Here is a 72,089-nt window from a genome sequence, read left to right on the forward strand (position 1 = left end):
GCCATCCTCATGGGTGCGGAACTTGGCTATCAGTTTCTGCTCAATGATTTGCGTCATCGTGTGTCTCGAAGGCCGCCTTGGAGAATGCTTACCCGAAGATCGGAGGCTGAATGTCCTTGACTGCTGAAGTATTCCCCGACTGGGAGGGAACACTCCTGCCTGGTGATTGTTGCGCGGTGTCCGTTCATCCGTTGTCGCAGTGTCTGCATGGTCTCGCCGATGTACCATGCTCTGGGGCATCCTTTCCTGCAATGTATGAGGTAGACAACGTTGGCTGAGTCACATGAGTATGATTCATCAGCCGCACTCACAAGACAGTCCAGAATGTCACCCGAGCACAACGCAACGCCATCCACGCTCTCAAGATCAACCGCAACATCGTCATTAAACCAGCTGACAAAGGAGGAGCCATCGTCATACAGAACAGAATGGACTATTGCAAAGAAGCATACCGACAACTGGACAACCAGGAACACTACAGACAGTTACCCGCAGATCGGACCAAAGAACACATCCGCCAACTCAATAGACTGATCAAGACCTTCGATCCAGACCTTCAAAGCATCCTATCCGCTCTCATCCCACGTACTCCCCGCGTGGGAGACTTCTACTGCCTCCCAAAGATACACAAAGCCAACACACCCGGACGTCCCATCGTATCAGGCAACGGAACCCTGTGTGAGAACCTCTCTGGATACGTCAAGGGCATCCTGAAACCCATCGTACAGGGAACCCCCAGCTTCTGTCGTGACACTACAGACTTCTTACAGAAACTCAGCACCCACGGACCAGTCGAACCAGGAACACTCCTCGCCACGATGGACGTCTCGGCACTCTACATCAGTATCCCCCACGATGACGGCATCGCTGCGACAGCCTCAGTACTCAACACCAACAACAGCCAATCTCCAGACGCCATCCTACAACTCATCCGCTTCATCCTTGACCACAATGTCTTCACCTTCGACAACCAGTTCTTTACCCAAACACACGGAACAGCCATGGGGACCAAATTCACACCCCAATATGCCAACATCTTCATGCACAAGTTCGAGCAAGACTTCTTTGCTGCACAGGACCTCCAACCAATGCTATACACCAGATACATCGACGACATTTTCTTCCTATGGACCCACGGCGAAGAATCACTGAAAAGATTACACGATAACATCAACAAGTTCCATCCCACCATCAAACTCACCATGGTCTACTCCTCAGAATCAGTTTCATTCTTGGACACACGAATCTCCATCAAAGACGGACACCTCAGCACTTCACTCTACCGCAAGCCCACGGACAACCTCACGATGCTCCACTTCTCCAGCTTCCACCCTAACCACGTTAAAGAAGCCATCCCCTATGGACAAGCCCTGCGAATACACTGCTCAGGCGAGGAGGAACGCGATGGACACCTACAGACGCGAAAGACGCCCTCGTAAGAACGGGATATGACGCTCGACTCATCGATCAACAGTTCCGACGGGCCACAGCGAAAAATCGCATAGACCTCCTCAGAAGACAAACACGGTATACAACCAACAGAGTACCCTTCGTCGTCCAGTACTTCCCCGGAGCGGAGAAACTACGCCGTGTTCTTCGCAGCCTTCAACATGTCATCGATGATGACGAACACCTCGCTAAGGCCATCCCCACGCCTCCACTACTCGCCTTCAAACAGCCGCCTAACCTTAAACAGACCATCGTTCGTAGCAAATTACCCAGCTTTCAGGAGAACAGCAACCACGACACCACACAACCCTGCCACAGCAACCTCTGCAAGACATGCCAGATCATCAACACAGATACCATCATCACACGTGAGGACACCACCCACCAGGTACATGGTACATACTCATGTGACTTGGCCAACGTTGTCTACCTCATACGTTGCAGGAAAGGATGCCCCGGAGCATGGTACATCGGCGAGACCATGCAGACACTGCGACAACAGATGAACGGACACCGCGCAACAATCGCCAGGCAGGAGTGTTCCCTCCCAGTCGGGGAACACTTCAGCAGTCAAGGACATTCAGCCTCCGATCTTCGGGTAAGCATTCTCCAAGGCGGCCTTCGAGACACACGACAAAGCAAAATCATCGAGCAGAAACTGATAGCCAAGTTCCGCACCCATGAGGATGGCCTGAACCGGGATCTTGGGTTCATGTCACGCTACATGTAACCGCACCTGACGTAGGGTCATCCAGACTCGAGTCGTCGTTGGCTTGTTCTCTCCACACAGATGCAGCCAGACCTGCTGTGATTTCCAGCAAAAAAAATGTTTTTTGTCTGTTTTTTTGTTTTTCATACAGACCCCAGCATCTGCAACATTTGACCCCTTGTGACCCCCACCTCATTGCTCCTTGATGTAATGTTTTCCTGACTGACCTGTTTGGACACCATTTACACCTTTGATTGCTGTGATTATCTCTCTGCCGAGGTGTGATAAATGGCAGTTAGAAAGATTACCTGTAAACATCTGACATTATTCTCTGACTATATAAGCTGTGTTTTTATGCATCTCTCCACTTCACCTGATGAAGGAGCAGGGCTCCGAAAGCTTGTGATTTCAAATAAAGCTGTTGGACTATAACCTGGTGTTGTGATTTCTTACATTTAAGCAACAGCCTGACATAGTCATACTCACAGAATCATACCTTTCAGCCAATGTCCCAGACTCCTCCATCACCATCCCGGGGTATGTTCTATCCCATCAGAAGGACAGACCCACCAGAGGTGGCGGCGTGGCGGCATACCGTTGGGAGGTAGTGGCCCTGGGAGTCCTCATCATTGACTCTGGACCCCATAGGAACATAGGAACAGGAGTAGGCCATTCAGCTGCTCGAGCCTGTTCCGCCATTCAATGAGATCATGGCTGATCGACAACCTAACTCCATATACCCACCTTTGGCCCATATCCCTTAATACCTTTGGTTAACAAAAAGCTATCAATCTCCGATTTAAAATTAACAATTGATCTAGCATCAATTGCCGTTTGCGGAAGAGAGTTCCAAACTTCTACCACCCGTTGTGTGTAGAAGTGTTTCCAATTTCACTCCTGAAAGGTCTGGCTCTAATTTTTAACCTATGCCCCCTCGTCCCAGAATCCCCAACCAGCGGAAATAGTTTCTCTCTATCTACCCTATCTGTTCCCCTTAATATCCTGAAAACTTTGATCAGGTCACCCCTTAACCTTCTGAATTCCAAGGAATACAACCCTAATTTGTGTAATCTTGTGAAGGAATAAGCCATATAACCTATTCAGAAAAATACACTACCTTATGAAAGAATTCTGACCTTATTAAAACATTACAAACTGGGTTTGGAAATTTAGAAACCTAACTATCAAATAGCTATGAAAACATTCTGGCTATTGAGATAAGACAGTTGTTGACCTTGAATAAATAACCTTATTGAAACAGAAGGTGCATGGCTCCGACAGGCTGACCTTTTGGGAAAAAAACAATGGTTCACCCTGGATAAGGTGTTCTAATTTAAACTTCGTAAAGATAGCACATAAGATAAGGAACATCTGCCCTCGTAAAGTTGACATAAAGTAAGGAACACCTGCCGTCACATCGTTTTTATATGGTAAACTTAGAACACCTAGAGATGAGACAAGATTCTGGCTGAGGTGGCAGTAAGAGTTGCAGAGGTTGGCAGAAAAATGACTAGAGATAATTAGCTTGCATCAGCAGAAAATCTTAAAGGGAATACCACTGGAAAAGGGTATAAATATTGAACTCTCAAATGAGATAGTAGACTTGCTTTAATCGGGCAAAGCGATTCTCGGCTTCAGAGGCGGCTCTGTAAGTCTCCAACTCTTTGTACCTCGGGGATCAAAGATATTTGATTTTGATGGATATCCTGCATAGAGAACTTTAAGAACTGTAATACTGTAGCGAAGTTAAGATTTAAAAGTAAGATTCTCTGTTAATAATAAGATAGCATTTTTCTCTTTTTAGAATGGTTAATGTTGCGATTGACTGATTCACCAACTGTAAATTAAATGTCGGTTCTTTAATAAATCTATATATTTTTAGAACTGTCTCACATAAGACCTCTGTATTAAAAACTCACGAACTCAATCTCTGTACACTCTTTGGTGAGGAGTTGCAGAATTCTGAGGGAGTTTTCCAGACCATCATAATATCTGGAACATTACAGTCTAGCTAAACTTATTAAAAGCGCTATCTGGAGGACGGTAACATTTTCGGGTTGTTCCTTTCCTTTAGGGAGAGATAGTCTTTAGACCCAATTAAGCGTCTTTAGGATTCGGCTACCTCAAATTTTAGTTGAAAGTGAACGTCTGAGAAATATGCCTGACCCCCTAAAGGGGCTAGGACTAGTAAATATCCCTCAATCTCTCCTCATAACTTAACCCTTGAAGTCCGGGTATCATTCTGGTAAACCTACGCTGCATTCCCTCCAAGGCCAATATATCCTTCCTAAGGTGTGGTGCCCCAAACTGCTCAGAGTACGCCAGGTGTGGTCTAACCAGGGTTTTGTACAGCTGCAACATAACTTCTACCCCCTTGTATTCTAGTCCTCTAGATACACTGTCTACAATGTCGCCTATCTTTGTGTCATCTGCAAATTTGGGTATATGACTTTCTATGACATCATCTAAGTCGTTAATAAATACTGTGAATAGTTGTGGCCCCAACACAGATCCCTGCGGGACACCACTAGTCACACCCTGCAAATTGGAGTACCTGCCCATTATCCCTACTGCCTGTCCACTGCCGCTCAGCCAATTTCCTAACCAGGTCAATAATTTGCCTTCAATTCCATGGGCTTCTACCTTAGATAACAATCTCTTATGTGGGACTTCAACAAATGCCTTCTGGAAGTCCATATAAATAACATCCATAGACATGCCCCTGCCCACTATTTTAGTCACCTCTTCAAAAAATTCAGGTTTGTCAGGTCTGACCGACCTTTCACAAATCCATGCTGGCTTTCTCTGATCAACTGAAAATTTTCGAGGTGTTCAGTCACCCTATCCTTAATTATAGACTAGCAATTTCCCGAGAACAGATGATAGGCTAACTGGTCTATAATTCCCTGGTTTCCCTCTTTTGCCATTCTTAAAAAGCGGAGTGACATGCGCAATTTTCCAATCTAAAGGGACGGTTCCTGAATCGAGAGAACTTTGGAAGATTATAGTTTGGGCATCTGCAATGTGCTCACCTACTTCCTTTAAAACCCTGGGAGGGAAACCATCTGGCCCTGGGGATTTGTCACTCTTTAGTGCCATTATTTTCTTCATTACTGTTATTTTACTTACGTTAATTTTATTCAGCCCCTGTCCCTGATTCAGTATTAGCTTCTTTGGGATTTCTGGCATGCTATCCTCTTCTTCTACTGTAAATAATGACGCAAAGTAATTATTCAACATGTCCGCCATTTCACCATTGTCATTGACAATATCACCACTTTCAGCATTTAAGGGGCCAACATTGCTCCTGACCACCCCCTTTTTCCTAATGTAACTGTAAAAATTCTTCGTATTGATTTTGATATCCCTTGCAAGTTTCTTTTCATATTTCCTTTTTGTAGCTCTATCTGTTTTGTGACCCTTTGCTGTCTCATGGCTTCAGGTCAAACATGGGCAAAGAAACCTCATGCTGATTATCATCTACCGCCCTCCCTCAGCTGATGAATCAGTACTCCTCCATGTTGAACACCACTTGGAGGAAGCACTGAGGGTAGCAAGGCCACAGAATATACTCTGGGTGGGGGACTTCAATGTCTATCACCAAGAGTGGCTCGGTAGCACCACTACTGACCGAGCTGGCCGAGTCCTGAAGGACATAACTGCCAGTCTGGGCCTGTGACAGGTGATGAGAGAACCAACATGAGGGAGAAACCTACTTGACCTTGTCCTCACCAATCTACCTGTCGCAGATGCATCTGTCCATGACAGCATTGGTAGCAGTGACCACCACACAGTCCTTGTGGAGACGACGTCCCATCTTCACACTGAGGACACCCTCTATCGTGTTGTGTGGCACTACCACCGTGCTAAATTGGATAGATTCAGAACAGATCTAGCAGTTCAAAACTGGGCATCCATGAGGCACTGTGGGCCATCAGCAGAATCAGAATTGTATTTCACCATAATCTGTAACCTCAAGGCCCAGTATATCACTCTCTCTACCATTACCATCAAGCCAGGGGACCAACCCTGGTTCAATAAGGAGTGTAGAAGAGCATGCCAGGAGCAGCACCAGGCATACCTAAAAATGAGGTGCCAACCTGGGGAAGCTGCAACACAGGACTACATGCATGCTAAACAGCGGAAGCAGAATGCTATAGACGGAGCTAAGCGATCCCACAATCAACGGATCAGATCAAAGCTCTGCAGTCCTGCCACATCCAGCCGTGAATGGTGGTGGACAATTAAATAACTAATGGGAGGAGGAGACTCCATGAATATCCCCATCCTCAATGATGGTGGAACCCAGCACGTGAGTGCAAAAGACAAGGCTGAAGCACTTGCAACCATCTTCAGCCAGAAGTGCCGAGTGGATGATCAATCTTGGCCTACTCCTGAGGTCCCCACCATCACAGATCCAGTCTTCAGCCACTTCGATTCACTCCATGTGATATCAAGAAATGGCTGAGCGCACTGGATACAGCAAAGGCTATGGGACCTGACAATATCCCGGCTGTAGTGCTGAAGACTTGTGCTCCACAACTAGCCGCGCCTCTAGCCAAGCTGTTCTAGTACAGCTACAACATTGGCATCGACCCGACAATGTGGAAAACTGCCCAGGTATGTCCTGTCAGCAAAAAGCAGGGCAAATGCAATCGACCAATTACCGTCCCATCAGTCCACTCTCAATCATCAACCAAGTGATGGAAAGTGTTATCGACAGTGCTATCAAGCGGCACTTACTCACCAGTGACTGTAAAGTCTGTGAGTTGTTTAGTTAATTAATACACAGACTACCAGAATAACTTAAAACAGGACTTTACTATTCGAAGGTCAGGGCGAATCTGCCAAATAAATCCTGACACAGCACTTATATACCGGTGTGGTCACCGTCGGTATTACAGTATACAGAAGCCAACAAAGTAGTGCCACACCTAAAATAGTTCTCTTAAAGGTGAACGGTTACATACAATGGTTTTCTTAAAGGTAGACGGATACATACACTACAATCCTCCCTTTTTAGCTTACAACATACTTAGTCCCCCATTAAACATAACATATATTCAACTTCATGTAAAACAATTCACAGGTATAATCTATGCAGGAAACAGTTTACAGATTCAGTCTCTGCGGGAACAGTTCACAGATTCAGTCTCTGGTCTTGACTCGGTCCGAACCACATCTCTGTGGTGTAGCCGGTTCACATTGCTAGCGTGACTCATCCAATAGTCTTTCCCTTGACTTAACAGCTTGAACTTCCGTCCTGCTGAACCAGCAGTGCTGACTTTTACAAACAGCTGGACTGCCTTGGTAATTTTTCCTACTTGCCAACTGATTTGGCTCCCTTCGTAGGGCCCACGTACATGATCTGGTAGAAGTGATAATGATTTAGATGGTTATCACCTTCTGCTTCGTCTTTTTCTTTTCTGCTTCTTGGAGACTCTCGGGGCTCCCTTATCAGCTGCCAGCTGTAGCACCACCATCTCCCTATGTTCCTTAGACTTTAAGTGCTTCATCCTGATTTCTGCACTTTGGGAGTTTTCATCACAAGCTGGGCAGACCAAGTCCTCGTAATATTCCGTGTCACTCAACAGGTCATGGTAATATTCGGTGTCGTCCTGAACTAGTCTAGCGAGAGGGCCTGCTACTTCTTCCTTACCCAACTGGACGTTAGCCGACTGTTGTTCCCTCCCTAGACATCTTTCCTGAAGAGACTTCTTCATGCGTTCATATTCATCCCGCTCTTCCTGGGTTTCCTGCAAATCCTTCACTAATGACCTCATTTGTGATTTCAATACTTCCCCTTCCATCGGGGATTGATTGATTGGGCTATTCAATCCTTCTACTGGAGCAGCTGTTTCAACATTCTGTTGTTCACATAGACGTGATTCAGCGTACTTTTGGCATCCCAGTAAAATCTGTGTTGCAACCTCAGCTATTTCCATAACTTTTGAGAGCTCCGAACTCCTTCCCTTTGAAGATTGAAGCTCGTGTTCAGATTGTTCCCATTGCAGAGTCTTGTCCCTCAGCATATGAAGGAGTTGGCTGACCGTTAACTCCTCCACGGGAACACTGTGGATCAGCGTCTTCTCCATTTCATCCACCTTTTCCTCCAATGCTTTCACCTTCTTTTCCTCTTGTACTTTGGCTTTCAGCGCTCGGAGAAGTTGCGCCTTGATGCTCTCTAGCTCATGTTCAGGGGCCATTCTTACAGTCTCTGTGTTTCTTACAGTTTCCTTTCCTTCCACTGAAAGGATTCCCAGTTGAATCTGTTCTTCAAGTTGTTGAACCTCGGTCATTGCCGCCTCATATTTGTCTTGGGTTTCCTTCAATATTTTTATGAGTTCTTGGACATCTTGTCTTTCATGTTCTGCCATGTCTTTCACCTCTAATTTCTCATCTATGGATGGAACTTCTACCGATGAGTCTGTCTTGGCCTTGAGCTCATCAAGAATTTCCTGCAGCCTTTGGACTTCTTGCTCATGTTCAACCTTTAGTTGCTCATATGCTTCTACTGAAACTAGCTTTTCGGAGGTTGCCGAGTTAATCCCCTCCAGGATTGTAGCCTGGGCCTGTTCATACTGTTCCTTCAACTTCTCAAACTCTGCTTGTAAGGAGTCGTAGAGAAGAACGGGAATAAAATCCTGGCTTCCTGAAGATTCCTCTTCATTTGCTCCTTCCTGCAAATATTCTAACTCCTGAACAGCATAAGGGAGATGTGATCGGTAATTGGTCACAATGGCTCTATGGTCGCTCTCTGCTTGAGCTAGCTGCTTCTGTTGTCTTTCCAGATTCTCCCATTCGGTGTCATAGAACTTTTTCATTGTTTTCATCTCTTGTTCGAGCCGGTAACTCACTTGTTCTACTTGCTGTCGTAATTTGAAATAAAGTTGAGTCCGAGCTCGGTGTTCGTCAGTCATGGATATGTCCGTAAACTGAACAGACTCAGAATTCTCTGTCAAACTATGTTGTCGTTGTTCGGTGGAGTTCTGTTCTGAAACTTTGTTCTTCTCTGGAGCATAAGCCTTTATGCATGCCTTCGTTCTTCCAACCTTAGTCGGCAAGTCCATTTTAGCCTTGTCTTTCATATTTGGGTTGGTCTTATCGTCATCCGTTTCAGAATCTGAGCTGATTGTCTGCACCGAGTCCTCACTCGTTATGGCTTTTAGATAGTGCCATTCCATGTCTATTTTCTTGATCCACTCCCATCCCAGAAGTGGTGGTCCTCCCTCAGGTAGTACGTATAAGTTCATTCTTGGGTGTTCTTTACCCCCATCTCTCACCTTGACTCTTATCTTCCCCATGGGGTATACTTTATGCCCCGTGTATGTCTGCAATACGAACTTGGTATCTCTTAAGGGTATATGTGAGAATAGCCGGTGGTAATCCCTTCGATTTATGACTGATAGAGCTGATCCAGTGTCCAACTCCATTTTCACTTGGACTCCAGCTATTTTTAGCATGACCCAGATAGTTTGTAGGTCAGCTTCCTTACTCACATTGTGAATTCTCAGACTGCCCAGCTCCTGGCCGTTTGGGTCTGAGTCCGAATTCTGTTCGTCTGAACTCTTCTCAGCCACCTTGTGTACCTTGTTGTACTTTTCCTGTGATGGCTTCCTTTGGTTGTTGGTCTTCTTCCCTGACCGGCATACCTTAGCTATGTGACCCAGTTTGCCACATTTCCTACATTCCTGGTTCTTAAACCAGCATTGGTTCTGGTCGTGTGTTGTCTTCCCACAACGATAGCATTTTGTTGTACTCGAGGTAATTTGATCCACACTGAGTGCCGCTGCCTTTAGCTGCATTTCCGCAGTTCCCTTCGCTGCGGCTTCGTGCGATGCTGCAATAAGGACAGCCCTGTCAAGTGTAAGGTCGTTCTCTTCGAGTAGTCGCTTTTGCGTTCCTTCCTTTGACAACCCGCACACAAACTTGTCTCGCAATGCCTCTGTCAGATTCCCTCCAAACTGGCAGTGTTTCGCTAGTCTACGCAGTTCGACCAAGTATTCTGCGTTGCTTTCGTCTTTCCTTTGCGTTCTCGCATAGAATTTGAATCGTTCCGCCAACATCAACGGTGTGGGGTTCAAGTGATCCTTCAGAACAGTCACAATATCATCGAAAGTCTGATCCGCCGGTTTAGCTGGTGCTAGTAGATGCTTCAAGAGCCCGTATGTCTTCGCGCCCATCGAGTTTAGCAAGGTTATAGCTTTGTCATCTTCTTCTATTTTATTGGCCTCACAATAGATCTCAATGCGTTCCACATACGTGGCCCAGTCTTCTACCTCGGAATTAAAATCGTTGATGTTACCACGCTTAGGCATCTTCCTCTCTTCCTGATAACACCACGAATTATTTCTTTAAATTTTCTTGTATTTTTTTTTTTCCAAGATGGCGGTTCCCGCGAAAATGGCGGTTTCCCACGCTTATCTTCTCTCCCCGCCCACTTCAATGGCGGTTTCCCGCTTCTGTCTTCTTCCCCGCCTAATGGCGGCTTCCCGCGTTTCTTCCCTAGCAGGAGGGGTACACTTTCCCCACGGGCGACGGCCGCTGGCTTTCAGGTTCACAGCCTGCGCGTCGGCTTCAGGGCTTTCCCTTTTCTCGGCAGGGCAACCGGCGCTGGGTACACCCCGTTGACGGCGAACAGTTTCAGCCGCTGGGCTGGCTCTCGCTCGGTTCCCCTTGCTCGGGCTCTGTCTCTCTCCCGCTCGCTCGGCTCTACCGGCGCTGGGTACACCCCGTTGACGGAGAACAGTTTCAGCCGCTGGACTGGCTCTCGCTCAGTTCCCCCTTGGTCGGCTCTGCCTCTCCCGCTCACTCGGCTCCCAATCGCGCCTCCCAGCCCTCTCGCAGTCCGGTGCTTCCCTCCCCGGCTGCGGCTGAGTTTATCTTCCCGCGCCTACGCTCCCGGTCGCAGCGCTTCGTGGCTTCGGTCGCTGCCCGGCCTTTTTCGCCGGTCGCGGTCTAGCTGTCTCACGATGCCTTTGCGTCCCCAGCCTGTCTGTACCGCGGCTTCCTTGCTCCACGCTGCCCCAGTCTCAGCGCCTCTGGGCCCGACTTCTGTCCGGCTCCTTTCCCCCTCGACCGTGGTCGAGTGCACCGCCCTTATCCTCCGGTTATTCTTTTTACTTTTCCCTTACTCACAGTCACCGTGGCCGGCTTGCTTCTCGTGCTGATCGGCTCACTCCTCACCATGGCAGAAGGGACAGTCAGTGCCTGTTGCTGATGGAAGTCTTTGTCTCTGAATTCTTCCTCCTTTCCAGCTCTGCAGACTCGAGTTTTCTCCCAGCAGAATGACGAGGGCGGTTGCCTCTTCTCGATGCTCGTTAACTGCTTCGGAAGTATTGTTGCCGCAGGGTACGATCGGACTCGTCGCCACTGTAAAGTCTGTGAGTTGTTTAGTTAATTAATACACAGACTACCAGAGTAACTTAAAACAGGACTTTACTATTCGAAGGTCAGGGCGAATCTGCCAAATAAATCCTGACACAGCACTTATATACCGGTGTGGTCACCGTCGGTATTACAGTATACAGAAGCCAACAAAGTAGTGCCACACCTAAAATAGTTCTCTTAAAGGTGAACGGTTACATACAATGGTTTTCTTAAAGGTAGACGGATACATACACTACAGCGACCTGCTCACTGATGCTCAGTTTGGGTTCTGCCAGGACCACTCAGCTCCAGACCTCATTACAGCCTTGGTCCAAACATGGACAAAAGAGCTGAATTCCAGAGGTGAGATGAGAGTGACTGCCCTTGACATCAAGGCAGCATTTGACCGAGTGTATCATCAAGGAGCCCTAATTGAAGTCAATGGGAATCAGGGGAAAAACTCTCCACTGGTTGGAGTGATACCTAGCGCAAAGGAAGATGGTTGTGGTTGTTGGAGGCCTCTCATCTCAGCTCCAGGACATCATTGCAGGACTTCCTCAGAGCAGTGTCCTAGGCCCAACCATCTTCAGCTGCTTCATCAATGACCTGCCCTCCATCATAAGGTCAGAAGTGGGGATGTTCGCTGAAGATGGCACAGTGTTCAGTTCCATTCAGAACTCCTCCAATAATGAAGCAGTTTCTGCCCGCATGCAACAAGACCTGGATGACATTCAGGCTTGGGCTAATAAGTGGCAGGTAACATTCACACCACACAAGTGCCAGGCAATGACTATCTCCAACAAGTGAGAGTCTAACCACCGCCCCTTGACATTCAACGGCAGTACCATCGCCGAATCCCCCACCATCAACATCCTGGGGGTCACCATTGACCAGAAACGCAACTGGACCAGCCACATAAATACTGTGGCTACAAGAGCAGGTCAGAGGCTGGTTATTCTGAGGATAGAGTCTCACCTCCTGACTCCCCAAAGCCTTTCCACCATCTACAAAGCACAAGTAAGGAGTGTGATGGAATACTCTCCGCTTGCCTGGATGAGTGCAGCTCCAACAACACTCAAGAAGCTCGACACCATCCAGGACAAAGCAGCCCGCTTGATTGGCACTCCATCCATCACCTTAAACATTCACTCCCTCCTCCACCGGCGTACCGTGGCTGCAGTGTATACCATCTACAAGATGCACTGCAGCAACTCACCAATGCTTCTTCGGCAGCACCTCCCAAACCCGCGACCTCTTCCACCTAGAAGGACAAGGGCAGCAGGTGCATGGGAACACCACCACCTCCAAGTTCCCCTCCAAGTCACACACCATCCTGACTTAGAAATATATCGCCGTTCCTTCATTATCGCTGGGTCAAACTCCTGGAACTCCCTCTCTAACAGCACTGTGGGAGTACCTTCACCACACGGACTGCAGCGGATCAAGAAGGCAGCTCACCACCACCTTCTCAAGGGCAATTAGGGATGGGCAATAAATGCTGGCCTTGCCAGTGATGCCCACATCCCAAGAATGAATTTTTAAAAAACCCAGCCAGTGGAGAGTTTTCCCCGATTCCCATTGACTTCAATTTTACAAGGGCTCCTTGATGCCACACTCAGTCAAATGCTGCCTTGATGTCAAGGGCAGTCACTTACACCTCACCTCTGGAATTGGACCAAGACTGTAATGAGGTCAAGAGCCGAGCGGTCCTGGCGGAACCCAAACTGAGCATCAGTGAGCAGGTTATTGGTGAGTAAGTGCCACTTGATAGCACTGTCAACGACACCTTCCAACACTTTGCTGATGATTGTGAGTAGACTGATGGGGCGGTAATTGGCCGGATTGGATTAGTCCTGCTTTATGTGGACAGGACATACCTGGGCAGTTTTCCACATTGTCAGGTAGGTTCTGGCTGTACTGGAACAGCTTGGCTAGAGGCGCGGCTAGTTCTGGAGCACAAGTCTTCAGCACCACAGCTGGGATGTTGTCGGGGCCCATAGCCTTTGCTGTATCCAGAGCGCTCAGCCGTTTCTTGATATCACGTGGAGTGAATCGAATTGCCTGAAGACTGGCTTCTGTGCTGATGGGGACCTCAGGAGGAGGCTGAGATTGATCATTCACTCGGCACTTCTGGCTGAGGATGGTTGCAAACGCTTCAGCCTTGTCTTTTGCACTCACGTGCTGGACTCCGCTATGATTGAGGATGGGAACATTCATGGAGGCTTCTCCTCCCGTTAGATTAATTGAAATTGAAATTGAAGTGGAACCACACAAGCCGATACTCAGGCATCAAATCTACACTTGCTAAAAGTGTTTTGTTATCTGATAAGCAGGCTTCGGCAATATAAATGTTACACATTGAGCCCGTCAGACTGCAGTGAATAAAGAAACTGTCGACAGCATGCATTACCAAAATATTGTTTATCGGATTGTAATATTTGACTCCAGTTTAAGATATTCGGGGCTATTTTCCACCTGCGCGGCGTGCTTAGAGGTGAGAACTCAAATGTAGCGCACACAATGTGGTTCACTCATGTGGCTGGGTTTAATGGGTTTGTGTAGGGGTTGCACTCTGGAAATCAAACTATTCTTCAGATCAGTCATTTTCTTAAAGGAATTTAAGTTTGGCTGAAGGAAAAGGATCAACCAAATACCTAAACTTGGCCAAGTTACACATCTCAACATTACAGTCAAAGCAGGACTTCAAACTCCCACAAGGTGCATTCCCTGATAAATAGCACTTTCATAATAGTCATTACTCCTCATCCCCCACCCTCTCCATTGCATTATGAGCCACCCTCCTTTCAGTCACTGCGCTCCTGCCCTCCGTAAGTCCTCTCACCTTGCCATCTCCCTCCCTACGTTCAAAAGCCTCCTCAGTACCCTTCTCCTGAACTGTGCCTTGCCCTCCCATTTCTGTTTCCTTTTTCTCTCGTACTTGTCGACCACCTTTTTCCACGTGCGCTGTGAGACATTTTTTTATTCACATGAAAGGCACTGTAGAAATATAAGTTGTTGTTGAGGTTTGGCTGGATCCCAGCTGGCAAACCCACACTGTTACACTGGCAAGAAACGATTGCTTGAAGTAAATCTATATAATCTGGCTTTGCTATTGGAATGCTCTTGACAAGAGGCAACGACAGACTCTGTGCTGTTCTGCTTACCTCCAATCCCCCGCCTCCACCCGAATCTGAGTAGCCAATTGCATGGATTAGGAAGCCATAGTGCTGATACATAGAAACATAGAAGATAGGAGCAGGAGTAGGCCATTCGGCCCCTCGATCCTGCTCCACCATTCAATGCGATCATGGCTGATCATCCAAATTCATTACCCTGTCCCCGCTTTCTCCCCATACCCCTTGATCCCCTTAGCCTTAAGAAATATATCCAACTCCTTCTTGAATATATTTAATGAATTGGCCTCTACTGCCTTCTGTGGTAGAGAATTCCACAGGTTCACCACTCTCTGGGTGAAGAAATTCCTCCTCATTTCTGTCCTAAATGGCTTACCCCTTATCCTTAGACTATGACCCCTGGTTCTGGACTCCCCGACCATCGGGAACATCCTTCCTGCATCTAGTCTGTCCAGTCCTGTCAGAATTTTATAAGTTTCAATGAGATCCCCTCTCATTCTTCTAAACTCCAGCGAGTATAAGCCCAATCGACCCAATCTCTCTTCATACGTCATTCCTGCCATCCCAGGTATCAGCCTGGTGAATCTTCGCTGAACTCCTTCCATGGCAAGAACATCCTTCCTCAGATAAGGCAACCAAAACTGCACACAATACTCAAGGTGTGGTCTCACCAAGGCCCTGTACAACTGCAGCAAGACATCCCTGTTCCTGTACTCAAACCCTCTCGCTACGAAGGCCAACATACCATTTGCCTTCTTAACCGCCTGCTACACCTGCATGCTTACCTTCAGCGACTGGTGCACAAGGACACCCAGGTCTCGTTGCACTTCCCCTTCTCCCAATCTATTGCCATTCAGAAAATAATCTGTCTTCCTGTTTTTGCCACCAAAGTGGATAACCTCGCATTTATCCACGTTATATTGCATCTGCCATGCTTCTGCCCAATCACCAAACCTGTCCAAATCATCTTGTAGTTTCTCGGCATCCTCCTCACAGCACACACGCCCACCCAGCTTTGTGTCTTCTGCAAACTTGGAGATATTACATCTAGTTCCCTTGTCTAGATAATTAATATATATTGTGAATAGCTGGGGTCCAAGGACCGATCCCTGCGGTACCCCACGAGTCACTGCCTGCCACTCGGAAAAAGACCTGTTTATTCCCACTCTTTGCTTTCTGTCTGCCAACCAGTTCTCTATCCAAGTCAATACCTTACCCTCAATCCCATGTGCTTTAACTTTACACGCTAATCTCTTATGCGGGACCTTATCGAAAGCCTTCTGAAAGTCCAAATACACCACATCCACTGGTTCTCCCTTATCTATTCTACCAGTTACATCCTCAAAAAATTCCAGTAGATTAGTCAAGCACGATTTACCTTTTGTAAACCTATGTTGACTTTGTCCGATCCTGTCACTGTTTTCCAAGTGCTCTGCTATTACATCTTTAATAATGGACTCTTAGCATTTTTCCCACTACCGATGTCAGGCTTACCGGTCTATAATTCCCCGTTTTCTCTCTACCACCTTTTTTGAATAGTGGGGTAACATTAGCTACCCTCCAATCCATGGGTACTGTTCCAGATTCCATCGAATGTTGGAAGATGATCAGCAATGCATCTACTATTTCTAGGGCCACTTCCTTAAGTACCCTAGGATGTAAATTATCAGGCCCTCGGGATTTATCGGCCTTTAATCCCATCAATTTCCCTAACACCATTTCCCTACAAATACTGATTTCTTTCAGTTCCTCCCTTTCCTCAGACCCTATGTTCCCCGACATCTCTGGGAGTTTATTTGTGTCCTCCTTTGTGAAGACAGAACCAAAATATGTATTTAATTGGTAAGCCATTTCTTTGTTCCCCAGTATAAATTCCCCTGATTCTGACTGCAAGGGACCTACGCTTGACTTCACCAATCTTTTTCTCTTCTGGCCAGCTCTTCTCTTCTTCTTCTTAGACAGTCCCTCGGAACCGAGGATGACTTGCTTCCACACTGAAAATGAGTTCTCAGGTGACTGATGAGTCCAATGCAGGACCTACAGTCTCTGTCACAGGTGGGGCAGACGATGGTTGAAGGGGCGGGAGGGTGGGGTGCTTGGGTTGTCGTGCGCTCCTTCCACTGTTTGCGCTTGGCTTCCGCTTGCGCCCGGCGAAGAGACTCGAGGTGTTCGGCCCCTTCCCGGATGCTTCTCCTCCACTTTGTGCGGTCTTGGGCCAGGGATTCCCAGGTGTCGCTCGGGATGTTGCACTTTTTCAAGGAGGCTTTGAGGGTGTCCTTGAAGCGTTTCCTCTGCCCACCTGGGGCTGTCTTGCCGTGTCGGAGCTCCGAGTAGAGCGCTTGTTTTGGGAGTCTTGTATCGGGTATGGAGACGATGTGACCCGTCCATCGGAGCTGATCGAGCGTGGTCAAAGCTTCGATGCTGGGGATGTTGGCCTGACCTGGCCAGCTGGAGTTCAGAGCATTGTACCCATTGCCTTTACATGCTATGCAAAACTAAGTTGTTTAGCTCTATGTAGTTCCACTGTCTGTGCCATGGACACCTGCCCTGGCACTGTTCCCTTCTTGACTTGAGAAGCCATTTCATCCCATGATGCAGGGTTTCAATTGGAATTTATTTTAGTGTAAGGCTGAAAAGTGTAGGACAAAAAGGTGGGATATAATTAGGTAGCATTGGTTAAGTGATGTTAAACTTGAGTATTAAAAGCCTGGAAGGAAAGGAAGGCTGAGGAAGATAACTGGTTCTACAGTTTTGAGGTAGAAGACAGTGAGGTGAATCTTGATTTAAACAAAGTGAGGATCGAGTAGGAATGTGTATGTAAGATGGTATTTTTGGAGTTTAGAGGGAACTAGAGCAATGTTCAGAGGTGCAATGACCATTGTAAAAGTGCAAACATTAGGGGGGAAAAATTCAGTTGCTTTGCAACTCCCGTTAGTGCCCCCCTCGCACCTAGCGCCAGGGCGCGGCACGGCGCTGCTAATGCCTCCCGAGAAATTTAGCGGGAGGTTAACGGCGGTGGTAGCCGGTGGCACTCGGCGGCACTGCACCTCCGGCAATGACATCATCACCGTGCACAGCGCCCCGCTCGCGCCCCGGCCATAAACTTGGACGCCGTGTCCAACAGGGTCGGGGGGACGTGTTTGCGACCGGGCGGTGATAATTAAAGGGCAGGTGCCGGGCGGCCATTTTTATTTGGCCCGCCTGCCAGCACCTGCCCCCTTTTCCCCTCCTCCCACGGGGTGCTGGCCGCGATTGGTCAGCCCAACACTCCTCTTGAGTGCCGGGCTCTCAAGAGAAATTCCACTGGAATAGTGCAGGTACTTCTTCCATCCATCCCCTCCGCCATCCTGAGAGCACTTTCGGGGCACAACTGACAGGCTCATTCAGAAATCCCGCCAATTATGTCTCCGGTATGTATATCCGCTTTCAGTAAAGGGTTGTATGTGGGCCTAACAATGCCATATTCAAATAGCAACCAATGCGAGACCGATCGATTAAATGTTCCGGCAGTGTGATGGCGCAGTGGGACGTCAGCCTGCCCACTGGCCTCACTGTGTCCTTGTCCCAGATCTCAGGGAGGATATCAGTTGACTATTAGGGGCCCCAAATTGATATCAGGATGGTGGAGGACCTGGATGGAAGAAGGCTGATGTTTTTTTCAAGAAACAAACGCTACTAAATTGCTCATAGCATTGTCAACGTATCCTTCCTGGTGACCTGGCCAATGTTAGGCATGGAAAATTCTGTCAAGGGTCCCTGTTCTGATTGCTGTCCAGCGACCCCAACCTGTAAGTGGGTGGGACAGCCGTGACATCTCGTAAGCTATGGGCACCTGGGCAAAGTGCTAGAGCGCATCTGTAGCTCCAGCAAGAGAGGAGGCAGGGGCAGCAAACTGATGAGAAAGGAGGAATAGAAAAAGGGTGGCAGCTCAGAACTCCAGGGGAGATGAGGTAATCCAAGGGTTACAGTTACAGAAACATTAGCGTGTTGGTAGAAAACAGAGCAGTTGTGACATTGGCTTCACTGCCAACATTTCTGACCACAGTTATGCCTGGAATGCCACAGTGAAAAAGACTGAACAAGTTAGGAAAACAGTCAGGAAAGGAAAAACCTCATTCTCTAATTACTTTATTTTTTATCTGATAAATGTTGGAGAAGCAGATGGTTTGTGTTTAATAAAAATAAATCTGAAAGGCTGCCTGTAAACGGCGATGTAAGTGTGTTCAGAGCAGCTGAGGTTGCAATGTTGGCGGTGGGGGGCGGGCGGGGGGGCGAGGAACGGAGGGTTAGACATGAGATGTGAAAAGTTTGGAAAACAAAATGGCTCCTTGTGACCTGTCAGCCCTCTATTCATCCCTGGTTTTTTTTTGGTGTCAACTTTGCTTCCTTCCTCTTCTGAAGACCCTTGTCTCTTGCTGCCATTCAGTTCCACGGGAACCTCGCTTAAACTGGATGCTTCCCTTCTGAACCCAGACAATGAAGGACTGACTCCATCCTCTGGCGCTCACAGGGAGAACTGGCCAGGAAACTGGGAGCCTGCGGTGCCTGATTTTCCATACATTTAGTGTCAGTCGTGGCTCAGTGGGTAGCACTCTCGCCCCGAGTCAAAGGTTGTGAGTTCAAGCTCCACTCCAGAGGCTTGATGTAGGTTGGCACTCACAGTGCCAGTACTGAGGGAGTGCTGCATTGCTGGAGGTGCCATTTTTCAGATGAGACGTTAAACCGAGGACCTGTCTGCCCTCTCAGGAGGACGTAAAAGATCCCACAGCACTATTTTAAAGAAGAGCAGTGGAGTTCTCCCTGGTGTCCTGGTCAATATTTATCCCTCAATCAACGTCACTAAATTAACAAACAGATTATGTGGTCATTATCACATTGCTGTTTGTGGGAGCTTGCTCTGCGCAAATTGTCTGCCGCGTTTCCTACATTACAGCAAGTGACGACACTCCAAAAGTACTTCATTGGCTGTAAAGCGTATTTTGGACGTCCTGAGGTCATGAAAGCTGCTATATAAACACAAGTCTTTCTTATTTTCTATTTAAATCAATGCATTCGAAAATCAGGCACTGCCAGCCAGGAATTTCCTGGCCGCTGCTCTCTGCAAGAACCATTCCAGGCTAGTTACACCCGATCGTAGAATCAGCTCTCAAGTGTCGGCGAGCAATTCTGCTGTGAGGATATCACCGCCGAGCCTGACCCTGGCCTTAGCTGCCGCCCGTGTGCAAGCACTTCCAGTCGGGGCGGCTGGATAACAGTTAGGATTGGAAACACTTGTCTATTTTTTATTTACCCCCTTATTGGCCAAGGGACACTCAGGTCAGCTGCCTATGGATTTTAACTGGCTCATTTAATCTCCCCAAGGACAAGTAAAACGTGGCAGAACATAAAACTTTCAAAAGTTTCACTTTGGTCTCCAAAACTTCTGTCAGTCTGATATAATTGCAGTAAGAAGTCTTTACTCTTACACGTCAATCCTTTTGTAATAAATGCTAACATACCATTTGCTTTCCTAATTTCTCACATTACAACAGTGACTACACTCCAAAAGTACTTCATTGGCTGTAAAGCGCTTTGAGACGTCTGGTGGTCGTGAAAGGCGCTATATAAATGCAAGTCTTTCTTTCTTTCTAATTGCTTACTGTGCCTGCATGTTAACTTTCAGTGATTCGTGTACAAGGACACCCAGGTCCCTCTGAACACCAACATTCCCCAATCTCTCACCATTTAAAACGTATCCTGCTTTTCCATTTTTCCGACCAAAGTGGACAACTTCCCATTCCTCCACATTATACTCCATCTGCCATGTTCTTGCCCACTCACTTAACCTGTCTATATCCCTTTGCAGCCTCTTTGCGTCCTCCTCACAACTTACATTTCCAGCTAGCTCCCTCACCAGACCAGATCTCGGGAATTCAGGCAAGTGCTGCCATACTTTTCTGCCCATTCATTTCTAATTCAAGGTGAGGGGGGAGGTAGCCGAGGCCACAATCAAATCCTGATACGCGCTCCCGGAGGGCTGAGAATTTTCCTCTTATACATCGCCACTGCTTCTCTGATCGACCAATTAGTGATGGATTATGGGTTAGTACTATGTTCTCATAACCAGTAGCAACTGCATTGAGCAGTCAAAGTATCTTAACTTAGAATCTTTAGTAGAACGTCACAGCGGTGGAGACACATCACCTAATGTTCTGCCACACACTATCAGCAAGATAAGAGAGGGATCTCAGTTCGATCTAAGGGAGCTGGATTGGAACCTAAATCCCAGAGATGAAGGCATTCTCTGACATATTAACGTCCATCTTCCTGTCTGCTGCTCACTGTAAAATGGGAGTGATCAGGAGTAATTAACGGGGAGTATGGGCGAAGATTGACTATGTCGGATCTCTGTGCAAGAACGCGCTAGTTACCCACTTCTAGTTTGGCAACAGAGGAACCTCCTGCCACAGACTGACAGAAGTTTAATTTTAACATGGTAATATTTTGGTTCTGGTGTGATTTTGACATCCACATTTGTAATCCTGGAAGTGTACTCATACTGTTCCTCCCATATAAATTGAGTTGCTGGGCTCTAACTTTAAACCATATGTCATTTAAAGGATTGGACAGCAAGTATTGTTTTCACAGATTTTGTTTTTTGTTTTTTTTCTTTCGGCCATCTCAGTTGCTGAGAAGGTTTTTTGCCATATTATCTTTGCCACCTACAAATTGGGACAATGGGTGTCCCCGGCTATTTAGAAGAAGAAAACGAATGGAGTGCAGGTGAGATGGCACCAGCAGAGGAGTGTGGTATCCACTGTGACCCTCCAAAGTCCACATACTGGCTGAGGCACACTTACTTTAATCTGCCTGAGGAATTGTGTCTCCGTAGGTTACATAGAAGATGGGAGCAGGAGTAGGCCATTCGACCCCTCGAGCCTGTTCTGCCATTTAACGAGATCATAGCTGATCATCCAAATTCAGTATCCTGTCCCTGCTTTCTCCCCATATCCCTTGATCCCTTTAGTTTTAAGAAATATATCTAACTCCTTCTTGAATATATTTAATGAATTGGCCTCAACTGCCTTCTGTGGTAGAGAATTCCACAGGTTCACCACTCTCTGGGTGAAGAAATTCCTCCTCATCTCAGTCCTGAATGGCTTACCCCATATCCTTAGACTGTGACCCCTGGTTCTGGACTCCCCCACCATCGGGAACACCCTGCATCTAGTCTGTCTAGTCCTGTTAGAATTTTATAAGTTTCAATGAGATACCCTCTCATTCTTCTAAACTCTAGCGAATATAAGCCTAACCGACCCAATCTCTCCTCATACATCATTCCTGCCATCCCAGGTATCAGTCTGGTGAATCTTCGCTGCATTCTCTCCATGGCAAGAACATCCTTCCTCAGATAAGGCGACCAAAACTGCACACAATACTCAAGGTGTGGTCTCACACAACTGCAGCAAGACATCCTTGCTCCTGTACTCAAATCCTCTCGCTATGAAGGCCAAAATACCATTTGCCTTCTTAACCGCCTGCTGCACCTGCATGCTTACCTTCAGCAACTGGTGCACAAGGACACCCAGGTCTCGTTGCACTTCCCCTTTTCCCAATCTATTGCCGTTCAGATAATAATCTGTCTTCCTGTTTTTGCCACCAAAGTGGATAACCTCGCATTTATCCACATTATACTGCATTTGCCATGCATCTGCCCAATCACCCAACCTGTCCAAATCATACTGGAGTTTCTCTGCATCCTCCTCACAGCACACACGCCCACCCAGCTTTAAGTCATCTGCAAATTTGGAGATATTACATCTAGTTCCCTCGTCTAGATCATTTATATATATTGTGAATAGCTGGGGTCCGAGCACTTATCCCTGCGGTACCCCACTAGTCACTGCCTGCCACTCGGAAAAAGACCCGTTTATTCCAACTCTTTGCTTTTTGTCTGCCAATCAGTTCTCTATCCAAGACAGTACCTTACCCCCAATCCCATGTGCTTTAACTTTTGCACGCTAATCTCTTATGCGGGACCTTATCGAAAGCCTTAATACACCACGTCCACTGCGTTCTCCCTTATCTATTCTACCAGTTATGGTTCGCTAGGGAGGCTGTGGCAGAGTTGTGTCACACGCTGCGCCCGAACATAAGAACATAAGAACATAAGAAATAGGAGTAGGAGTAGGCCAATCGGCCCCTCGAGCCTGCTCCACCATTCAATAAGATCATGGCTGATCTGATCTTAACCTCAAATCTTCTATCACTCTGCATCCACCCGAACCCATGTGATCTCCCGGGAGAGGCGAAAAACCAGATAAAGACCCAATGGCCAATTTGGGAGAAAAAAATCTGGGAAATTCCTCTCCGACCCATCTAGGCGATCGAAATTCTTCCAGGAGATCACTCTGTCCCTATATTTTCTACAGTACTTACCTTCTGTAAAGGCGATCTCCACCCCAGCCAGGAACAGGAATAAAACCATCTCCTGAAATCTAACACAGAATTAGAACACAGTAGGAGCAGAACAAGGCTACACGGCCCCTGGGCCCACTCCACTACCCACAGGGCCATGACCATTCCGAACCTAGACTCATGTCCAATTTCCTGCCCGCTCCCCGTAACCCTTAATTCCCTTTACTTCTAGGAAACTATCTATTTCTGTTTTAAATTTATTTAATGATGTAGCTTCCACAGCTTTCTGGGGCAGCAAATTCCACAAACCTACCACCCTCTGAGTGAAGAAGTTTCTCCTCATCTCAGTTTTGAATGAGCAGCCCCTTATTTTAAGATTATGCCCCCTAGTTCTAGTTTCACCCATCATTGGGAACATCCTCACCGCATCCACCCGATCAAGCCCCTTCACAATCTTATATGTTTCAATAAGATCGCCTCTCATTCTTCTGAAAGAGATACTGAAAGAAAGACTTGCATTTATATTGCACCTTTCACAACCACCAGACGTCTCAAAGCACTTTACAGTCACTGTTGTAATGTGGGAAACACTGCAGCCAATTTGCACACAGCAAGGTCCCACAAACAGCATTGTGATAATGACCAGATAATCTGGTTTTGTTATGTTGGATGAGGGATAAATATTGTCCATGACACCAGGGAGAACTCCCCTGCTCTTCTTCAAAAATAGCACCATGGGATCTTTTACGTCCACCTGAGAGGGCAGACAGGGCCTCAGTTTAACGTCTCATCTGAAAGACGGCACCTCTGACAGTGCAGCACTCCCTCAGCACTGCACTGGAGTATCAGCCTAGCTTTATGTGCTCAAGTTCTTGAACCCACAACCTTCTGACTCAGAGGCGAATGTGCTACCAACTGAGCCACAACTGATACACACAACTGTAGGATTTGCAAAATTGGACTTTACATTAATAAGGGTCAAATGGCAGAAGAGGCCGTGATTTTAAAGACTGTTTTAAAAGAAGCCCAGAAAAGGGGGCATACAAAATGGCCACCATACCATGTGACCAGCTTATTGGGACACTTTAAAATGGTTCCTGCGCAACCTCAGACAGCTTTGTGGATTCAACCCACAGCAAGTTCTGGAAGCCGTTTCTGAGAGAACGAAACCAGACCCAGACGTATACATATGGATTAGATGCAGATCCAGTCAAGATCGGCCTGGAGACAGAGGCCATCTAAATGTTGACCCAGACAAAAGGGGACAATTTCATATTCATGAGAACAGCACCCAGGACTAGATAACGAGATCAGCAGGACATTAAAAACAATGAAGGTCATTCCAGACCAGAGATGGGCCTTTACCAGCCATCGAAAACATTAAAAAATATAATAACTACCCCGCTGTGCTCCCAGCCCGCCAAAAGTTAAACAAAGACTAACCTGATTTGGGTGGGAGACGGAAGCTTCTGGAAGAAAGGTATATCTGGAAGACTTTTCAGCAGTTGGGGGCAAGCTTGAACACAGGCACAGCTTCGGAGGGAGAAGCAGTGGGTGAAGAGGAGTTGCTTCGGGAGAAGATCAGCAAACTCCTCTCCACCATCGGAGGAGGAAGAAGAATCAAGCCAACATCAAGAAGGCCGTTTCGAAGCCGGTGTCCCGCCCCGGGGAAACACATCGGGAGATCATCGACCATCCCCGGGCCGTTGCCGAAACGAGAGGCCATCGACCCAACTTGGGAGAAGAAACAAAAAAATAAAGCCCCAAGAGAAGAAACCTTCCAGCCACTCCGGCTCGAAAAGAGACAGTAAATGAACTGACAAAATGATGGGAGCCAGCCCAAGGCTCCTCTGACCGGGGTTGAGCCGACGATCCCCGACCCCGCCGACAACCAGAACCAGCCGGTGTCCAGCCGCCCCCGACCCCCACCTCAGGAGAGAGGTGTGGCGCAGCTCGCTGGGGCTCCACGATCCACGTGGAGACGGAACGCCTGAAAGGATCAAACGCAGGCTGGTTCAAAACCTTGCATTTCCTAGTTGGATTGGTGAGCACGTTTCTGGCCCTTCACAATCAGATCTAGATAGGTTTAAGGGGGTGGATTTAAGGGTACAATTAACATGAGTTGTTGTCCCTCGATGTTCCGTGTGTTTCCTTATTCCATGATGATCTTTGTAGAGTATAAGATGCCTGTATTTGCCTTAGTTAGTATTGTGTCGTTATGATTTGTTTGTGTTTTTCCCTCCCATGTACTCTCTTATCTGCTTGCATTTGATTTATTTTTCCTTATGCAATAAAATTTCATTTTGTTTCATCAAACTTGGTCTACAAGAGTTCTCTCTACATTGTAGTTCCTGCCCCAAAGTCCAGAGTATAGAATCTAAGGGGCGAGTGGATCGAACCACTCAAGGTTTTACTGTGCAAGAGAGAGAGGCCTCTAGAGAGAGAAACCTCAGAGACACCTCTCATCGGAAAACCCCTTACACAACTGCCAATCGTTGTAAAGGTCATTTCAGCCCTGAACAGCCTCACTCTCATTCCAGGCTGCCAGAGGAGGCAGCAGTGCACCGACATATCAAGCAAGTGACTGATATATTGTCCGCCAGAGCAAGAAACTTCATCCCTTAGCTCATGGGCAACGGGCAACAGCTTTGGAGGGCTCTCCTCCACACTAGCCATGATCTGCTGAAGGTTGCTTGACATGATTTACATCAACTGCAGCAATTTTTGATATTTGAGGGATAAATATTGGCCAGTACACTGGAAAAACTCCTGGAACAGAGGGCAGACAGGCCTGCTGAATGGTGCATTGATCACTCATATTGAGGGCCACCTCCTCCCTTCCACTCTGTGCAGCTTTTTGGGGCTCTCACTGGCTATTGGTCTCAGAGGGCTCTCCCCCTCTAGTGCACTTCTTCCAGTAAAATTTCCAAACAGGACAATCTGCACGCTTTGTTACTTCCTGAAGCTCCCAGTGCTAAAGATTAGTGCTAGAATATGCCCTCCCCTTTAAGCTGCTGCGGGGCTTTAATTCTTGCGGCAGCTCACAATTTCCCACCCACAGATCTGTGAGCTCCCAACGATTGCCACTGTTGATGTCACTCAGAGGGTTGTGGATCTTTGGCATTCTCTGAGGAAGGATGTTCTTGCCATGGAGGGACTGCAGCGAAGATTCACCAGACTGATACCTGGGATGGCAGGAATGACGTATGAGGAGAGATTGGGTCGATTGGGCTTATACTCGCTGGAGTTTAGAAGAATGAGAGGGAATCTCATTGAAACTTATAAAATTCTAACAGGACTAGACAGACTAGATGCAGGAAGGATGTTCCCGATGGCGGGGAAGTCCAGGACCAGGGGTCACAGTCTAAGGATAAGGGGTAATCCATTTAGGACAGAGATGAGGAGGAATTTCTTCACCCAGAGAGTGGTGAACCTGTGGAATTCTCTACCACACAAGGCAGTTGAGGCCAATTCATTAAATATATTCAAGAAGGAGTTAGATATATTTCTTAAGGCTAAAGGGATCAAGGAATATGGGGAGAAGGCAGGGACAGGGTACTGAGTTTGGATGATCAGCCATGATCTCATTGAATGGCGGAGCAGGCTCGAGGGGCCGAATGGCCTACTCCTGCTCCTATCTTCTATGTTTCTATGTTTCTGCCCCAGGGGGCTGTGGATGCTCAGTTGTTGAGTATATTCAAGACGGAAATCAATAGATTTTTGGATACTAGTGGGAATCAAGGGATACGGGGATACGGCGGGAAGGTGGAGTTGAGGTAGAAGATCATGACCTTATTGAATGGAGGAGCAGGCTCGAAGGGCCGAGTAGCCTACTCCTGCTTTCTTATGTTCTTAAGTTGGAAACTGCTGTCTGCATGTAAGTGAGGCAGACCCTACGGGTTGTAACAGGTTTAGTTTAACAACAGTTTGTGGCATGTTAAGGGCACGCCACCCGACTCATGCCCAGCTTGGGACCCAAAAGGAAAATTTATGCTCTTCTGTCACTCAGTTCCCTCCCCGCCCCATCGCCCACAGCAAGAGAAAAGGCACCTTAATCCCATTGATCAGAACTGGGCTGGGACCCAAATCCCAGCAATGACAGAATCCTTTAACATGTTCTGCCGCTCAGCTTCACACCATCAGAATAAGCAGATCTTAATCTTAGCTATCGGGGATGGATTAGAGCTCAAATCTCAGGGATGAATCATCTCACACACCCAGACCCCTAGAACGATGCAACCATAACAAGTTTCAGATAACCTGCACTGCACTGCAAGAGGCCACGGATCAGACAAGACTCTTTTTTCTTGGTCATGTGATCTTGTAAGATCATGGAACGAAAAATTGGGGTCAAAGCAAGACACAAGAAAATGTCATCCCTCTGGATCAGGAGACTCCAGAAAATCCAACAGAACAGCTAGTATCCATGGTACCTGCAACGGAAAAGAAAGACTTGCATTTATATAGCGCCTTTCCCGACCACCGGATGCCTCAAAGGGCTTTACAGCCAATTAATTACTTTTTGGCGTGTAGTCACTGTTGAAATGTGGGAAACGCGGCAACTAATTTGCGCACAGCAAACTCCCACAAACAGCAATGTGGTAATGACCAGATAATCTGGTTTTTTTTGGTGATGTTGATTGAGGAATAAATATTGGCCAGAACACCAGGGAGAACTCCTTCTGCTCTTCTTCGAAATAGTGCCACGGGATCATTTACGTCCACCTGAGAGGGCAGACGGAGCCGCGGTTTAACATCTCATCCGAAAGACGGCGCATCCCACAGAGCAGCACTCCCTCAGTACTGCACTGGAGTGTCAGCCTAGATTTTGGTGCTCAAGTCTCTGGAGTGGGACTATGAACCCACTGTAGTGTATGTACCTTTAAGAGAGAACTACTTTTACAGCTCCTGTATACTGTAGTACCGGCAGTGACCACACCTGTATATAAGCCTTGAGCATGCCTCTGTACTGTTAGTCTTTAGATTACCCTCCTCCAGTAAACACCTGTTGATTGTTAAGTTACAGCCTCCGTCTAGTTATTGGAAAACATCATACTTAAAGAATCACGGATTCAACAGTGGCGACGAGGTCGATTTGAATCTACCTGCAACTCTGCATTTCCTTTCAAGGATTCGCTCCGGGAGGGCGGTGGAAGAAAGTCGAGGCCAGAAGCACGGGCGTCGACCACGAGCAACCGCCCAGTCATCCGGCAGAGAGTGAACATCGCAGGGGAGGCTGTGGAGAGCCGGGCTTGGTTCCCCAGCCACGACGATCCAGCAACAGACTGGCAACAGGTACAGCACAGACCCTTCCCGGACAGCGGCGGCTGGAGCTGACCGACGGCACAGAAAAGGCCGAGCAGCGTCGACGGGGTAAGAGAGAGGGTGAAGCGCACAGGGCGCAGCCGGGGGTTGAAAACCGAGCGGCGTCGAGGAAAAACAAAAAAAGAGAGAGAGAGGGTAAAGCAGCAGCCGGGTTCAGGACCGAGCGGCGGCAACGGGAGAGGCGCACAGGAGAACGCGCAGAGCACAGCCAGGGCTCAAGGGCTGAACAACGTCCGCGGGGGAAAGAAAGGAAGCGCGGGAGATGCCATTGAGCCGCGAAGAAGAAGGGAGAGCGCGGGAGACGCCATTTTAGAAGCCGCAGCGGAGAAGAAGGGCGAGCGCGGGAAGAAAGGAAAGCGCGGGAGACGCCATTTTGTGCCAGCGGAGAAGAAGGGAGAGCGCGGGAGACGCCATTTCAGACAGTTTAATCACACCCAGGGATGCCGAAGAGTGGCAGTATCACTGCGTTCGACAATGAAGTCGAAGATTGGGCGACATATGTGGAATGCATTGAGGTGTACTGCAGGGCGAATGAAGTGCCAGATGCTAGGAAAGCACTGGTTTTGTTAAATTCCATGGGTGCAAAAACTTATGGCTTACTGCGAAACTTAATGACCCCAGAGAAGCCAGTGGATAAGAATTTCAAAAGCATAGTGGAAATCCTACAGGACCACTTAAACCCCACACCGCTGCTAATAGCAGAAAGATTTAAGTTCCACAAAAGGAACCAGCATAAAGATGAAAGTAATGCTGAGTACTTAACGGAACTGCGCAAGTTATCGAAACACTGCCAGTTTGGATTGGGACTAGCAGATACGTTAAGGGATAAGTTTGTGTGTGGGCTTCAAAGTGAAGGAACCCAGAAATGACTTCTATCAGAAAAGGATCTTAGGCTGGACAAGGCTTTCAGCATGGCAGTATCACATGAAGCAGCCGCATGGGGCGCTGCAGAGATACAACGGAGACCACAAGAATATGGCACCAATGAAATGTCATATGGAGCAGGGAAGTGTTATCGCTGTGGCAGAACAACACATGACCAGAAGGATTGTTGATTCAAGGACCAAGTGTGCAGACAGTGTGGAAAAGCAGGACACATAGCAAGAGTCTGCAGGTCAGGGAAGAAAACCAGCAGCAAGAAATCTCCACAGGAGAAGTACAAAAAGGTACACAAGGTGAAGGACAGTAGTTCAGATGAACAGAAAAGTGATACAGACTCCAGAAGCAAGGAGCTGGGGTGTCTGAAACTACATAAGGTAATCAAAATGGAGGATCACCAGACTATCTGGGTCACGCTTAAGATAGACAGAGTCCAAGTGAAAATGGAATTGGACACAGGATCAGCCCTAACAGTCATAAACCAAAGGGACTACAAGCGGCTATTTTCACATATACCCTTGAAAGCTACGGAGATTGTCTTGAAGACGTAAACGAGGCAAAAAGTCTACCCCAAAGGAAAAATAAGGCTGAACGTGATATACAAAGGCCAGGAAATACCTAAAATGGACCTATATGTATTGCCAGATGGAGGACCACAACTACTAGGACGTGAATGGATCCGGAAGATACAATTAGATTGGCATTCCATACAGGCACTGAAGGTTGAGGCCAAAAAGGATGACGACATCACACCTGGACGACTGTCAAAAATGCTAACTGACGCACAAGGAGTGTTCCAGGAGGGACTCGGAACACTAAAAGGCATAACAGCGATGATTAAAATAGAGGAAAATGCAAGCCCAAAGTTTTTTAAGGCCAGACCAGTGCCTTATGCGATCCGACCAGCCGTCGAAGCAGAGCTGGAAGGGTTGGAACATTCAGGAATACTGTCCAAAGTAGACTGGAGCGAGTGGGCTACGCACATCGTTGCTGCAATGAAGAGGTCGTTGAGTAATACGCCTGGGGAACCAAAGAAGGTCCGCATTTGTGGGGATTTTAAGGTGACAGTGAACCCAGTCCTTCACACGGTGCAATATCCGCTTCCACGGATTGAGGATATTTTCGCCTCGCTATCTGGAGGTAAACGCTTCACCAAAATTGATCTGGCCCAGGCGTACTTGCAAATGGAGGTAGAAGAAGCCTCAAAACAATACCTCACGATCAACACTCATAAAGGTCTCTACCAATACAACCGGCTGGTGTTCGGGGTAGCATCGGCTCCGGCTATTTGGCAAAGGGCAATGGATCAAGTCCTGCAAGGGATTCCAGGGACCCAGTGTTATTTGGACGACATCCTGGTCACAGGCGAAAATTACAGTGATCACCTCGCCAACCTGGAGAAGGTGCTCACTAGATTAAAGGAATATGGGCTACGAGCTAATCGCCACAAGTGCGAGTTTTTCTAGAAGCAGATCTCATATTGTGGCCACGTTATTGATAAAGAGGGGTTACATAAGTCCCCTGAAAAGATTGAGGCAGTAGTCAAGGCTCCAGCACCGGCAAATGTGTCACAACTGAGGTCGTTCCTCGGGCTGGTGAACTACTACCATAAGTTCTTACCAAATTTGTCTGCAGTATTACACCCACTGAACACCCTACTGCAAACGGGGGTACCATGGAAGTGGAATGACGAATGTAAACGAGCTTTCCAGAAGTGCAAAGAATTGATCACATCAAAAGAGGTGTTGGCCCATTTCAACCCAGCACTACCAATTCGGTTGGCATGTGATGCATCACCCTATGGTATTGGAGCGGGGCTGTCGCACAAATTCCCAGACGGGTTGGAGAGGCCAGTAGCCTTTGCGTCTCGGTCACTAACCTCAGCCGAGCGTAACTATGCCCAGATTGACAGGGAGGCCCTCAGCCTAGTATGGGGAGTAAAGAAATTCAACCACTATCTGCATGGGCAGAAGCTCACCTTGCTGACTGACCACCAACCACTTGTCTCCATCTTTAATCCAAAGAAGGGTGTTCCGGTTATGGCTGCACAACGGCTACAAAGATGGTCACTTTTTCTAGGGGTGAACCAATATGAAATAGAGTATAAGGGCACGAAACAGCATGGAAACGCTGATGGGCTATCACGCCTGCCACTGCCTACGGTGGAGGAAGCACCAGCAGTGGACCCTATCGAAATATTTTATTCGTTGATAATTGAACGATTGCCAGTAACTAACGCAGATATAGAGAAGAAGACCCACAATGATCCGACACTGTCTCGGGTATATGATTTGACGGTGAAGGGATGGCCAACACATGGCGACTCACTGTTGCCAGCATTCTCATCCAGAAGAGAACAGCTGTCAGTATGCCAGGGGACAGTGATGTGTGGATCCCGAGTGGTAATTCCACCCAAGTTAAGGGAGAGAGTGCTAAATGAGCTTCACGAAGGTCATCTGGGAGGGGTGAAAATGAAAAGCCTTGCTAGGGCTTATGTGTGGTGGCTGGGGATCGATCAACAAATCGAGGACCTAACAAAGAGCTGCTCAGGATGCCAGAAGTTCCAAAATGCACCACCACATGCCCCTCTACACCCATGGGAGTGGTCCTCCTCTCCATGGCAACGGGTGCATATTGATTTTGCTGGTCCATTCATGGACTCAATGTTCTTAATAGCAGTGGATGCGCACTCGAAATGGCCTGAGGTGATCAAAATGTCCTCAACCACTACAGAGAAAACGATTGCAGTCCTACGGACCATATTTGCCAGGAACGGCTTGCCAGAGCAGATTTGCTCTGATAACAGACCACAGTTTGTGTCCGAAGAGTTTCGGAAATTTATGAGAAGGAATGGGGTAAGGCATTACACATCCGCCCCGTATCATCCAGCCACAAATGGATTGGCTGAGAGGTTCGTACAAACCTTTAAAAAGGCGATAAGGGCCATGTGCGATGATGAAATTCCACTACAGCATAAGGTGGACAATTTCCTGTTAGCCTACAGAAATGCGACACATGCAGTTACCAACCAGACCCCGGCCATGATGTTCTTTAACCGAAGGTTGAGATCTCGTCTGGATTTGCTCAGACCAAATGTGCGAAGAAATGTTGAGGATAAGCAATTCCAGCACATCAATGAGAAGCCGACAAGGAGCATCAATGTAGGACAACCAGTCTTGGCCCGCGACTACCGAACAGAGAAATGGCAACCCGGAACGATATGCACACGGCAGGGGCCATTAATGTAAACAGTGGATGTCGGGGAGAACATTGTGAGACGCCATGTCGACCAGATCCTAGCGTCACAGGAACGAGTCAACCCCATGTCTCGCGTACCTGGGGACGAGCCCGACATACCGGTAGCATCTACCTCAGAAACAGTAGCAGCGGAAACTGATGAACTAACCGACAAAAGGGGGCCAGAATCACCTCCGCACCAAGAACAAGAACCTCAGGAAAGGCGCTATCCAGAAAGGATCAGGAAGCCGCCCCAAAGACTGAATCTATAAATGGACTATTTCAGTTTAATGTGCATGTTAAAGTGTTAACTGTTATTTGAATGTTATGGGTACTGTTAATCTAAAAGGGGAGGAATTGTAGTGTATGTACCTTTAAGAGAGAACTACTTTTACAGCTCCTATATACTGTAGTACCGGCAGTGACCACACCTGTATATAAGCCTTGAGCATGCCTCTGTACTGTTAGTCTTTAGACTACCCTCCTCCAGTAAACACCTGTTGATTGTTAAGTTACAGCCTCCGTCTAGTTATTGGAAAACATCATACTTAAAGAATCACGGATTCAACACCCACGACCTTCTTGGCTCAGAGGCGAGGGCGCTATCCACTCAGCCACGGCTGACAAAAGGCAATCGGCCGGGGTGTAAAACGGACTGCTGATTCGCTATTGCCCTGCTCGCACTGCCACCAAAAAAAAAACAATTTCACCCCCAGAGAATGTTAGAGAAACTTTTGTCCCATCAAAGTCTCCACTGGTCTTTTTTCCCCACATGAGCCACCTGGTCTAATCCAACTCTCCAGCTTGCTCCGCATTATCCTTTAATGTCCCTTTTTTTCAGGCTGCTACCTATTTCCCCTTTGAAAAGTAGTTTTGAAATGTTCATGTTTACAAAAGCCGCACTGGAGTGGGAGGATAAAACTTCCTTTTCTCTTTTCAGATGCTTTTGGGCTTTTTCTGTTTTATTTCAAATATCGCACTATTTGGTGTGCTGTGCCAATACTATTAAATGCAGAATATAGCTCTCTGTGGGGATGAATGTGCCTTGATCCTTGTTTTCTTATCTGAAATTTCTGAACATTTTGCTAACTCAGGAGTTCAAACCCATTTCATTCACTGACAGCCTCGACTGGGTCAGCGATTTATATTTTTTAATTTATATAGAAATAAATGTTTTCTTCCGGTCCTATCTTTACAACCAGCTCTGAAGTAAAGCCAAGGGCTACAGCTGTCGAATACACAGATAACGCAAAGCACATGTCCTAGTTTCTTCCAATCCTCTTTGTCGGACTGTGAGAACCGCACAATGCCTTTTGCTGACATGCTTCCTTCCAGAAAGGGCCTGGGGCCTACATCTTGTTTAGACGCTCCCTTTAAAAAGAGAATGACTTACATTTCTACAGCACCTTTCACGACCACAGGATGTCCCAAAGCGCTTTGCAGCCAATGAAGTACTGTTATTGTTGTAATGTAGGAAACGCAGCAGCCAATTTGAGCACAGCAAGCTCCCACAAACAGCAATGTGATAATGGCCAGATACTCTGTTTTTAGTGATGTTGATTGAGGCATAAGTATTGGCCAGGACACCGGGGAGAACTCCCCTTCGATATATAGTGGCATGGGATCTTTTACATCCACCTGAGAGAGCAGGCAGAGCCTCGGTTTAACATCTCATCTGAAAGACAGCACCTCAGACAGTGCAGCACTCCCTCAGCACTGCACTGGAGCGGAGTGTCAGCTTAGCTTTATGTGCTGAGGTCCCTGGAGTGGGACTTGAACCCACAACCTTCCAACTCAGAGGCGAGGAGTGTTACCCACTGAGCCACAGCTGAGAAAGGAATAGGATATACTGATGACGAGGGTTGGGAGGAGGCTCGTGTGGCATGGACCAGTTGGCCCGAATGGCCTGTTTCTGTGCTGTAATTCTGTGTAAGGAATAGCGTGAATATGTATGAGGATAAAATACCACAGCAGACGTGCTCCATTTTAGGACTGCCACTGTGTTTCGCCAAGTTCAAGCCGGGTAGGATGCAGAGGCAGACCAGGAGGGGTGAGTGGAGTTTTTGAACTTTGCTCGTGATGAGAATTCCTCAACAAGACCTCAGCCCTTCCACATCACGACCGGCAGCAGTAAGTGGGAGCATTGAAAAATAAAATCAGACATTTTGCTGTCTGGTTTGCATCTTAGAAATTTACAGACAGACCACTGAGAAAAAAAAAACATTCCATCCAGTTCAAAATCAATGGGTGGTAATCCTGCTCTATTGCCAACATGTGCTGGTTATAGATGCATTGCAGGGATCCCACCACGACGCATCCTAGAATGCCTGTTATAGACGCACGCTACAGCTTTCGCTACACTGCAGACCGTGCTGCTTATTGTATAACTGATGTGGTGAACATTTGTTAGGTGTACAATAAGGCAGCGGGAAGGCGGGTCTTGTCTTTTACACAGAAAGGCTATAAATTCCGACCACCTGTCCTTGCTTCACAAAACATTGCTGCGGTTGCTTCCATTCAATGAATCTCTGGAAAAATATCACGAGCTGCTGGAAAGGCACAGCAAAGGTGGGCTCCGTGTATAGCACCCTCGCCTCTGAGTCAGATAGGTTGTGGGTTCAAGTACTGCTCCAGAAACCGAGGGAGCGCTGCACTGTCGGAGGTGTCATCTTTCGGATGAGACGTTAAACCGAGGCCCCGTCTGCCCTCTCAGGTGGATGTAAAAGATCCCACGGCACTGTTTCGAAGAAGAGCAGGGGAGTTATCCCTGGTGTCCTGGCCAATATTTATCCCTCAACTAACATAACAAAAAACAGATTATCTGGTCATTATCACATTGCTGTTGGTGGGAGCTTGCTGTGCGCAAATTGGCTGCCGTGTTTCCCACATTACAACAGCGACTCCACTTAAAAGTACATCATTGGCTGTAAAGCACTTTGGGACGTCTGGTGGTCATGAAAGGTGCTATATAAATGCAAATCTTTCTTTTTTTCATGTACTTATCTAGTTTCCCCTTAAATGTAACTCTGCTATTCAGTTCAACTACTCCCTGTGGTAACGAGTTCCACATTCTAACCACTCTCTGGGTAAAGAAGTTTCTCCTGAATTCCTTATTGGATTTATTATTGACTTATGACCCCCTAGTTTTGGCCTCGTAAAATCTAATCTTGTCACTGTCCTTTAAAAGGCTAGTTCAATTCTGACTCCTATTCCTCGGACAGGAATATCAAATTGGACCTGGTCATTTCTCCTGCATCTCCGTGGTCTGATTGAGCAAGTTGGCTGCTTGCTGTCAAGATATAATTATTTCCATTCCTCAAAGGCTCAGAGGCGTTCTTATTTGAGGTGTTCAAGGTTCTAATGGAACCTTAATAATATGCATGACACAATCGCAAACCCTATAATCAGATGACATGGACCAGAGCTCAAAAGAAGGAGGATGAATAGTCAATTTTGTATTTACTGCATTACATAGCGCATGATCAATTTTACAGGCTATGTGGGGAAGGCAGTGGAGATGAAATGCAAGAGGAACTAGATATATATTAGCATAGAAAGGGATTGAGTTGTATGCGAGATAGAATAGTCAATAGAATCTTTTGAACTTAGGGACCAGTCTTTCTGTGCCCATTCCTGCAGCAACTTGCCAAGGCTTCTTCGACAGCACCTCCTAAACCAGGAACCTCCACCATCTAGAAGGACAAGGGCAGCAGGCGGATGGGAACACCATCACCTCCAAATCATACACCATCCCGACTTGGACTCATATCGTCATTCTTTCATCGTCGCTGGGCCAAAATCCTGGAACTCCCTCCCTAACAGCACTGTGGGAGCACCTTCACCACACGGTTCAAGGCATAGGCTCACCACCACCTTCTCAAGGGCAACTAGGGACGGGCAATAAATGCCGGCCTTGCCAGCGATGCCCACCTCCCCAGAATACATTTTTTTTAAAGTTCCAATATCACTGACACTCCACCCAATAAAAGCTTTTGGCCCAATCTGCGCTGAGGGAAGGGGAGATCACAGCAACTTACCTCCAGTTTAGGTTAAGAAAACTCCTGAACCATTTCAAAATAGAAAAGCGGATAAGCAATTCTGTTCTTGAGGTTAAAAAATGTAATTTTTTTTAGTGCAGCTGTCTGCGGTATTTTCCTTCATGTCTCCCGCAGACAACTTGAGGTTTTTAATTTTTGTTTCAAAAACTAACATGAACGACAGCAATTGTGCTTTTAAAGTAAAATAAAAATGTCTCAACCCACTTCATAGAAAGGCATCTGGAAAACAGACCTTGAGCCAAAAGAGGAGAGACTAACAAGTGTGATCAAAAGTCAGCCTTTGCTCAGGGGTAGCACTCTCACCCAGAAGGTTGTGGGTTCATAGTCTCACTGCAGAGACTTGAGCACATACTCTAGGTTGGCACTGTAGTGCAGCGCTGCACTGCGGGAAATGTCATCTTTCAGAATAGACATTAAACCGAGGCCTCTCAGGTGGACATGAAAGATCCCAGAGAGCAGAGAACCCTTGAGATGTCCTGGCCAACACCTAACTCTTATACACCTAAAAAAGTACTTCATAAATGCAATTTATTTCTCTTTTTCTTTTCTTGACCTAGTTGCTTGGTCAAAGAGATGTCATCCCTTTTGTCAGTCAATCTCTCCTGCCTTCCAGCCTGTCACAGGCCTTCCCTTTGTTCTTTCCTCCCCTCCTCCCTGCCCCTGCTTATAAATCTCTCTTCTCTACCCTTTTCCAGGTCTGACGAAGGGTCCCCGACTCGAAACGTTGACTCTGTTTCTCTCTCCCCGATGCTGCCTGACCTGCTGAGTGTTTCCAGCACTTTCTGTTGTTACTTCAGATTTCCAGCCTCCGCAGTATTTTGCTATTGAGTTGTAAGGAAGTTGTTAGAGGAGAGAGAGAAGAGTCTCGGACAAGAATTCAAGAGAGTAGGATCCAGGTGACCTATGGTGGGGAGAAGTCAACAAGGGTGCAGTAGAGGCTGGAGTCAGAGGAGTGAACGTTTTGAAGGATGTAGGGCTGGAGGAGATTGCTGAGTTAAGGTGTGGCAAGGTCATGGAGGAGTTTGAAAAATGAGGACTTGAGTTTTGAACTTGAGGCTTTGGGTGATGGGAACTAACATGGGCAATCAGGATTTAGTGGGGGGACGGGTAAGACAGGATATATGCAGCTGAGGTTTGGATGAGTTGGAGTTTATGGAGGATGGATGATGGGAGACCAGCACTGAAGTAATTGAGTCTAGAGGTAACAAAGGCATGTATAATGGTTTCAGCTACAGAAGGGCTGAGATAGAGGCAGAGACAAACATTGCTGCAGAGGTGGGTGTAAGTAGTCTTTGTGATGTAGAAGATATGAGGGTCCGAAGCTCAGCTCAGAGTCGAACAGGATGCCTTGGTTGCAAACAGCCTGGTTCAGCCTGAAGTGGTGGCCAGGGAGGGAGTGGAATCAGTGACAACACAGCGGAGTGTATAACAGGGGCTAAAGACAATGGGGGTTATTTTGCACTTGGGGGGGGTGTGGGCTGAAAATGGGCGGTTGTGGATTGGCCGTCCGTGATACACCCCGTCCGGTTTTCCTGTCCATTGAAGTCATTGGCCTAGAAATTCGTGACCACCACAAAAGTTGCCAGGACTACTGCGGGCCGGGTGTTAACAGCTGCCGAAAATAGTGGTGCTGGGGACTAATTAACATTAGCCCGGCACTAAACTCACTGTGCAACACCGTCCTGGTGACATTGGTCCCGGCAGGAGACCCCGATGTAACATGGCCGTAGCATCATTGCAGCTAGAACAGCCTGCTCTGAAAGTGAGGCTGTCATTTGAGAAAGGGGAACTGCCTTCTGAAATGAAGAAAATAAAAATCATATAAAAATAGGCAGTTTTTAGCCCTTCCAGCTCATCTGCCTTCTGAAAAAACAATTAACATTAATAAGTATTCCCAAATGGGAATCTTCAGCTCTTAAAGCTGACTTATCTTCCGTGCCTAAAAAAATGGGAAATGTGCTTCAGCACTAACACAAATGGCTCAACAAGCCAGGGAAAGGGCACCCAGGGTCTCGCATGCAGCACTCCAGCTTTGTGCAGAGAATCAACACTGCAAGTAAAGTCCTCTACCCACAGGGGCCAGGAGGCCCTCCAAAAGAACAACGTGGGGCCACATCACAGAGGCCGTCACTGCCAGCAGTGTCGCCCCCACCACCTGGCTCCAGTTCCCAAAGAAGCTTCATGACCTCAGACCACTGGTCAAGGTCAGTGAATACATCTTCAAAAGCCATCTCCTACCAACTGCACCACTTGCCTCACACACTGCTCAATGCATGACCTCCCACCCCCTCCCCCCATCACTCACCTACCAACAATCTGAACCAAACACGAGGCACCTCTCCCATTCCTCGCCTCGCCTCACCCCCTTGGAGGAGACGGTGCAGGCCATTCTTGGCAGGGACATGGCTGAGCCCTTGGCCAGCGGCGGGGCTGAAAGGATACAAGATGCTGGTATCCTCATACGTTATCCTCCTTCTCGCAGGCACCTCATGCTTTCCCACCCTCCTGTCACCACAACTCCACCCTTGTGCCTTCCTCATTTCACATATCCAAGAAATAGCATAGAAGATAGGAGCAGGAGTGGGCCATTCGGCCCCTCAAACCTGTTCTGCCATTTAATGAGATCATGCCTGCCCAGGCAGTGGGAGAAGGAGGAGAAGAAGAAGAAGAAGAAGAAGAAGGAGGAGGAGGAGGAGGAGGAGGAGGAGAAGAAGAAGACCATCACTCAATTTTATACTCCCAGCCACCAGCTCCTCAAAGTCAACCAGCAAGGCCATTTGCAGTGTCCCCCACTGAAAGTCAGCAGCCTTCCACCAGCCATGCTACAGCCACTGGGGTAGCACTACGTGACATCAGTAGGATAGGCAAAGGCACACACAAGACAGTCACTAAGGGAATGCATAAAGGTATCATATTGGATGGATAGATGTATAAAGTTGGATTGGAAAGTTTGCTTTGTGGTGTCTTTTATTTCAGCATTGTGGCCAAGAGGACGCTGTGATGGTCAGTAACAGAGGGAAGGTAAGGTGCGGGACTAATGTTGAAATGGAAATTGGGGTTGTGGTCACTGGTACCGCGGTCGGATGATTCGATAACGGGTAGCTCGGGCAGAAAGAGGTTGTCTGGGTTGCATCCTTCCTTCTGCTTCCTCCTCTTCTGCTTCCTTCTCTTCTGCTTCCAGCCGCTTCTTCCTCTTCTGCGTCTTCCATCTTCCTCTTCCCTTTGCGAGCGGATGCTGTAAATATGAAATAAAAGCAGAAAATGCTGGAAAGACTCAGCAGGTCATGCAGCACCTTGACCTGAGACGAGAGCTCTGTTTCTCTCTCCACAGATGCTGCCTGACCTGTTGAGTATTTCCAGCACTTTCTGTCTTCTCAGAGGCCTTCCTTGACCATCCGAGGCCTTGCAAGCGTCCAGCAGCACTCCCTGCACACTTAAAAACCTTTTAACACATATTGCACCAAGCCACTACTTCAATATAATAAAGGAAATCAGTCCAAAATCTTAAATGCAAACTTACCTGAAAGATGTGTGTGCACGCCGACTGATGTCATGCTCTCTTCATTCACATCTCCAGGGCCAGTGCTGCTATCTGCAGCGCTAAGGCCCTCATCAAAATGACGGCCGTCGAGTACCGTGCCAGAGAAGGGCGCTGCAGTGGCAGCTGCCATTTTGCACCAGGAGAGCAGCGTAAACAGGTGGCAGTAAACAGCCCAATTTCTAAGCCATTGAAAAGGAAAATTGATCGGATGTGTGTATAATGGGCGCCCGTTTTACGCTCAAAGTGAAAAATAATCCCAAACAATCGCGTTATTCTACCCAAGAAGTTTCAGCCGCATCCAAGTGGATGTTGGGCAATCAGTTGAAAGGCAGTTGAGGGACCAAGGAAGGTAGTGGAGGGGTAATGATTGGTGTCATCAGCCTTAATGTGGAAGCCATCTCTGCAGATGATGTCACAAAGGGACGATATGCAGACAAGGCCAATATTTATCCTTCAACCAACACCTAAAAGCAGATTATCCAGTCATTATCATATTGCTGTTCGTGGGAGCTTGCTGTGTGCTGTAGGGGTTCACAAAATCCCCTAAATCCCTGAAGATCGGAGAATATTGGTCCACATCGTGGACGAAGAATTACGTGATTTGAATTGTCTCTGGGTAGGACAATGTTTTAAAACGTGCCCAGAACCACAAAAGGCTGCGTTGCAGCACGTGGACAACACCGGAATCGAGGAACTTCGTGGAAAAATTTGCACACTTTAAGACAGTACATTTTAATAAAATTGTTCCCTGGAGTTTGGTAATTGTAAAAGGGGTTTTAAAAATGGCCGTCAGAAAGCATGGCCAAAAGACAAAAGCAGCTCGCAGCTCATGGATGTCTGTGTAAGTGGGAGGATCAAGCAGTGGCAGGCAGACCTGCCAATCAAAGGGAGCTTCCCTTCTCAGAAGTTGTTTATTGACTTAAGGGATTAACCCACTTGAACAGAAACCGCAGAACAATCGGCTTCTGTTTACACAGAAATCCAGCCCCATTCAAACCTCTTACACACACAATGGATATACCAAAACCATGGAAAGGACTTTTGATATGGAACAGTCAAGGCATGAATGAGGTTTTGAATCACCCATTAATTGAACAATAGGGCAGTTGGATTCCCTTTTGTTTTAGCCCAGGTGAACTCCGGATGTGGGCGGGTACACTTCAGCCCCAGAAGGTAGACACACCCAAACCACATCAACCACTTTGAATCAGCCAATCACAGCCTTTCTCTTGTGTATTCGGACTTTTGGGCGAGAATTTTGCACACAGACTTTTCAGCGCCCAAACAGCGGGAGTTGGCAGGATATAAAGGTAGCTCCTGAGAAGCTCTCTCTCTCTTACTTCCTTGGACCCCAGGTGAGCAGGTTTCTGACTCCCCAGCAAGGCAACCTAGTAAGGAGTTAGGGGGCGGTAATTTAGGGGAAATTGCTAAGATTGCTTAATTAACATTGTAGACATTTATCCCTCATTTTTGCCATCTGCCTTCCCCCATTTAAGCAATTTTACTGTAATTACTGTGTTCGTGTGGTATAGTTCAAATTTGATTATAGTTTCTTTAGCTAATAAAGTTTGACTTTCTCACACCCAGACCAGTTGTCCGTTTTAATATATCATTAATTATAAGTCCTTCAGTCAGAACTGGAAGGTGGGGTAGCGATTCGAAACCGCTGTTTAAATTGGTTTACGGTGTAGCAGCAAAAGGCTGCCTGACCAGGTGAATTACCATAAACCAGGTAAAAGATGCCCCCCTACAGTGCAAATAGGCTGCCGCGTTTCCTACATTACAACAGTGACCACACTTCAAAAAAAGCACTTCATTGGCTGTAAAGCGCTTTGGCACGTCCGGAGGTCGTGATAGGCGCTATGTAAATGCAAGTCTTTTCTTTTTACATAAAGAAAGAGGGGGGCTGCGGGTGTCTCCGGACCCACGGTGCAACAAGAGCAGCACCATCAGGAGAAAGAGAGGAGAAAAAATGCTCGGACTTTCAAAAAAATATATATATATAGTTAATAGAATCAGAAGACTTTTGAATTGTTTTAATTTTGTGTTGTCTCAGTTTGAGTTTCTGCAGTAAACCTGTAACTGGGTGCGATGCATTGTTAAAGAGATTCTGCAATACTTAATGTTGCTTGAGGAAACATTTTGCTTCAGGTTTCCTGTCATATTAAGACTGCCCTGTTCCTGTTATATTTAGAACAAGCATGAAGTGACGACATATTCCCAGCATAAGGACAGCAGACAGGAGCCCATGACTGCAGACGATCAAGTGAAGACCGCATCATGTTGCTGAGTTAACCATTTACATGGGCAATGCTGAATGCCTTATATCAACCTGCATACACTGTACATGTGTGTGTTCATTAATAAGTGTCTGGGCATGGATGTAAGTGTGTCATTACACAATTCTCAAAGGACAAAGAAAAGCTTACGTTTATGTAACGCCTTTCATGACCTCAGGATGTCCCAAAGTGCTTTACAGCCAATTAAGTACTTATGAAGTGTAGTCACTGCTGTAATATAGGAAATGTGGCAACCAACTTCTGCACAGCAAGCTCCCACAAACAGCAATGAGATAAATGACCAGATCATCTGCTTTAGATCCTTGTTTTCAAATCCCTCCATGGCCTCGCCCCTTCCTATCTCTGTAATCTCCTTTAGCCCCACAACCCCCCCGAGATATCTGCGCTCCTCTAATTCTGCCCTCTTGAGGATCCCTGATTATAATCGCTCCACCTTTGGTGGCCATGCCTTCTGTTGCCTAGGCCCTAAGCTCTGGAATTCCCTGCCTAAACCTGTCCGCCTCGCTGCCTCTCTTTCCTCCTTTAAGACGCTCCTTAAAACCTACCTCTTTGATCAAGCTTTTGATCGCCTGCCCTAATTTATCCTTATGTGGATCAGTGTCAAATTTATTGTCTTAAAATAATCCTGTGCAGTGCCTTGGGATGTTTTACTGCGTTAAAGGCGCTATATAAATACAAGTTGTTGTTGTTGTTTAGTGGTGTTGGTTGAGGGATAAATATTAGCCAGAACACCAGGAAGAACTCCCTAGTCCTCATTCCCAGCACTCTTAGTGCTATTAACCCCCACCCCTGCCCATTCTTACTACTTGTTGAGATCCCTTCTCTTCTTGCTTTCAATGATGTTGATTCCTCGCACTTCCAGCCTTCAGAGGCCCACTCCTGTCATCCTACATCATCCCTGAGTCCCCTGCTTCCAAAGAACCATAGCAGAACCATAGAAGTCATCCACTTGGCCCATCGTTTCTGTACTGGCTCTCTGCTAGACCAATCAAAAATTAATTCTACTGCCCCGCGCTCCCCCATAGCTTTGTATCTTTTACTGCTTCAAATGTTTATTTGCTTTTTGATTAAAAGCCCTCTGCCTCAACTGTAGCAAACAAAACGATCCAGGCTCCAACGTCACTTTGTGAAAAGAAACTTCATTGAACCTCTTCTAGTGACAATTTTAACATTCCTCACTCTCCTAGTGACAAGTAACATTCGCGCCACACAAGTGCCAGGCAATGACTATCTCCAACAAGAGAGAGTCTAACCACCTCCCCTTGACTTTCAATGGCATTACCATCGTCGAATCCCCCACCATCATTATGGCATTCACCATTGACCAGAAACTTAACTGGACCAGCCACATAAATACTGTGGCAACAAGAGCAGGTCAGAGGCTAGGTATTCTGTGGCGAGTGTCTCACCTCCTGACTCCCCAAAGCCTTTCCACCATCTACAAGGCACAAGTAAGGAGTGTAATAAGAACATAAGAACATAAGAAGTAGAAGCAGGAGTAGGCCATACGGCCCCTCGGGCCTGCTCCGCCATTCAATAGGATCATGGCTGATCTGAATCTAGACTCACGTCCACTTCCCTGCCCTCTCCCCGTAACCCCTAATTCCCTTATCTGCTAGGAAACTGTCTATCTCCATTTTAAATTTATTTAATGTTGCAGCTTCCACAGCTCTCTGGGGTAGCAAATTCCATAGATTTACTACCCTCTGAGTGAAGAAGTTTCTCCTCATCTCAGTTTTGAAAGGGCAGCCCCTTATTCTTAGATTATGCCCCCTAGTTCTAGTCTCACCCATCAGTGGAAACATCCTCCCCGCATCCACCCGATCAAGCCCCCTCACAATCTTATATGTTTCGATAAGATCACCTCTCATTCTTCTGAACTCCAATGAGTAGAGTCCCAACCTACTCAACCTTTCCTCATACGTCAACCCCCTCATCTCCGGAATCAACCGAGTGAACCTTCTCTGAACTGCCTCGAGAGCAAGTATATCTTTTCTTAAATATGGAAACCAAAACTGCACGCAGCATTCCAGGTGTGGCCTCACCAATACCCTGTATAACTGCAGCAAGACTTCCCTGTTTTTATACTCCATCCCCCTTGCAATAAAAGCCAAGATTCCATTGGCCTTCCTGATCACCTGCTGCACCTGCATACTAACTTTTTGTGTTTCATGCACCAGGACCCCCAGATCCCTTTGTACTGTAGCACTTTGCAGTTTCTCTCCATTTAGATAATAACTTGCTCTTTGATTTTTTCTGCCAAAGTGCATAACCTCACACTTTCCAACATTATATTGCATCTGCCAAATCTCTGCCCACTCACTTAGCCTGTCTATGTCCTTTTGCAGGTTTTTTATGTCATCCTCACTCATTGCTTTCCCTCCCATCTTTGTATCATCGGCAAACTTGGATATGTTGCACTCAGTCCCTTCCTCCAAATCGTTAATATAGATTGTAAAGAGTTGGGGTCCCAGCACTGACCCCTGCGGAACACCACTAGTTACTGATTGCCAGCCCGAGAATGAACCATTTATCCCAACTCTTTGTTTTCTGTTAGATAGCCAATCTTCCACCCATGCCAGTATATTACCCCCAATCCCGTGATTTCTTATCTTGATCAGTAATCTTTTGTGTGGAACCTTGTCAAATGCCTTTTGGAAGTCCAAATACACTACATCCACTGGTTCCCCTTTATCCACCCGGTATGTTACATCCTCACAGAATTCGAGCAAATTTGTCAAACATGACTTCCCCTTCATAAAACCATGCTGACTCTGTCCTATTAAATTATGTTTATCCAAATGCTCTGTTACTGTTTCCTTAATAATGGACTCCAACATTTTGCCAACCACAGATGTTAGGCTAACTGGTCTATAGTTTCCAGCTTTTTGTCTACTTCCCTTCTTAAATAAGGGTATTTCATTAGCAGTTTTCCAATCTGCCGGGACCTTTCCTGAGTCCAGGGAGTTCTGGAAAATAATCACCAATGCATCCACAATCCCTACCGCCACTTCTCTCAAGACCCTAGGATGTAGGCCATCAGGTCCGGGGGATTTATCCGCCTTAAGTCCCATTATTTTACTGAGTACCATCTCCTTAGTGATTTTAATCGTCTTTAGTTCCTCCCCCCCCCTTTGCCCCCTGTTTATCCAGTGTTGGGATATTTTTAGTGTCCTCTACTGTAAAGACTGATACAAAATGTTTGTTCAGCGTCTTTGCCATCTCCATGTTCCCCACCACTAGTTACTCTCCACTTGCCTGGATGAGTGCAGCTCCAACAACACTCAAGAAGCTCGATATCATCCAGGACAAAGCAGTCCGCTTGATTGGCACCCCATCCGCCACCTTAAACATTCACTCCCTCTGTTGAGTCTGTGTTTCCAAATGTAGTTATGCTGAATAACTGGACACAGACTACAGAAATAATTAAACAGGCCTTTAGTAATTGAGGGTCAGGGCTGAACTGGAATACACTTTGCTCCACAGGGCTTATATACCGGTGTGGTCACCACCGGTACTACAATGTACAGGAGCCATCAAAAAGTAGTCCATCACCTTAAGGTATCCTCTTAAGGTGGTATAGGTTACATACACTACAACTCCTCCCCTTTTAGCTTAACAGTGTACACCCCAATTTAAACATTACATGGATAACATATATACAACTTTCACACAAAACTGTTCAAAGATTCAGTCTCTGAGGAGGCCTCCTGATCCGGGCCGGATAACGCCTTTCAGGGGTCTCTGGTTCTCGTTGCTGGGGTGACTCATCCATTTGATCTCCTATGGATTGAACATCATCATGTACGTTCGAGTCTGAGGTAGATGCTACAGGCTCAATAACTTCTTCAACTGGTGTCTCTGCCATAGACATGGGGTCAACCCTTGTTCTCGATTCCACAAGTTGGTCAGCATGACGTCGTATTACGTTCTCTCCAACGTCTACCGTGTACATCAAGGGTCCTTGTCGGGCACGAATTGTTCCGGATTGCCATTTATCATTCCTATAGTCCCTGGCCAACACTGGTTGTCCTATTTCGAAACTCCGAGTGGCCTTGTTATTTACGTGCTGGAATTGCTTGTTTTCGACTTCCCTACGCACATTGGCCTAGAAATTGAGTTTTGGCTTAGCCAGGGCTTTAGCGCCGGAAGTTAGTGCCGGCGCTAAGTCCCCCTGCGCGCGCCAAAAATTCAGCAGGGCCGCGCCCAAACGGCTGCCGGCGCTACTGAAGGGTCTTTGCGGCGGTAAATCGGCGCTAACTGCCGTTTCGCGCCGCAATTCCGGCGCTGCGGCACCCGATACGGTGCGGCAGGCTCGGGAAGTGCAGGCCTCCTCCTTCCCTTAAGGAGGAGCTGCCTGCACCCGATCGCGGCCCGCGAAAATCTTTTAAAAAATGAGCCCGGCACCTCGGACAAGTGCCGGGCTTGCTTCTGTTCCGGGGGGGGGGGGGGGGGAAGTCCGGGGAGGGAGCTGCGGCCAGGCGGCCGGCGGGAAAGCGGCCGGCCGCCGCGGGGCCTTTAATGCGCCGGCGCAAAGACTCGTAAGACTCTGTTGCCAGAGTCTTAGTTGCGGCTGTCACGGGCGAGGCGGCCGCAACTGAATTTCGGCGCTGGGGCCCGTCGGCATGGCAACCGAGACGCTGCGCACACCGATGACGTCATCGGTGCCGGCGCAGCGCTACCGGTCTACCGTGGCGTAAGGGCCCCAGGCAATTTCGGCGCCGGCACCAAATGCAGCGCTAGGCCCTCTAGCACCGCAAAATCGGCGCTAAGGGCACTCAATTTCTAGGCCATTAGGTTTTAACAAATCCAACCGGGACCACAACCTCCTGTTATAGAACATTATGGCAGGGCTTTGATTTGTCACTGCATGCGTGGCGTTTCGATATGCCATCAGGAAATTGTCCACCTTGTGTTGTAGTGGAATATGGTCTTCGCTCATGGCCTTTATCGCCTTTTTGAACGTTTGTACAAATCTCTCGGCCAACCCATTTGTAGCCGGATGATATAGATACATAGATACATAGAAGATAGGAGCAGGAGTAGGCCATTCGGCCCTTCGTGCCTGCTCCGCCATTCGATGAGATCATGGCTGATCCTTTAATTCAGTATCCCGTCCCCGCCTTCTCTCCGTAACCCTTAACCCCTTTTGCCCGTAGAAATATATCTAATTCCCTCTTAAATATATTTAATGAGCTGGCGTACACTGCCCTCTGTGGCAATGAGTTCCACAGGTTCACCACTCTCTGAGTGAAGAAATTCCCCCTCATCTCTGTCCTAAATGGTTTAGCCCTTATCCTTAAATTATGTCCTCTAGTTCTGTTCTCACCCGCCAAGGGAAACATTCCTTCTGCATCCAGTCTGTCTAGACCTGTCAGAATTTTATACACTTCTATGAGGTCCCCTCTCAATCTTCTAAACTCCAGTGTGTACATCCCTAAACTACATAGTCTCTCCTCATAGGTCATTCCCGCCATTCCTGGTATCAGCCTGGTGAATCGCCGCTGCACCCCCTCCATGGCAAGAACATCCTTCCTCAGATGAGGCGACCAAAACTGTACACAGTACTCGAGGTGTGGTCTCACCAGTGCCCTGTACAGCTGCAGCAAGGTATCCCTGTTCCTGTATTCTAACCCTTTTGCTATGAAGGCCAGCATACCGTTTGCCTTCTTGACCGCCTGTTGCACCTGCATGCTCGCCTTCAGTGACTGGTGTACAAGAACACCCAGGTCTCTCTGTACTTCCCCCTCTCCCAATCTATTGCCATTTAAATAATAATTTGCCCTCCCGTTCCTGCACCCAAGGTGGATAACTTCGCACTTGTCCACATTATAGTGCATCTGCCATTTATCCGCCCAATCGCCCAGTCTGTCCAAATCGCTCTGGAGCTTCCTGGTCTCTTCCTCTGAGCCCACCCCCCCTCCTAGTTTAGTGTCGTCTGCAAATTTGGAAATGCTGCATCCGACTCCCTGATCCAGGTCATTAATGTAAATTGTGAACAGCTGGGGGCCCAGGACAGATCCCTGTGGTACCCCACTTGTTACTGCCTGCCAGTCAGAAAATGAGCCGTTTATTCCAACTCTCTGTTTTCTATCTGACAGCCAGTTCCCTATCCACGCCAAAACTTTCCCCTTTATCCCATGAGCCTCAATTTTCCATGCTAATCTTTTATGTGGGACCTTATCGAAGGCCTTTTGGAAGTCCAGGTACACCACATCTACTGGCTCTCCCCCATCTATTCTACCAGTTACTCCCTCAAAAAATTCCAATAGATTAGTCAAGCACGATTTACCCTTTGTAAATCCATGTTGACTCTGTCCTATCCTGTCCCCATTTGCTAAGTGCTCCGCTATTTCATCCTTAATGATGGACTCCAGCATTTTGCCCACAACTGATGTAAGGCTTACAGGTCTGTAATTACCTGCTTTTTCCCTACCCCCCTTTTTGAATAGTGGGGTAACGTTAGCTACCCTCCAATCCATCGGCACTGTTCCCGAGTCTAATGAATTCTGAAAAATCATCCTTAGTGCATCCGCTATCTCTAGGGCCACCTCCTTCAGTACCCTAGGATGCATGTTATCAGGCCCTGGGGATTTGTCCACCTTCAATCCCTTTAGCTTCCTTAACACCATATCCTTAGAGATATTGATTTGCGTCAGTTCCTCCTTTGCCAATGTCCCTATTTTTCCCGATATCCCAGGGAGGTTTTTTGTGTCTTCCTTCGTAAAGACTGACCCAAAGTATGCATTTAGTTGATCTGCCATTTCCTTATTTCCCATTATATATTCCCCCGTATCTGACTGCAATGGACCAACTTTGGTTTTCACCAGTCTTTTCCTTTTGATATACTTATAAAAGCTTTTGGAGTTAGTTTTTATATTTTCCGCCAGCTTGTTTTCGTAAGCTATTTTGCCCCTCTTGATTATGCCCTTTGCCCTCCTTTGCTCTATCTTAAACTGTTCCCAATCTTCCGCTCTGGCGCTTTTTTTGGCTATTTTATACGCCCTATCTTTGGATTTTATTTCCCCTGTTATCCACGGTTGAGTCACCTTTTTAGATTTCCTTTTATGCCAGATTGGTATAAACAATTTTTGCAATTTTGTCATTCTATCTTTAAATGTTTGCCATTGTTTATCTACCTCCAGTCCTCCCAGGAACGTTGTCCAATCAGACCTACTCAGTTCCCGTCTCATGGCATCATAATTCCCCTTGTTTAAATTCAGGACCTTAGTCTCTGAGTCAATTTCTTCGCTCTCCATTTCGAGTGAGAAATCGATCATGTTATGATCGCTCTGACCCAAGGGTCCCCGTACAACAAGATTACTGATTAGTCCCTTCTCATTGCACAGTACCCAGTCCAATATAGCCTGTTCCCGAGTTGGTTCCTCGACATATTGATCCAGATAACCATCCCTCAAACACTCAAGGAATTCCTCCTCCTCATTATTTTTACTGATTAGGCTAGTCCAATCTATATGTAAGTTAAAGTCACCTATGATGACAGCTGTGCTCTTATTGCACGCTTCTCTAATTTCCCTCGTGATGCCCTCCCTAACCTCTATTTTACTATTTGGAGGCCTATATACCACTCCTATTAATGTTTTTCGCCCCTCGCTATTTCTTAGCTCCACCCATATAGATTCTGTATTAACTGAGTTAATATCCTTCCTTTCAATTGCATTTATCCCCTCTTTTACTAGCAATGCTACCCCTCCTCCCTTTCTTTTTTGTCGATCCTTCCTAAATACTGAATACCCCTGTATGTTAAGCTCCCAGCCCTGCTCACCCTGCAACCATGTTTCCGTAATCCCAATTAGGTCATAATTATTAACCTCTATTTCCACAGCTAATTCATCTACCTTGTTCCTGATGCTTCTCGCATTAAGGTATAAAACCCTCAGGCTTTTTTTATGCTCACATTTTTTATGAATTAGTTTGGCCCTTTGTTTTTTGTTCCTCACCCTTTTATCATTTATTTCTGTCTGCCTTTCACTTTCCTCTATTTCACTACATAGGTTTCTAGCCCCCTGCCATACTAGTTTAAATGCTCCCGAACTGCTTTATCAAAAATTACCCCGAGAACATCAGTTCCATCTCTGCACAGGTGTAGACCGTCCCTTTTGTATAGGTCACACCTACCACAAAACTGGTTCCAATGCCTCAAAAATTTAAAACCCTCCCTCTTACACCACTGCTCAAGCCACGTATTTAGCCTAACTATCCTGTTCTCTGTACTCTTACTAGCACGTGGCACTGGTAGTAATCCAGAGATTACTACCTTCGAGGTCCTACTTTTTAGCTTGGCTCCTAACTCCCGAAATTCTACTTGTAGGACCTCTTCCCTTTTTTTAGCTACGTCGTTGGTACCAACATGTATCACGACAACTGGCTGTTCCCCCTCCCCCTCCAGAATGTTCTGCACCCGCGCCGAGACATCCTTGACCCTTGCACCAGGGAGGCAACATACCATCCTGGAGTCTCGGTCGCGACCACAGAAACCCCTATCTATTCCCCTTACAATCGAATCCCCTATTACTATAGCCCTGCCACTCTTTTTCCCTCCCTTCTTTGCAACAGAGCCAGTCATGGTGCCATGAGCCTGGCTGCTGGTGCCTTCCCCCGATGTGTCACCCCCCCCGACAACAGTACCTAAGGCGGTGAACCTGTTGCTAAGGGAGACAACCCCAGGGGATTTCTGCACTACCTTCCTGCCCTTGCTCTGCCTTTTGGTCACCCATGTACTGTCTACGCTGGCCTTAACCTGCGGTGTGACCAACTCACTAAATGTGCTATCCACACCCCTCTCAGAATCGTGGATGCTCCAAAGTGAGTCCATCTGCAGCTCAAGGGCCGTCATGCGGTCCCACATGAGCTGCAGCTGGACACACTTCCTGCACACATATGGGGCAGATGTATAGTGTTTCACCCCATTCTTTTTCATGAATTTCTGGAATTCTTCTGACACGAACTGTGGTCCGTTGTCTGAACATATTTGTTCCGGCAACCCATTCCTTGCAAATATGGTTCTTAGAACTGCGATCGTCTTTTCAGAGGTAGTGGTCGACATCTTAATCACTTCTGGCCATTTAGAATGTGCGTCTACTGCTATCAAAAACATGGAATCCATGAATGGACCTGCAAAGTCGATATGCACACGTTGCCATGGGGTTGAAGGCCACTCCCACGGATGCAGCGGTGCAATTGGAGGTGCGTTTTGAACTTTTTGGCACCCTGAGCAGCTTTTAGTCAGATCCTCTATTTGTTTGTCGATACCTGGCCACCACACATAAGCCCTAGCAAGGCTTTTCATCTTGACTCCCCCAGATGACCTTCATGCAATTCCTTCAGAACTCTCTCCCTTAATTTAGGAGGAATAATCACCCTTGTTCCATACATCAATGTTCCTTGACAGATGGACAGCTGTTCTCGTCTGGCTGAGAATGCTGGTAACAGTGGGTTGCCATGTGCTGGCCATCCCTTCACTGTCAAATCATAGACCCGAGACAGTGTCGGGTCGTTTCGGGTCTCTCTCTCAATACCCGCATTGGTGACTGGTAAGCATTCGATGATGGTCGAGTGAAATATCTCGACAGGGTCAACTGCCGGTGCCTCTTCCGCTGTAGGTAGTGGCAGGCGCGACAGCCCATCAGCATTACCATGTTGCTTTGTACCTTTGAATTCAATGTCATATTGATGTGCCCCTAGGAAAAGGGACCATCTCTGAAACCTCTGCGCCGTCATAACCGGAACACCCTTCTTAGGGTTAAAAATGGAAACCAACGGCTGGTGATCTGTCAGCAGCGTAAACTTTTGGCCTTGCAGGTAATGGTTAAATTTCTTAACTCCCCACACGAGGCTGAGAGCCTCCCTATCTATCTGAGCATAGCTGCGCTCTGCGGAGGTCAATGATCTGGATGCGAACGCGACTGGCCTTTCCAAGCCATTTGGAAACTTATGTGAGAGCACTGCCCCGATACCATATGGAGAAGCATCACAAGCTAAGCGAATAGGCAGCGTTGGGTTAAAGTGAGCCAACACTTCCTTAGAGGTGATCAGTGCCTTGCTTTTTTGAGAAGCCCGCTTACAATCATCGCTCCACTTCCATGGTATTCCCATTTGCAAAAGAGTGTTCAGCGGGTGTAACACCGTGGATAAATTTGGAAGAAACTTGTGGTAATAGTTAACCAACCCAAGGAACGACCTCAACTGGGATACATTTTCCGGAGCGGGAGCTTTCACAACAGCTTCGACCTTGTCAGGTGACTTATGGAGCCCCTCCTGGTCAATGACGTGGCCGCAGTACGAGATTCGCTTTTGAAAGAACTCACATTTCTGGCGATTAACTCTGAGCCCATATTCTTTCAATCTGGTGAGCACCTGCTCCAAATTCGCGAGGTGATCCTTATCATCATCTCCTGTAATCAGAATGTCATTCAGGTAGCATTGTGTGCCTGGAATTCCCTGCAATACCTGCTCCATGGCCCTTTGCCAAATCGCTGGAGCCGATGCCACTCCAAAAACCAGTCTATTATACCGATATAAGCCCTTATGTGTGTTGATCGTGAGATACTGGCGTGACGCTTCATCAACTTCCATCTGTAGGTACGCCTGCGCCAGGTCTATCTTGGTGAAGTGTTTCCCGCCAGACAGCGAAGCGAAGATATCTTCAATCCGCGGAAGCGGATATTGCACCGTGTGAAGAACCGGATTAACAGTGATCTTGAAATCGCCACAGATGCGAACCTTCCCAGGTTCCCCCGGCTTGTTGCTCAACGAATGCTTCATGACAGGAACAATGGGTGTGGCCCATTTGCTCCAGTCCACCTTTGACAGTACTCCTGAACGTTCTAGCCCTTCCAGCTCTGCTTCCACAGCAGGTCGTATCGCATAAGGTACCGGTCTGGCTTTGAAAAATTTTGGGTTTGCATGTTCGTCAACCTTGATGTTTGCCGTAATTCCTTTCAGTGGCCCCAGTCCCTGTTGGAACACCTCCTTAGCATCGTCCAATATTTTGGACAGTCGTTTAGGTTTGACGTCGTCCTCTTTACAGGAATCTACAGTCAGTGTTTGTATGGAATGCCAGTCCACATTTATTCTCCGGATCCATTCCCGTCCCAGTAGTGGCGGACCTCCATCAGGTAACACACACAAGTCCATTTCCTGACTTTCTTTACCATTGTAGACCACATTTACTTTTATCTTTCCGATGGGGTATACTATTTGCCCCGTGTATGTTTTCAATACAATCTCCGTATCCCTCAGGGGAATGTGCGAGAATGATCTTTTGTAATCTTGCTTATTCATGACCGTCAATGCCGATCCAGTGTCCAATTCCATCTTCACTTGGACTCCTGCTATCCGAAGCATGACCCAGATAGTTTGGTGGTCTGCTGTGTTACCCACATTATGTATTTTTAGACAACCCAGTTCCTTACTGCTGGAGTCTGAATCCATCTTCTGTTCATCCGAACTGTTCTCTGTCACCTTGTGTACTCTTTTGTACTTCTCCTGCGGCGACTTTTTGCTGCTGGTCTTCTTTCCTGACCGGCATACTCTCGCTATGTGACCAAGTTTGCTACATTGCCTGCATTCTTTATCTTTGAACCAGCACTGGTTCTGGTCATGCATTGTCCTTCCGCAACGATAGCACTTTACTGCGCCCAATGCCATTTCATTGGTGCTGAATTCCAATGGCCTTTGCTGTATCTCTGCAGCGCCTCGTGCTGCTGCCTCGTGCGATGCTGCAATGCTGAAAGCTTTGTCCAGCATAAGATCCTTTTCCTCTAGCAGTCGCTTCTGGGTTCCTTCCGTTAGGAGCCCACACACAAACTTATCTCTCAGTGCGTCTGCTAGTCCTGTACCGAATTGACAGTACTTTGATAACTTGCGCAGTTCGATTAAGAATTCAGCGTTGCTTTCCTCTTTAAGTTGAATTCTTTTGTAGAATTTAAATCGTTCCGCTATCAGCAGCAGCGTGGGGTTTAAATGCTCTTGCAGGATAGTAACAATATCCGCGAAACTCTTTCCTACCGGTTTATCTGGTGTTACAAGGTTCCTTAATAACCCGTACGTCTTCGCACCCATCGAGTTTAATAGGGTTAGTGCTTTCTTATCCTCCGGTACCTCATTCATTGTACAGTAAACTTCGACGCGTTCCACATAAGTGGCCCAATCTTCCACATCGCTATCAAAAGCAGTGATGTTACCCATTTTTGGCATCCTTGTTGAGTTTCCTTTCCTTCGGATATGATTATTATTTTTTTTTTTTTTTTCATAATGGCGGCTTCCCGCGCTTGGCGGCTTTTCCTGCGCTTGTCTTCTTCCCCCACCGACTCAAAATGGCGATTACCGCGCTGTTGCCGTTCTCGCCTCCCAGCGGTCCTTTATTTTCCCCTACACTGCTGCTCTTGTTCCCCGCCGCTCCCGCGGACCTTGTGGACATAAACGCTTTTCTGGCTGCTGCGCGTCTCTGCCCCGATTGCAGTCCGGCCCCTGACACCGGCTGCGGTCGTGTTCTCCGCCCTTTTCGTCGTTTCCCTCCCCTTCTCTTACTCACAACTCGGCCGACTTCCCTCCCCGTGCCGCTCGATCGGGCTTACCCGCCGCTGTCGTCGAAGGGATGTTCACTGATGTTTGACTTCGTGGCCAGAAACCAACCCGGGTTCCCGATTGCCTCCCGTGCTATGCAGTGCCCAGCAGGATGTTGAGGATGGATGTCCTTGATCGACGCCCGTTTCAGAGGCGAAGCTTCCTTTGATGCAACTGCCACTAGGTAAGATCAGACTCGTCGCCGCTGTTGAGTCTGTGCTTTCAAATGTAGTTATGCTGAATAACTGGACACAGACTACAGAAATAATTAAACAGGTCTTTAGTAATTGAGGGTCAGGGCTGAACTGGAATACACTTTGCTCCACAGGGTTTATATACCGGTGTGGTCACCACCGGTACTACAATGTACAGGAGCCATCAAAAAGTAGTCCATCACCTTAAGGTATCCTCTTAAGGTGCTACAGGTTACATACACTACACCCTCCACCACTGGTGTACCGTGGCTGCAGTGTGTACCATCTACAAGATGCACTGCAGCAACTCGCCAAGGCTTCTTCAACAGCACCTCCCAAATCCACCACCTCTTCCACCTAGAAGGACAAGGGCAGCAGGCACATGGGAACACCATCACCTCCAAGTTCCCCTCCAAGTCACACACCATCCTGACGTAGAAGTATATCGCCGTTCCTTCATCGTCGCTGGGTCAAAATCCTGGCACTCCCTCCCTAACTGCACTGTGGGAGTACCTTCACCACACAGACTGCAATGGTTCAAGAAGGAGGCCCACCAATAGTTTCTCAATGGCAATTAAGGATGGGCAGTAAATGCTGGCCTTGCCAGCAACGTTGACATCCTGTAAATGAAAAAAAGATAAAAATTAATGACCTTCTGCCAATGACTCGCCAACCAGAGGAAATAAAATTTCCTTATTCATCCTATCAAAATCTTTCAGTGCTCCTGAGCCCCACCTTTCCCTTTGCCCTTAACATTCCCAACTCCTTCCAATGCCCTGCTCTGCGTTCCCCTGAGTTCCCCACTCCCATCACTCTAGAGTCCCAGTCCTCCAGTCCTATCACTCACAGCACTCCAGAATAACCACTTCGCCCGTTCTCAGTACCCCACGTCCCTGACTTTCAGCATTCCCAAATCCTCCACTTCCCCCTCCTCCTGGGCCCAGGAGAGGCTGGAGAGTCCAGATCTGTTCGATACACCGACCGCTAGCACCGGTTTCAATCTGCGCTCCCAATGAATGAAAATCCAACAACTGTTTCCCACCACCCCACTGAGTCGAATAAAACCTTGAGCAGATCACTGCTTATCTGAAGTCATTTGTCTTTAGTTCAGATTTAGGCCATTTCAGATTTTTCTTATCGTCACCACTGCCTTGCTATTTCAAATCGTAACTAAAAATGTGATTAAGAAATTGCATTCTCAATGAGATAATCAACCAGCGCAGATTTAATTCTCCTCCTTAAAGTGTGCTGCTACATCATCATAACCATCCCCAGGTGGAAGCGCAGGTTGTCTGAGGTGCAGAATTATCCGCACCCACAGGTAATGTTGCTTCTCCTCTCAGTCTTCGGATGAAGCAGTGGTAGTGAGGCATTGATGGATGGTATGACCCAGGGCAGGACTCCGCAGAGTGATAGAACAAGATTTTGTGTAGGCAATTCTGTTTGCAGTTGCGTTCCCAAGCTGTTAAGAAGAAGCCACACAGAGTCCCGTGAGGGCGCAGCAGAGGGGTGTCATCCCCCAGGCCACACTCACAGATCTCCTCATTGCCGTGCCTTCCTTACCTCCGCACTCGACTATTCCAACGTGCTCCTGGCCGGCCACACCCCTCCCACCCTCCATAAACTTGAGCTCATTCAAAACTCCGCTGCCCGTCTCCTCACTTGAACCATACCCCGTTCACCCATCACTCCTGTGCTCGCTGACCTACATTGACTCCTAGTCCCCCAAAGCCTCGATTTTAAAATTCTCATTCTTTTGTTCAAATCCCTTCATGGCCTCACCCCTCCCTATCTCTGTAACCTCCTCCAGCCCTACAACCCTCCGAGAGCTATGCGCCCCTAAAATTCTGGCCACTTGCGCATCCCCCGATTTCCTTCGCTCCACCATTGGTGGCCGTGCCTTCAGTTGCCTGGGCCCTAAGCTCTGGAATTCCCTCCCTAAACCTCTTCGCCTCGCTACCACTCTCTCCTCTTTTGAGTCACTCCTTAAAACTTTTGGTCAGCTGCCCTAATATCTCTTTATGTGGCTGGGTGTCAAATTTTGTCCGATCGCGCTCCTGTGAAGCGCCTTGGGTCGTTTTACTACATTAAAGGCGCTAGATAAATGCTAGTTATTGCTGTTGTTGGATTTAGGTGAGTGTTAAGAGACTTCAGAACAGGTCACCTCCCCTCTCCCCGCCCACCTGCCCTCTCTACTGCATATATTCTGAGAAAGATCCAAGAAAATAGAAAGGAGAAAATGCCTTAACTTTAAGGGGGTTGAATTTTCAGACAGTACACTCTGACAGGAGCACAGGGAATTGGATGCAGAGGTCAGTGTGCCTCTGATTTGTGACCCTTGCGATTTTCCTGTCAATAAAAGGAAAAGGCCAGAAAATCAGGATTGCTTCATACTGCCCCACCGTTCATGCTTGGCTCTCTGATTCGCGCTCCCGTTGAGTGAAAATGTGCTCTAGGATGTCTATTGCTTTCAAAAAGAAATTGAAGTCGTTCATTTGAACAGAATTTGTTTTTTACCAGCTGTTTCCTTCATTCCCTCACTCCCAGAGTGGAATATATTACTGTGAAATGACTCTCTATCCAAGTAACTGACCAAATTGATCCAACTTGGAAACACCTCTGAAGACCCAAGCAACCCCCACCCATTCCCCCCACCCCCTTCACCCCGTCATTATATACACTGATTCATTCCTTCATGTTTTGGCGTTTAATTGTACCTAGCATTTTTGTGTGCGTGTGCGCACATGCTTGCACGCATCTGACTGCACAAGTGTGTGTTAGAGAGACAAGGGGTGTTTGTGTGTGTGTATTTCTCTATGTGTGTGAGAGAGATGGGTATGTGTGTGTGTTTGTATGTGAGTGTGTTTTTCCATGTGTGTGAGTGAGAGGCGGCGGGGGGCAGGGGGACAGGCGTGAGAGATGGGGGAGGGGTTGTAATTTTCTCCTCTATCTGTCAGCCGTGGCTGAGTTGGTAGCAATCACCCCTCTGAGTCGGAAGGTTGTGGGTTCAAGTCCCACTCCAGAGACTTGAGCACAAAAATCTAGGCTGACACTCCAGTGGAGTGCTGAAGGAGTGCTGCACTGTCGGGGGTGCCGTCTTTCCGATGAGACGTTAACCGAGGCCCCATTTTACTCTCGCAGGTGGAGATCCCATGGCACTATTTCAAAGAAGAGCAGGGGAGTTCTCCCCGGTGTCCTGGGCAATATTTATCCCTCAATCAAAATCACTAAAACAGATTATCTGGTCATTATCGCATTGCTGTTTGTGGGAGCTTGCTGTGCGCAAATTGGCTGCTGCGTTTCCTACTTTACAACAGTGGCTACACTTCAAAAAATACTTCATTGACTGTAAAGCGCTTTGGGACGTCCTGAGGTCGTGAAAGGCGCTATATAAATGCAAGTCTTTCTTTCTTTTGGCTACTTCTGCAGGTGTCAGCTCAGTACAGTCCCTGCAGCCCTCTACTGCCTCTCTCCAGAGAGCCATCCTTTATCGAGGAGCCTAAGCATAGGCCGCTTATCATGTGTGGGGGCATTACAGCTGAGCGTGACATTGTCCTCCGAGTCCCCATGCAGACACACCTTCCAGTAGGGAGTTACTGGAAGGTAATCAGGAATGAGATCTACCGGCTGATTTTTCCCTGCCTTGATCCAGGGAGCGGGAAGGGCCACTCACTGCATCTGACCCACTGAAAACTCCAGGAATTGAACTGGGATCACCCTGGACTATCTGGCTGAGTACGACACCGGGGAGTGTATTTGCTCCCTGAGCCATATGGTGAACTCTAATCGACTCGGTTTCACAGCTCCTTTTTTGCCAAGCAGTGCTCACGGGGCTAGAGTGTGTAACAGCTCGGATTGACTTGTGCTATTGACTGCGATGTACCTAGAAAAAACCCCACAGTGAACTGTCAAAGAATGGAGCAGAAACCATATGGAGGATGTGACTCATCGTGCAGTCCCGTCCTTCAGGAAACCCCATTACTGCTCTTTTATGTCTCCCAGTTTTCATAATATCATCTAATAGGATCCTCTGGACAACCTGATATGAGAGGGTACTTTCCTTTGAAGTAGCCACGAGGGGCACCGTCCTTGGAACCAAGGCCCGTCTAGACGGTGTACGGCTGTCTCTGGAGTTTAGCGTGCATCAAATCCGAAAGCCTCAGCCCTATTTTCCACTTCTTTCATCACTGGCATCAGGATAGAATAACGGTGAAAGAATAAGTCATTGGTCCAGCAGTGCTAGCGGAATGCCAAGCCTTTGTATCAGTCACGGGAGGGGAAGCGAGCAGTTATTCACCAAACCTACAATTATTAGATTCATTTGAAACATCGAAATAAAAGCTTCTATCCAGATACGGCGGCGATTTTATGCAGGCAAACCTTTTAAGTGAGGGGCCATGCAATGCTCCGGATTTATTTTTTTAACCTCGCCTGTGTTTTTATTTCTTAATCTCAGGGAAGATGCGCCGGTTTAGGAAAAACAGCCCGTTGTGGTTTTTTGTGATAGCGTGCGTTCTCGCCCATTGTTTGCAATCAGTGGCCTGTTCCAGGCCTAGTCTCTTTCACAATGGTCCATTAAAAGGAAAGCAGAATGGCGTTGTCCTCGCTCTCCCCTTGGGTGCAGGTATGAGGGCCAGAAGAAACCCCACAGAACGAGTTGTCGATAACAATCCGGCAGCCTGCAATATCTTTACAAAGTTAATACAATTAATTAACCAGCTCTGTTGATGCTGGCACGTCCTCTTTACCAATGTGGTAACTTGAAATGAAAATAAACCTGTGATTATGTTTTTTGTTGTTCCTGGGATTTGGGCAACACTGGCAAGCCTGCATTTATTGCAGATCCTTTTATCGGGATTGCTTTACGACTCACTGGCTTTGCTAAGCCACTTCAGAGGACATGAAGCGTCAACCATGGAGTCAAGTGTAGGCCAACCTGGATAGAGTTATTCATAGAGTCATAGAGTTATACAGAACAGAAAGAGGTCCTTCGGCCCATCGTGTCCATGCCAGCCATCAAGCCCTGTCTATTCTAATCCCATTTTCCAGCACTTGGTCCGTAGCCTTGTATGCTATTGCGTTTCAAGTGCTCATCTAAATGCTTCTTCAATGTTGTGAGGGTTCCTGCCTCCACCACCCTTTCAGACAGTGAGTTCCAGATTCCAACCACCATCTGGGTGAAAAAGTTTTTCCTCAAATCCCCTCTAAACCTCCTGCCCCTTACCTTGAAACTATAGCCCCTGGTTATTGACCCCTCTACTAAGGGGAAAAGTTCCTTTCTATCTACCCTATCTATGCCCCTCATCATTTTGTACACCTCAATCAGGTCCCCCCTCAGCCTTCTCTGCTCTAAGGAAAACAACCCCAGCCTGTCCAGTCTCTCTTCAGAGCTGAAGCGCTCCAGCCCAGGTAACATCCTGGTGAATTTCCTCTGCACCCTCTCCAATGCAATCAAATCCCTCCTATAGTGTGGTGACCAGAACTGCACACAGTATTTCAGCTGTGGCCTAACTAGCGTTTTGTACAGCTCCATCATAACCTCCCTGCTCTTATATTCTATGCCTCAGCTAATGAAGGCAAGTATCCCTTTTTAACCACCTTACCTACCTGTCCTGCTGCCTTCAGGGATCTATGTACATGCACACCAAGGTCCCTCTGATCCTCTGCCCTTCCTAGGGTCCTACCATTCATTGTGTATTCCCTTGCCTTGTTAGTCCTCCCAAAATGCATCACCTCACACTTTTCAGGGTTAAATTCCATTTGCCACTGTTCTGCCCATCTAACCAACCCGTCTATATCATCCTGTAGCCTGAGGCTTCCCTCCTCACTATTTACCACTCCACCAATTTTCATGTCATCTGCGAACTTATTGATCATACCGCCTACATTCATATCTAAATCATTAATTTACACTACAAACAGCAAAGGAACCAGCACCAATCCCTGCGGTACACCACTGGACACAGGCTTCCAGTCACAAAAACAACCTTCGACCATCACCCTCTGCCTCCTGCCACTAAGCCAATTTTGGATCCAATGTGCCAAATTGCCCTGGATCCCATGGGTTCTTACCTTCTTGACCAGTCTCTCATGTGGGGCTTTGTCAAAAGCCTTACTGAAGTCCATGTAGACTATATCAACTGCACTACGCTCATCCACACACCTAGTCACCCCCTCGAAAAATTCAATCAAATTGGTTAGACATGATCTCCCCCTGACAAAGCCATGCTGACTATCCTTGATTAATCCTTGCCTCTCCAAGTGGAGGCTAAGGGGGAAAAATCCAGTATCGCCCCGTTTGGGGCGCCATTATTGGCCGTGCGCAAAGTTTGGAGCCTGGCGCTAATTATCGCCTCCGGCGGCAAACTTGGCTTTTATCGCCCCTGGAGGTGATTGGAGCACTAAATCAGGCGCTTCACACCTGTCTTAAGGCGCAAAGGCCGAGGAGCGAGGCGCTACCTCAGAGCGCTGGCGAAGCTCATGTGATGTCAGTCAGCAATGGAACACAGACACACTGACGCTGGCCAGTTCTTAAAGGGGAGTTCTGACGAAAGGTCATCAACCTGAAATGTTAATTCTGTTTCTCTCTTCACAGAGGCTGCTTGACCTGCTGAGTTTCTCCAGCATTTTCTGTTTTTATGGAGGGTTGATTTTGCTCTCCATCCACATCCTGCTCATTGCAGCCTTGAATCTCGGCCTGGAGAAACCTGTACATCAAATCTGCTGGAAAGAACAATGGAGAGACCCAGGGAAAGAGCTCAGAGTGCAGCCCCTACAGTCTCTTCTAAATCGATACAAGGAAGGGCAAATCAAAATGAACCTGCAAAGTGCTGCTCAGTACCCAAAACTCCTTCACACAGCGTTGAATCTCTCCAGAAGTCTCTCTCTCTCTCGCTCAGAATGCGTGGTGCAAAAATGTCACCAACAAAAAAAGGCAGGGAGCGGTTGCCTTTAAATAGCGCTCCCCCAGTCCCTTTCTGACTGCAAAACGCTCCCTTCAACCTGTCGTTGCTAGCGGCAGGAGGTAAGGCAGGGGGTGCCACTCAATATCCAGTCTGGGGCGCTACCGGGGCGTTGCGCACTCGACTGACGTCATGATCTGCCGGCGCAGGAGATCGTAGCGGTAATGTTTAGCGCAAAATATTCATTTAAAACTTCACTTACATCTTCCGGCTCTACACACAGATTGCCGCTTTGGTCCTTAATGGGCCCTACGCTTTCCCTGGTTATCCTCTTGCCCTTAATATACTTATAAAACACCTTGGGATTTGTTGGCTCACTTTGCTGAAGGAGATTTGTGAACCAGTTGTTTTTTTACAAAACTCTGGAAGTTTTCATGGTCATCTTGTTTTCTAGTGTTGTCCAAAATATCACCAGATTTAGTGAATTCAACTTTGCCAAGCTTGGATTTGAACTCACGACCTCAGGGTTGCTAGCCCAGTACCAGCTGGGGCTGGTAATGAAATAAGAACATAAGAACATAAGAAGTAGGAGCAGGAGTAGGCCATACGGCCCCTCGGGCCTGCTCCGCCATTCAATAGGATCATGGCTGATCCGAACCTAGACTCACGTCCACTTCCCTGCCCTCTCCCCGTAACCCCTAATTCCCTTACCTGCTAGGTAACTGTCTATCTCCGTTTTACATTTATTTAATGTTGCAGCTTCCACAGCTCTCTGGGGTAGCAAATTCCATAGATTTACTACCCTCTGAGTGAAGAAGTTTCTCCTCATCTCAGTTTTGAAACGGCAGCCCCTTATTCTAAGATTATGCCCCCTAGTTCTAGTCTCACCCATCAGTGGAAACATCCTCACCGAATCCACCCGATCAAGCCCCCTCACAATCTTATATGTTTCGATAAGATCGCCTCTCATTCTTCTGAACTCCAATGAGTAGAGGCCCAACCTACTCAACCTTTCCTCATACGTCAACCCCCTCATCTCCGGAATCAACCGAGTGAACCTTCTCTGAACTGCCTCGAGAGCAAGTATATCTTTTCTTGAATATGGAAACCAAAACTGCACACAATCTATATTAACGATTTGGAGGAGGGGACCGAGTGTAACATATCAAAGTTTGCAGGTGATACTAAGATGGGAGGGAAAGTAGTGAGTGAGGAGGACATAAAAAACCTGCAAGGGGACATCGACAGGCTAAGTAAGTGGGCAGAGATTTGGCAGATGGAATACAATACTGGAAAGTGTGAGGTTATGCACATTGGCAGGAAAAATCGTAGAGCAAGTTATTATCTTAATGGCAAGAAACTGGAAAGTACTGAAGTACAAAGGGATCTGGGGGTCCTGGTGCACGAAACTCAAAAGGTTAGTATGCAGGTGCAGCAAGTGATTAAGAAGGCCAATGGAATGTTGGCTTTCATTGCTAGGGGGATAGAATATAAAAATAGGGTGGTATTGCTTCAGTTGTACAAGGTATTCGTGAGACCGCACCTGGAATACTGCGTACAGTTTTGGTGTCCATGCTTAAGAAAGGACATACTTGCTCTCGAGTCAGTACAAAGAAGGTTCACTCGGTTAATCCCGGGGATGAGGGGATGGACATATGAGGAGAGGTTGAGTAGATTGGGACTCTACTCATTGGAGTTCAGAAGAATGAGAGGCGATCTTATTGAAACATATAAGATTGTGAAGGGGTTGGATCGGGTGGATGCGGGGAAGATGTTCCCGATGATGGGTGAAACTAGAACTAGGGGGCATAGTCTTAGAATAAGGGGCTGCTCTTTCAAAACTGAGATGAGGAGGAACTACTTCACTCAGAGGGTGGTAGGTCCATGGAATATGCTGCCCCAAAAAGCTGTAGAAGCTACATCATTACATAAATTTAAAACAGAAATAGACAGTTTCCTAGAAGTAAAGGGAATTAAGGGTTACGGGGAGCGGGCAGGAATTTGGACATGAGTCTAGGTTCGGATCGGTCATGACCCTGTGGGTAGCGGAGCGGGCCCAGGAGCCGTGTAGCCTGATCCTGCTCCTATTCCATGTGTCTAATTCTGTTAGATTCAGGAGATGGTTCTGTGATAGTGGATTGGCGGTTAGGATCAGATCAGCCATGATCTTATTGAATGGCGGAGCAGGCTCGAGGGGCCGATTGGCCTACTCCTGCTCCTATTTCTTATGTTCTTATTCCAGGTGTGGCCTCACCAATACCCTGTATAACTGCAGCAAGACTTCCCTGTTTTTATAATCTATCCCCCTTGCAATAAAAGCCAAGATTCCATTGGCGTTCCTGATCACCTGCTGCACCTGCATACTAACTTTTTGTGTTTCATGCACCAGGACCCCCAGATCCCTTTGTACTGTAGCATTTTGCAGTTTTCCTCCATTTAGATAATAACTTGCTCTTTGATTATTTCTGCCAAAGTGCATAACCTCACACTTTCCAGTATTATATTTCATCTGCCAAGTCTCTGCCAACTCACTTAGCTTGTCTATGTCCTTTTGCAGGTTTTTTATGTCCTCACTGCTTTCCCTCCCATCTTTGTATCGTCGGCAAACTTGGATATGTTGCACTCAGTCCCTTCCTCCAAATCGTTTATATAGATTGTAAAGGGTTGGGGTCCCAGCACTGACCCCTGCGGAACACCACTAGTTACTGATTGCCAGCCCGAGAACGAACCATTTATCCCAACCCTTTGTTTTCTGTTAGATAGCCAATCTTCCACCAATGCCAGTATATTACCCCCAATCCCATGATTTTTTATCTTGATCAGTAATCTTATGTGTGGCACCTTGTCAAATGCCTTTTGGAAGTCCAAATACACCACATCCACTGGTTCCCCCTTATCCACCCTGTTTGTTACATCCTCAAAAAAAAAGTGGTAAAGAGAATGAATATTGGGAGGTGACGTTCTTCTTGGGTAATCGTGCACAGCGAGCAATGGCGAATCGGCGGCCTGTTTAACACCACCTAATTTTGGAAAGGAAATCAGGCAGAGTGTAAAAGAGGGCCCATTCAGAGTGTCAGCTGTGGCACCCTCACCTCTGAGTTGGAAGGTTGTGGGTTCAAAACCCAGGCCAGATATTTGAGCATAAAATCTAGGCTGACACTCCCAGTGCAGTGCTGAGGGAGTGCTGCACTGTCAGAGGTGCTGTCTTTCAGATAAGATATTAAACCGAGGCTGTGTCTGCCCTCTCAGGTGGGTGCCATGGCACTATTTCAAAGAAAAGCAGGGGAGTTAGCCCTAGTGCCCTGGACAATATTTATCCCTCAAAATCTAGACACAAAAGGCATCAAGGGGTATGGGGAGAGAGCAAGAATGTGGTATTGAGATAGAGGATCAGCCATTATCATATTGAATGGCGGAGCAGGCTTGAATGGCCTATTCCTGCTCCTATATCTTATGATTCACTATTGCTTGATTTGCACTACTACCCAATTCCACCCCCACTGAATATACTGGCTGTGGTATCAACATGCCATTCACCCATCACTCCTGTGCTCGCTGACCTACATTGGCTCCTGGTTAAGCAACGCCTCAATTTTAAAATTCTCATCCTTGCTTTCAATTCCCTCCATCCCCTCCCTACCTCTGTAACCTCCTCCAGTCCTACAACCCTCCGCAATCTCTGTGCTCCTCTAATTCTAGCCTCTTGACCATCCCCGATTTTAATCGCTCCACCATTGGTGGCCGTACCTTCAGCTGCTGAGGCCCTGAGCTCTGGAATTCCCTGCCTAAACCTTTCCGTCTCTCTACCTCTCTTTCCTCCTTTAAGACGCTCCTTAAATCCTACCTCTTTGACCACCTGTCCTAATACCTCCTTATGTGAAATTTTGTTTGATAACGCTCCTGTGGAGCGCCTTGTGACATTTTTCTACATTAAAACTGCTATATAAATTGTTGTTATATCTTCCAGGAAACAGCTGTATTTTTTTTTGTTTCAATGAACCTGTGGTAAACTCAAAGTTAATCTTCTGCTGTGACCTCATCAGGCATCAGCGACTGATTGACAGCATCATCATACTAACAGGCAGTGTCACTCTGTCCCTTCATGAAATTAAAAACTCAATGTATTGGAAAAGCACAGCAGGTCGATCAGCGTTTGAAAGAGAAAGAGAGGTTAATGTTTCAGGTGTGATGCCCCACCACCACCCCCTTCTTCAGACCAGCTGACAAAAGGCCGCACTCAAAACATTCAGTTTTCTCTGTCTATCAGACATGGATCAACATGTATACGTGTCTGCTGTAATTTCAGATTCCCGGCATTCCCAGCTTTCTCGTTACCTCCTCCTACCGCGATCTTTGTTGTGATTTTCTGTTGTTTCTTTTTTTCCTATGTGTCATTGTATAAATTAATTTTGGTGTGGAGATGCCGGAGTTGGACTGGGGTGGACAAATGTAAGAAGTCACACAACACCAGGTTATAGTCCAACAGCTTTATTTGAAATCACAAGCTTTCGGAGCGCTGCTCCTTGACCTGACGAAGGAGCAGCACTCCGAAAGCTTGTGATTTCAAATAAAGCTGTTGGACTATAACCTGGTGTTGTGTGACTTCTTACGTAAATTAATTTTGCTTCTGCAATACTCTTCTTCTCCCGAAAACTCTGGGGTACAGTTCCATGCGCTGACGAGCATCATCTGGGGCCTTCCACTTGTGGGGCAGTTCAAAACTAGGGGTCATAAAAATAAGATAGTCGCTAATAGATCCAATAGTTCAGGAGAAATGTCTCTACCCAGAGAGTGGTTAGAATGTGGAACTTGCTACCGCATGGAGTAGTTGAGGTGAATAGCATAGATACATTTAAGGGGAAGTTAGATAAGTACTTGAGGGAGAAAGGAATAGTAGGATATGCTGATAGGGTTAGATGTAGAGACTCGTGTGGAGCATAAACACTGGCACAGACCAGTTGGGCCGAATGGCCTGTTTCTGTGCTGTAAATTTTATGTAAGAGGCAATTCCTTGTGTGTGAGCCCAGCTGATGTGTTGGCAGACCATGTGACCTTGGAGCAGGGTCCAGTCCAGTCCTCACACAACCTCCACACAGCCATATCTTCCAGCAACGGTCATTGAATGGTGGTCAGCAGTGGGGGACGTCGCACTGGCACACTGAGGTCAATTGTGCCACTTAAGTGGGTGGGAAAACTATGGCAGATGGAGTTCAATGTGGGCAAATTTGAGGTCATCCAATTTGGACCCAAAAAAGATAAATCTGAGCATTTTTCAAATGATGAGGAACACAGGAACTTTAGAGGAACAAAGAGATTTGGGAGTACACAAATCATTAAAAGCTAGTAGACAGGTACATAATCAATCAAAAAGGCTAATGGATTGTTAGCCTTTAGCTCAAGGGGGCTGGAATACAAAGGAGAGGAAATTATGCTTCAGTTGTATAGAGTCTTGGTCAGACCCCATCTGGAGTACTGCATTAAGTGTTGGGCAACCCAGCTCAGGAATGTAAGATTTGCAAAATTTCTGCATTTCCCCGAAGGCTGTTATTAATAAACGGGACCCTGCGTAGACTTTTTAAATCAAAAAGGGTACCCAAGATGGCGTCCGTGCCTCCTGGCAGAAAGCCTGTGAGATTTTAAAATGGATTCTGCAACGCAGACAGCTTATGGATCGAAACCCAAAGCTGCAGTGTCTGTGAAGAGAGACTTTGTATTTTGAAACCAGACAGGACTCTGAATTATGCATTGGATCGAATTGGAGACAAATCTAAATTCAGTTTAGGCCTATAGTTAAGGCCATCAAGCAGTCTACATATATTATCGGAAACAGATTAACAGAGCCATCGAGGCTGGACAGGCCCATCAAGGAACTTTCATGACAATACAAGTCAATTATCGGGCCGGTAGATGCGATTACCGGCCATCTAAAAACAGTTAGTATGGATTGCTACCATTATTTAAAATAGCCCGCCAAGATTAAGACAAAGAACTAACCTGATTTGGTGCGCAGATAAGAGTTTCGAAACAGGTATAATTGAAGGCCCCCGGGTAGCAATCGCTCGCTCTGTGTGCTGGTGCTGCTGCTCTCTCTGCTCTTTGGCCCCTCGCCCTCATGGCTGCCGCTCTTCCCTGTCCCGCGCTTACCCCCTGGCCTTTGCCCGTGCCTTTTTCCCACTCCATCTGGAATCACCCCGGCACCAGGTCGGGCGGACACGGACAATTCAGGCCAGGCGAGGCCACCGGAGGGAAGGCCACCTGAGGAAGACCGCCTGAAGAAGACCAACTGAGGAGACGAACTGAGGGGAGGCTTCGAAATATCGGGCCTTCAGCCTCGGCCGACCTTTGAATATCTGTACACCAACTCAATCTGTCGGCTGTCGACGAAGAATCATCCCTGCAAGGTAAAGTTAGGTATAGGGGGTGGGATAAGGATAAGGGGATTGTTAAGATAGTTGTTTTCCCTCGATGTGCCGTGTGTTCCCCATTCCCTGCATAAGTATAGTTATTCTTCTTTTTGTATTTTCGCCTGTAGAAGTGTACACTAGTAATTTTTCCATAAGATTGTATCAAGTTTTTCCTCTTCAATAAAATCTTGGTTTATGTTTACATCCAACCACCTGTCTACTTGAGTCTTCTCTGTGTTGCCGCCTTGTACCTAAGTCCGGTGTCTAGAACCCAGGGGTGTGGGAGCGATTCGAACCGCTCACAAAACAGTCAGAGGCATAACTGACTGGGCGCACGCGCCAAACACCACCACACGCCACCCCCTACAGGAACAATATAATCGCCTTGGAAGGAGTGCATCACAGATTCATGAGCATGATACCGAGGCTTAGAGGGTTAAATTATGAGGCCAGGTTGCATAAACCTGGCTTGTATTCCCTCAAGTATAGAAGATTGGGGGGTGATCCGATGGAGGTGTTTAAAATGTTAAAAGGATTCGATAGGGTAGACACAGAGAAACAATTTTCTCTAGTGGGGGAATCGAGAACAAGGGGACATAATCTTACAATTACAGCCAGGCTGTTCAGGAGCGAAAGCAGGAAGCACTTTTTCAAACAAAAGGTAGTGGAAATCTGGAATTCACTCCCCCAAAGGGCTGTGAATGCTGGGTCAATTGCAATTTTCAAGACTGAGATTCAAAAATATTTGTTTGGTAAGGGTGCCAAGGATTTTGGAGAAAAGGCAGGCAAATGGAGTTGAGATGAGATCAGCCGCGATCTGATTGAATGGCGGAGCAGGCTCGAGGGGCTGAATGGCCTAGTCTTGTTCTTATGTTCCTAATGCGACCTTGGTGGAGAGTTAGCAGCAAAGACCAGAGATTAAGCCTGGAGGACATAAATATTGGAGCACAATGGAGTGGTCTATTCTACTCCCATTCCACCTTGTATTTTTCACTGCATCACTGTGGAAGAGGTCAAGTAAAACCCCAGGTTGGCTTGCCAGATGGAAAACAGTGCAGCGATCAGTCAGTGATAAGAGTTCAAGGTAAAATTAAAAACTGTGCAGAAAGGATTTGGCTTTGCTTCAGTTCTGCCCCTGGCCCCACTTTCTATTTAAAGATCGTGTTACTATACAATCTATCTGCACCACATTTTAAAAAACACATCAAACACATTTCAATCCATTCAAGTATCTTTCTCATGCAGCTGTCAAAGCACGACTTCTTCTACATTACACTGGGAAGGTTGCAGAGCGAATCAAGGGATATTCGCTGCTGAAACCCAGCACAATAAAGCAAATACCCCTTCCCCCACTACTAAAGCAAGGGAAGCATTTGATGGAAAAATAAGTTAATGTATATGCTACATGTCTTTTTTAAGTATTCAGGAAGGAAAGTCACAAAGGAATGTCTGTAAATGGAATCACTGACAATAATGGTTAGCATCCAACTCACTAGGGTTTTACTGAGCAGGTGTGAACTCGATCATGAAAAAAGTGCATTTGTCATTGCGCTCTTTGAATAACGTAAGTGAAAATAGAGTTTCAACCTGTTCAAAGCACAAGACTTGATAAGGGATAGGATAGGGGGTTTAAACCCTGACAGGAGTTAGGATAGGGGGTTTAAACCCTGACAGGAGTTAGGATAGGGGGTTTAAACCCTGACAGGAGTTAGGATAGGGGGTTTAAACACTGACAGGAGTTAGGATAGGGAGTTTAAACACTGACAGGAGATAGGATAGGGGGTTTAAACCCTGACAGGAGTTAGGATAGGGAGTTTAAACCTGACAGGAGATAGGATAGGGGGTTAAACCCTGACAGGAGATAGGATAGGGGGTTTAAACCCTGACAGGAGTTAGGATAGGGAGTTTAAACCCTGACAGGAGTTAGGATAGGGAGTTTAAAACCTGACAGGAGATAGGATAGGGGGTTTAAACCCTGACAGGAGTTAGGATAGGGGGTTTAAACCCTGACAGGAGTTAGGATAGGGAGTTTAAAACCTGACAGGAGATAGGATAGGGGGTTTAAACCCTGACAGGAGTTAGGATAGGGGGTTTAAACCCTGACAGGAGTTAGGATAGGGAGTTTAAAACCTGACAGGAGATAGGATAGGGGGTTTAAACCCTGACAGGAGTTAGGATAGGGAGTTTAAAACCTGACAGGAGATAGGATAGGGGGTTTAAACCCTGACAGGAGTTAGGATAGGGGGTTTAAACCCTGACAGGAGATAGGATAGGGGGTTTAAACCCTGACAGGAGTTAGGATAGGGAGTTTAAAACCTGACAGGAGATAGGATAGGGGGTTTAAACCCTGACAGGAGTTAGGATAGGGAGTTTAAAACCTGACAGGAGATAGGATAGGGGGTTTAAACCCTGACAGGAGTTAGGATAGGGGGTTTAAACCCTGACAGGAGATAGGATAGGGGGTTTAAACCCTGACAGGAGTTAGGATAGGGGGTTTAAACCCTGACAGGAGATAGGATAGGGAGTTTAAAACCTGACAGGAGATAGGATAGGGGGTTTAAACCCTGACAGGAGATAGGATAGGGGGTTTAAACCCTGACAGGAGTTAGGATAGGGAGTTTAAACCCTGACAGGAGTTAGGATAGGGGGTTTAAACCCTGACAGGAGTTAGGATAGGGGGTTTAAACCCTGACAGGAGATAGGATAGGGGGTTTAAACCCTGACAGGAGTTAGGATAGGGAGTTTAAACCCTGACAGGAGTTAGGATAGGGGGTTTAAACCCTGACAGGAGATAGGATAGGGGGTTTAAACCCTGACAGGAGTTAGGATAGGGGGCTTAAACCCTGACAGGAGTTAGGATAGGGGGTTTAAACCCTGACAGGAGATAGGATAGGGGGCTTAAACCCTGACAGGAGATGGGATAGGGAGTTTAAACCCTGACAGGAGATAGGATAGGGGGCTTAAACCCTGACAGGAGATGGGATAGGGGGTTTAAACACTGACAGGAGATAGGATAGGGGGTTTAAACCCTGACAGGAGTTAGGATAGGGGGTTTAAACCCTGACAGGAGTTAGGATAGGGGGTTTAAACCCTGACAGGAGTTAGGATAGGGGGTTTAAACCCTGACAGGAGTTAGGATAGGGGGTTTAAACACTGACAGGAGTTAGGATAGGGGGTTTAAACACTGACAGGAGTTAGGATAGGGAGTTTAAACACTGACAGGAGTTAGGATAGGGGGTTTAAACCCTGACAGGAGTTAGGATAGGGAGTTTAAACCCTGACAGGAGTTAGGATAGGGAGTTTAAACCCTGACAGGAGATAGGATAGGGGGTTTAAACCCTGACAGGAGATAGGATAGGGGGTTTAAACCCTGACAGGAGATAGGATAGGGGGTTTAAACCCTGACAGGAGTTAGGATAGGGGGCTTAAACCCTGACAGGAGTTAGGATAGGGGGTTTAAACCCTGACAGGAGATAGGATAGGGGGTTTAAACCCTGACAGGAGTTAGGATAGGGGGCTTAAACCCTGACAGGAGTTAGGATAGGGAGTTTAAACCCTGACAGGAGTTAGGATAGGGGGTTTAAACACTGACAGGAGATAGGA

This window comes from Somniosus microcephalus, chromosome 14 (assembly GCF_052327205.1).
Source record: "Somniosus microcephalus isolate GS21.2 chromosome 14, FLI_Smic_1.0, whole genome shotgun sequence".
NCBI lineage: Eukaryota > Metazoa > Chordata > Chondrichthyes > Squaliformes > Somniosidae > Somniosus > Somniosus microcephalus.